This window comes from Mirounga leonina, unplaced genomic scaffold (assembly GCF_011800145.1).
Source record: "Mirounga leonina isolate KUSES-001 unplaced genomic scaffold, KU_Mleo_1.0 Mir_95, whole genome shotgun sequence".
Taxonomy (NCBI): domain Eukaryota; kingdom Metazoa; phylum Chordata; class Mammalia; order Carnivora; family Phocidae; genus Mirounga; species Mirounga leonina.
Window position 1 is genome coordinate 818,058 of NW_023270865.1, and position 61,899 is coordinate 879,956.

At 55.4% G+C, this 61,899-nt stretch overlaps 2 protein-coding genes across 2 annotated transcripts in view; both read right to left on the bottom strand.

Annotated features, from left to right (window-relative positions):
* SLC6A3 (solute carrier family 6 member 3) overlaps nt 1-4,642 on the bottom strand; it is a 37,278-nt gene extending 32,636 nt beyond the window's left edge. The window contains exons 1-2 of the mRNA XM_034998811.1: nt 4,319-4,642; nt 2,890-3,021 (exon numbers count right to left, since the gene is read on the bottom strand). Of these exons, the coding sequence (XP_034854702.1) occupies nt 2,890-3,021; nt 4,319-4,604 (418 nt within the window). The 5' untranslated portion in view covers nt 4,605-4,642. The remainder of the gene's footprint in view (nt 1-2,889; nt 3,022-4,318) is intronic.
* A 16,122-nt stretch (nt 4,643-20,764) lies between these two features.
* Nucleotides 20,765-50,260, bottom strand: LPCAT1 (lysophosphatidylcholine acyltransferase 1). The gene is made up of 14 exons (XM_034998746.1): nt 50,246-50,260; nt 47,926-48,068; nt 43,139-43,353; nt 38,229-38,341; nt 37,088-37,148; nt 36,761-36,819; nt 34,638-34,672; nt 33,364-33,418; nt 31,211-31,293; nt 28,002-28,127; nt 27,262-27,415; nt 26,125-26,223; nt 24,435-24,573; nt 20,765-22,823 (listed from the first exon to the last, which is right to left on the bottom strand). Exons 2-14 carry the CDS (start codon nt 48,057-48,059, stop codon nt 22,639-22,641), a joined length of 1,458 nt encoding a protein of 485 aa, XP_034854637.1. The 5' UTR covers nt 48,060-48,068; nt 50,246-50,260; the 3' UTR covers nt 20,765-22,638.
* Between the last annotated feature and the right edge of the window lie 11,639 nt (nt 50,261-61,899).

Here is a 61,899-nt window from a genome sequence, read left to right on the forward strand (position 1 = left end):
AGAGAGATAGGGAGAGACAGATAGGGAGAGACAGACAGGGAGAGAGATAGGGAGAGACAGAGAGAGATAGAGAGAGAGAGGGAGAGACAGACAGGGAGAGAGATAGGGAGAGACAGAGAGTGATAGAGAGAGATAGGGAGAGACAGATAGGGAGAGACAGACAGGGAGAGAGATAGGGAGAGACAGAGAGAGATAGAGAGAGATAGGGAGAGACAGACAGGGAGAGAGATAGGGAGAGACAGAGAGTGATAGAGAGAGATAGGGAGAGACAGATAGGGAGAGACAGACAGGGAGAGAGATAGGGAGAGACAGACAGAGAGAGATAGGGAGAGACAGAGAGTGATAGAGACAGAGATAGAGAGAGATAGGGAGAGACAGAGAGACAGAGGAAGAAAGACAGGGAGAGACAGAGAGATAGGGAGAGACAGAGAGAGAGACAGGGACAGACAGATGGACAGGGAGAGAGAGAGACAGGGAGACAGAGAGAGGCCACCCACAGGCGCCACGCAGCCCGGGACACGGCCCCTCAGGGTCACCCGAGGATGGCGCACTTCATCTCGATCCGGACGGTAATACCTCTGGGGGGAAGGCAGTGACCCCCACGGGCTCCGGGCAGGGGAGGGGCACACGCGAGGCCCGGGGGCCAGCAGGGCGCGCTCCACGCTGGGGCCTGCGCTGTCCCGGGCCCCGCCTCTGCCCTGCCCAAGCACCTTCTCTCAGGTGCCCGCGGCCTGCTATTCCCTGCCGCACCCCTCCATCAGGGGTTCACGGAGGAAGAGGTGAGCGTCAGGTACCTCATTTAACCTTCGACTTCTGCGAGTGACCCTGCAAAAGGGACGCCCAGCCCCTGGCACCCAGACACTCATCCAGCCTTGCTCTGAACCTCTCTATGGTTCCATTTTGGGGGGCCCATGAATCATTTACCAAGGGAAAAGCTGCTGACATCTTAGGATTCTGCAAGCAGGCCATTAAGAAGGAAAAGCACAGGGCGCCGGGAGGGGCCTCACGCCTGGCCAGTCTCAGCGTTTCCGCTGCTGGGGGGGCCGCCCCCCTGCGGAGCCCCGGCCGCAGCAGCTGTGAGCTGATCAGCTGCCATCTCTGACCACGAACCTCTGACCCATCCTCGCGTGTCCTTGGAGACTACAAGGGCTTCTGATCTCTTCCAAACACACCGACTTTTCAAGGACTTCTGAGGAAATCCCAGGGCTGATCTTGTAGGAACCATTTTCCTAGTGAAGCCAGGTGTGTGGACCAGGCCGCGCCCCTCGCCCCCCCATGAACCCTCCCTGAGCCATGGGCTCCTGAGACACGGCGTGGGCTGGTGGGCAGGTGCGCCCTGGAGGCCGAACGTGGGGCGTGAGATGGGTCTGGAGCCAGTGCCCCCTGCCCCTGACAAAGGGGCGCTAATTCTCGGTGCCCGGATCTCCAGAATGGGGACAAGGCGGTGTGTGTCCTTCCCGGGGCTCTCACGAGGGCGGAGGGAGGTGACCACGGAAGGGCTGGCCATGGGGCAGGCCTCTCGGCTCAACACGGGGTGTTGCCGTGGCAGCAGCAGATGGGAGGGCTCTGTGAGGAACTAGACAGCTGGCTAGCTGGTGGGTAGCCAGCGAGAGAACAGAGGAGTAGTCTGTATGAGGGACAGACGGCTGCGGGTAGACACAGACAGACAGGTGGTGGATGGATGGACGGACGACAGGCAGATGATAGACGGTTGATGCACGATACAGAGACGTGCTGTGACTGATGACAGGTGGTAACAGGCGGTAGATGACCGCTGGTTGACAGGTAGCCGGATGGATCCGGAGATGATAGACAGATGACAGAATGCATCATGGGCTGCTTTAGGTCCCTCCAAAACTCATTTGCTGAAGTCCTAAGCCCAGTACTTCTGAGTGCGACCTCATTTGGAGACAGGTCTTCACAGAGGTGGGCAGGTTAAGGTGTGGCTGTCAGGACGTGCCCTAGTCCAGGGTGACAGATGTCCTTAGAGGACAAGGACATCTGGTTACAGAGACATGCAGAGGAAAGTTCTGGAACAGCTCCTCCATCACAGCCCTCAGAGAGAATCAATTTTACCAACACACCTTGATTTTGCATCTCTAGGCTCTAGAAATGTAAGACAACAAATGTCCACGGATTAGACCACCCAGCTGTGGCAGGTCCTGCGGCAGCCATACAGACCGTGATAGACGCTCAGGGGGGAGCAGAGGACAGACCGACAGACAGACGGAGGCTTATCCGATCTACCGTTCTAACACCAACACCGCTCATGACTCGCAGGCCCGCCTCGCCTGTCAGCAAGGCCACACGCTTCTGAGTCCTCTGTCAGCTCGGCCTTTTACAGTTGGACCCACATTAAAGTGGGTCTATGCACGTGCGCTTGTATGGGAGGACAGGGACAGAGACGGGGAGACAGAGAGACTGGGAGAGACAGAGAGACAGGGGAAGAGACACAGAGACAGAGACAGACAGAGAGATAGGGAGAGACAGAGAGAGATGGAGAGAGAGACAGAGAGACAGAGACAGAGAGAGACAGAGACAGAGAGAGACAGAGAGACAGAGAGACAGAGAGAGAGACAGAGAGAGACAGAGAGAGATGGAGAGAGAGACAGAGACAGAGAGAGACAGAGAGACAGAGACAGAGAGAGACAGAGAGAGACAGAGACAGAGACAGAGAGAGACAGAGAGACAGAGAGAGAGACAGAGACAGACAGAGACAGACAGAGACAGACAGACAGAGAGACAGAGACAGGACATGGACATCGAGGGGCATAGAGACCCATCAGAGTGGGACTGAACGCACACAGCTTGGGTGGGCTTGCTCTGAAAGCCCCGAGCCACCACCATGGTCTGTGTCGCATGCGGCGTGAGGAGGGTCTGGGCCATTACCTTTCAGGATGGGGCAGATCTTCCAGACGCCGGCAGCCCCTTCCCTGTTGAACTGCCCCAGGGCCAGCTCCATGTAGAAAAGTGGCATTCCAGCAATGAGCATGAAGAGCAGGTAGGGGACCAGGAAGGCGCCTGTGGGGCAGGACAGCTGGCTCAGCCTGGCCACCTGCTGTCGCTGGAGCCGGCCATCCCACCACTATGTCTCGGGCGTGGCCACCAATGTCTCCTGAAGCTCCCTGCATGGCCGCCCTCCAAAGGGAAGTCCCAGGCTGGGCGGGGGAGCCTCTGACCTCCAGGCCTGGCCCCCTGTCATCAGCGCCCCAACACGTCCCTGCTGAACCCCAACCACCCCTTGTGCCAAGTCATGAAATCAGCCGCAGAGCACAGAGGGCAGGCCCCTGGCCGCACAGCAGCTTTGCTCCTGGAGTTGCCCTCCCCGCCTGCCCTCCCCGCCATGGCCTCTGCCCCTTCACTTGTCTGTGCAGCGTCTGCCCCTCTCGACCTGTAAATCCTCTGGGATCTGAGGTCCGTGTCTGACCCTACGGGGGTTCTGCCACCCATTCCCCACTCCCCGTCTCCAGAGCCCGCGTCGGTCAGGGGCTACGGTGGACAGGCACCAGCGTCCCTCCAGCGTCCTGCCCGGTCCTCCTGGGGCCGCACCTTGCCCCAGGCACCAAATGCAGGGCCCCATGGCTCTGCCTCCGAGGAGGGGGCCTTTGCCACGGCTCCTTTCCTGGGACGGGGAGGGGGAGGCAGGGAGACCCCGCAGTCCTGTCTTTGCACAACTCACTGCCCCTACTCAGGCCTCGCGTTCTCCCCTCAGAACGTGTGTGCTGGAAGGTCCTCCCCAAGAGGCTCTTCCAAACCCTTCACGTGTGCAGCCTTGAGGGACTAACGGGTCACGGAGGCCGCAGGGAGCGAGCATCAGGAGGACTCATGGAAGTGAGCACCAACTTAACTGGCTCCTCATCTTCAGTTTGTGGGTGACCCTGTCTCTTCTGTTTTCTGCCTCGAGTCCACAGCTGTGTGTGGTTCTAGGACCGGCCGCGTTCAGGGAGCAGGGCGAGCGCAAGGCCACACTACTCCAAATTCGAGGGCCTCCGTGCACTCTTGTAATACTGTCTGAAGTCCGCCCAAGATACCATTCTGTGTGCGTTTGAGGATTTGCTTTCCAAAGCGAAAGTCATCTTTGGAAACAGAAGGCAGAGCCCTGGTGCCTCCGACCGCCAGGGACCACCCAGCTGCAGAGGGCAGATTCACCAGGAGGCCGCCCGACCCTCTCCTTCTTTGGTCTGTGGACACCCCTGCCCCCCGGAATGCGCGCCCTGCTAAGGCGGAGTCAGGAGCTGCAGGGCCCGTGAGGAGCAGCAGCGGCCCCACCAGCCCCCCCACCCGCACAGGGGCATCGTGCAGGCCGGGCAGGACTCACCCCCGCCATTTTTGTAGCACAGGTAAGGAAATCGCCAGACATTGGCCAGGTCCACCGCAAAGCCGATCACGGACAGGAGGAAGTCGATTTTCTTGCCCCAGGTCTCTCGCTCTTGTGTCTCCACGGGGGTTTGCGTGGGGTTGATGAGGGTAGAGTTTGTGAGCTGCACCCCATTTTGCTCCTTGACCAGGACGAGTTCCACTGCCTTTGGGCCCATGGCATTGGGCTCCTTAGCTGGGGCCACCACTGAAGACATCAGTACCACTGGGCATTTGCTTTTACTCATGGGCAGACTGGAGCCTCGGAATCCTGTGCTTCTTTGCCCTGGGTCTTCAGCCAGCGTGAAAAATAAACACACACAGAATGCAACGATTTAGTAGCCCGAACCATGGAGGCAAGAACAGAGATCAGGGGCATCTACCATCCTGTCTTTGGGGCAGAATACATTCCAAGCCCCTAGGCTGACACAGCCAAGGTTGAGGACAGCAGGAGACAGGCTAGATCTTGTGGGGCTGGGGGTGGATGGGCCCTGAGAACCTCAGGATAAATACCTGCCTTGCTCCCTCTTTCCCTGGCACCCCTCTCCGTGCCAATCAAAGTGCAATGCTGTATAATCTCCAATTTTGCTTTGAATAATAATGCAAAATGTCACCTCCACCCTCACCACATTGCCAGGGACTAATTTCACAATCTTCAAATAGTATCCAAAGTAAGTCTTTTGGGGCGCCTGGGTGACTCAGTTGGCAAAGCGTCTGCCTTCCGCTCAGGTCATGATCTCAGGGTTGCGGGATCGAGTCCCAAGTTGAGTCTGAGTCTGGTTCCCTGCTCAGCAGGGAGTCTGCTTCTGCCTCTCCCTCTGCCCCTACCCCTCACCCACCCCCGCTGTGTTCTCTCCCTTTTTTTCTCTCCCTCAAACAAATAAATAAAATTTTAAAAATAAGTAAGTCTTTACAACAGTGCACATGTACTCTTTACACACAGCAGTAAAAGCAGAAAGCAAATTTTTATAACCCAAACCAGCCACAATAATGCAAGTTTAAAGATAAGGATTCCGACAGCTTCTTCCAGGGACCCCCATGCCCGCCTGAAAGAGTCGGGCAGACCAGAGCACCGGCAGGATTCACCTGGGAGCAGACGAGGTTCCGTACTTAGTAACTTTACCAAGGAATTGTTTCCAAGATACTTTCATAAAACCCCGTGTAACCCAACCAAGGAGAACAGAGTTACACATGGACATGGTCAAAAACAGCTTCCAATAGGACTTTTGATATTCAGATCCATCAGCATTGTTTCGACTGCACACACACACACCCCGGTTGAAGCAAAAGCATAACCGGATCATTTTCCTCTGTGTCCACATTTGAACAACTCACCATATAAGTGATGTTACCCACTGCTTCTCTGTGGCCCCTTCACCTCCAGTGACAAACCCAGCATTGCTGAGATGTAGGAGAAACGGCCGGCTTTGCAGGGCCTGCAGGTGCAAGGGTCCTGCAATGGGGTCCAGCAGAGAGGGCTGGAGCTGTACGGATGGTGAGCCTTTCGCTCTGACAAGGGCCCTTGCGGGTACATCCCGATGCCCTGACAGGGAAGCGCACACTCAGCATTGAGGCTGAGCCAACGCAAGTCCTGAAACCACAGCCTCAGAGCCCAGGTTTGAGGACAGAAAGCGAAACGTGGCCTCTCAGAAAGCTTCGCTCTCTGCCCAGAACGAGAAACAGAGGTGGCTGATAAGCTTGTTCGCCCTGGGCCTTCCCTGCAAACAGCCTGGGCACACAGACCCAGCATCTCCAGGACCCCACCCCATCTTCGCAATCAGACAAGCCCCTGAGACATGAAGCCTGGGCTGGGAAGATGCCCCCATGTCTCCACCTCACCCCTGCTACATCTGGCTCAGCAGGGAGGAATCAGCCACATAGGCCCGCTCCAACCGCGGAACCGGCACGGTGGGGACTCCAGCGACGACCGCGCCTTCCCGCGCAGCCCAGAGAGCGGGGCGGCCGGGGGACCAGGTGCTCCGCCCGCAGGGCCTGGCCAGGGGTCACTGGGGCGCGATCAGTCCCGCACCCCTTCCCGTGCACACACCTCTCGGCCACCGACCTCCTCGAGACCGTGAACGGCATTGTCGGGGCGCGCTGCCCCTGCCAGCGACTTTTGGAGACGCGGTGCCCCCGACGGTGCCCGCCCCAGCTCAGCGCCTCTGGGCCACAGACTTCGGGATCCCCGGAGGGAGTGACGCGCCCCGAGGATGCGCGGGAGAGGCCCACCGTGCTCTGGCTTACCTGCCCGCCCCGGCCTCGTCTCTGCGCTGGGGTCCCGCCGCCTGGTGCCGGCAAAATCTCAGGTTGCCTCCCTCCCCGCTGCGCTGGGCGGTCGCGGCCTCCGGGCTCTTATGGTGTTGCCGGCCCGCCCCGCCCCTCCCGCCGTCGGGGGCGCCCGCCCGCCCGGGCCCCGCCCCCGCACCGCCCCGGGTGGGCGGAGGACCAGCCCCGGCCGCGCCCGCGCCCCCGCCCGGGGACCCGACAGCCTGTCGGAGGCGCTGGCCAGCGGCCGGCGGCCGGCGCAACTCTTCATCCGCCTGGGGTCTCGAGCATCCCAGGGCCTCGCGCGCCAGGGAGCGGGGACATCTCCGGGCCCAGGAGTTGTTGCCGGCCCGAGACGGTGGTTTCCCAGCGGAACCAGCCTAGGCGGCCCTGCTATCTCCGCCCGCACCCCCAGGGCGGCCCGCTCCTCTGCGGCGTCTGCCTTGGGGCGCCCGGGAGCCCTGGGCGCTGGGCCACAGAGAAGCCCCGCAGGGGCAGCTGGCTGGGGAGGGAGCGGGGTGGCGGGCGCGCGGGGTACGGAGCTGGGGCGCGCGGGCTGAGCGGGGCCCGCCGATCCCCGCCCTCCCCAGTCCCACTGCTGTGCGGACCCCTCTCCGCAGCCGTCCAGCTGCACCGGCCCCTCCCCCTAGGGCCGCCCTTCCCTTGTCGGCCGCCCTGGGGTCTTCTCCCAGCCGAGTCTAACGCGGAGCAGGGGCGGCCGGTGACGAACCTCAACTCAAACCCGTCCCCGCTGGGGCGACCCTGTCCCTGCTCTACCTGGCGGGCTCCGGACCCTGTGCCGGGGCCCCTGGGCCCCCAGGCACCTGATGGTCGCCCAGGTCCTTCCGTGGCCCCGTGCGCCGCCCCCTCGCTGGGCGCGGTGTCCCGGCGGGATCGCCGGGCTTTGCCTGTAGCGCGGGAGCTATGATTGGAACCACAGAGCTGGAATGATGTGCAGAGGAAAAGGGCTTCTCAGGCCAGCCTGGAAAGCCACGGCGGTCGGTACCCACTCCGGGGCCGAACAGACTCAGAATCCTTGCCGAAATGCCGCCCACAAGATTTTACATTCCCGGAGTCCACAGGCCACCAACCAAGGCCCAGGATCCAGAGGTGTGCAGAATGGTGTCAAGGTGAGTGGCCGCGCACTGGCTTTGCCCTCCGGGTGCCCCAGTCTCCGGGTGCCCCAGTCTCTGGCTGTTAACCTTCCTCCTGTGTATGCTTTGATTTCCGCCCTGTGCATTTGCGGTGGTGGGGCGTGCACAGCAGGCCCCCGCTCTCCAGCCTGTCTGGACCACTCACTCTAGCTCCGCAGTATCCCCAAAGCTGTGTCCCTTTGTCAGGGGACCTCAGAGTGCCCTTGCTCCTCAGTGCCATTTCCCCACTCTCTCCAGCCTCACTACCTTTCACACAGCCTCCTGCCAACCAGGCTGTTGCCCAAGACAGGACCCCTGCCCAGGGAGAGCCCAGGAACTGCTCTTCCAGGCTGAATTAGAATCAGGCAGAAAGAACCCTTGATTCAGTGTCTCAGTCCGCTTTCACTGCAGTAATAAAAATAAGAAAGAATGGGAGGCTTATGAACAAAATAAATTTGTCACTGTTCTGGAGGCTGGAAATTCAGGATCAAGGTGCTCAGTGGATTGACAATCTGGTGAGGCCTCCTTCCAGGTTCACAGAGGTCTTGTCTGTGTCCTCACCTGGTGCAAGTGGGAGGGAGTTGTCTGGGGTCTCTAATCCCATTCCTGAGGGCTCCACCCTCATGACCTAACCACCTCCCAAAGGCCCCACCTCCAGTACCATTGCATTGAGGGGTAGGATTTCAACTTACGAATTTTAGGGGAGACACAACTCAGTCCCTAGAGCTCAGGGAAGTGACAGGGATTTCAGAAGATGGTGACATACACCTTGAATCTGCAACTCAGGGGCTGTGTCTCCCCACACTGGCTCCATAACTCAGGTTTTAAGAAAAAAGAGCAATCCAATGATAAAGCTTTAATCAACAAAGCCAAGGAAATAAATGGCCACCAAAGAAAGATTTTCTTTTAAATAAGGGAACCCCAGGTACAACTGATGAGTTCAGATCTATATATTAAACACACACACATTTATTTCTCTCAGTTCTGGAGGCTGGAAGTCTGAGATCTGGGTGCTGTCGTGGTTTGGGTCTGGTGAGCCTCTCCTGGCTTGTCTTTGCGTGGTGGGGGAGGGAGGCTGGGTGGAGGGGGGATAATTGGGGGTGGGGACGTAGAGAAAGCACGCTTGCTGGTCTCTGTTCTTAAGGGCACTAATCCTATCATGGGGGCCCCACCCACATGGGTGATTCTAAACCGAATCACCTTCCCAAACCTCACCTTCTAATACATGCCACTTCGGGTTAAGGCTTCCACCAGGAATTTTGGAGGAATGCATTCAATGTATGTAATAGCTCCAGACTGAAGTGTTTGTGTTATTCAAACTGAGCTGTACTGTTCTAGGATTTCATTTCCTTTCTTGGAATTTTTTTGTTGTTCCTTGAGTTAATTGTTGTCTCTTTTTTCATTGGTTAATTTTCCTTGTTCTTATCATTAATTCAACTCCAAACTGTCCAACAAATGTATAAATCTCCTTTAGATTTGTTAAAACATGGAGGCAGTGGTGATTTAGAGTCTCCTGCCTCTACTCCCATAAGGACAGCTGGCTCTCCAGTCTCGCTGCCCAGCCTTTGTGCTGGCATTTCCTATGACCATGACTCTGGAAACTCTTGCAGACGCTCTCCTGCACTGCACCCTGGTTTCTAGGATCCCATGTGTGCTGCAATATATTTTATCTTGGCCTCACCACCACCTGCTTCTCAGATCTCCTCTGCACCACAAAGGAGAAACTAGGAAGTCTATCTCCTAGAATCCCTGCCCCATACAGTACTAGGTTAGAATCTGCCAATAAGAGACAATCATACCTGATTAGGTAGTTGGGAGAGAAGAGGAAGCCATTATTTCACTATTCCCAGAGGCATGTTGTCAGCTCTGATGGGAGACGTGAAATTCTTTTTTTTTTTTTTTTAAGATTTTATTTATTTATTTGAGAGAGAGAGACTGAGAGAGAGAGCACGAGAGGGGGGAGGGTCAGAGGGAGAAGCAGACTCCCCGCTGAGCAGGGAGCCCGATGCGGGACTCGATCCAGGGACTCCAGGATCATGACCTGAGCCGAAGGCAGTCGCTTAACCAACTGAGCCACCCAGGCGCCCGGGAGACGTGAAATTCTTAGCAGCCTCCCAGAGAGCTTTTCAGAACTACCTGCTTTGCCTGAGGCAGTTGCTGGTCAAGGCTCAGCTCCAACTTCAGCTGCTGATCTCTTAACTGGAGTAACTCAACTCAAATCCTGGTCTATGCAGCTATTGGTGCAGTGAATGCCTCCCTACCCCAATGATTATTGGGAAGGACCATAAGACCAGTTTCCCTTCACATGGCAGGGACAGCAGCACCCCTCCCCCATCTTATCTCAGCGCTATGTCAACTCTCCAGCTCACTGTCATGTCTAGTCCAGAGACATTTATTGTCTGCCAGTCCACAGCATACGACATTGGTCTCCTACACCACTGATGTCATGCTGAATCAACCTGGTGAGCAAGAAATAAACAATACCAAGATGCCTTGGTAAGACACATGCTTGCTAGAGATTGGGAAAAATATAAATATACATATAAATGTAAGGGATATATATATATATATATTCCAAAGCTTGCCATCTTGGTGAAGTTTCTATGGGTCCATAGAGATTTGAGACTGGGTCAAGATACACATCCAAAGTGAAAGATAACTTGTGGCATCTGGCTATCCTACTCTTGAGGAAGAATCACCATACCTGGTGAGTGTCTTTGGGTTTTGGAGCTTCTAATTGGGAATGCTTCTAAGACCCATTTACTGAGTTATCCATAATGTGTTCAATTTTTGCCCAGAGCAAGACAGGTTCTGCAACAGTCTGGATTATTCTCAAACTTTAGCGTGCATCTAAATCACCTAAGTAAACTCTATTGTGCATTAAACACAGATCTCACAGATCTGAATCTCAGAGATTCAGATTCAGTAGGTCTAAGGTGGAACCTGAGAACTGTCATTTCTAAGGAGTTCCCAGGTGGTGCTAATGCTGCTGGTTCAGGGACCCCATCCTGAGAAATACGGATCTAGCAGAATCAGTGGGGTGTGAAAGATCTCTGGAAGATAGGGATGCCGTGTGTAGCCTCTGGCATGCCTCTGCAGGTGACCCATAGTGCAGAGACTTAGAGTTTTGGAGAATAGCAAAATATTCTTCTGAAAATACTTATTCTCCTTTTGAATAAGTATGCTCCTGAGCCATAGTAGAAACTCATGGAACTCCAAGTTAACCACATAACCTGAGCAGCCCATCATAAACTAACCCACAAACCCATAAAGTTTGGTATTGACAGCAACTTGCCATCATGAAATGGAAGCAGTCTATACAAAATCAGGTTCGAGCAGGTGCTGAAGACACACTAGGCTGCATGAACAAGTGTCCACTCTTGTTGCACAATTACCACCTCTTAACCCCTACCTCTAGCTTCATGGCTGCCCGAGGAAGCATATGGATCCCATATGTTGTGCACTATATACTGACCCCCCCCCCCCCAGGAGGTAGCAGGCTGCAGCATTACCGGGGCACTCAGAAGGCATGAGTAGGAGAAATGTTCTCAGTGGGTAGATAATCAAGCAGTGCCATCAGGCTGTTATTCTGCCAAGAGGGAGAGAGAGAGGTCTCAACTGACAGACATTGGCTAATGGTTTGGCTATATAGTAAGAGACTTCAAAGAAAATTAAGAAATTGGTGACAAAATCTTAATTGGCAGACTGCATAATTATGCAGAAAATCTTAAGGAATCCTCAAAACAACTACTAGAATTAATAAGTGACTTTAGCAAGGTCATAGGATATAACAAAGTCAATTATATTTCTGTATACCAGCAGCAGTCAATTGTAAAATACATTTAAAATAATTTCATTTACAGTACCACCTAAAACAAAATGCTTATGCATAAAATATGTGCAAGACAGTTGTGTTGAAAACTAGAATACATTGCTGAGAAACTACAAAGGCCTAAATTAGTGGAGAGGTATACCATGTTCATGGTTGAAAGGCTCACTATTAAGATGTTATTTCTTCTCAAATTGATAGCAGATTCAATCCTCACCAGAATTCTAACTTGCTTTTTTTAAATTTATTATTTATTTTTTGAGAGAGAGCATGCAGGAGCGTGCATGCACCAGTGGGAGGGGCAGAAGGAGAGGGAGAGAGAATCTTAAGCAGGCTCCATCTCCAGCATGGAGCCTGATGTGGGGCTCCATCTCACAACCTTGACCTGAGCTGAAATCAAGAGTTGGATGCTTAACTGATTGAGCCACCCAGGTGCCCCAATGTGTCCTCTTTTTAAAAACAAATTTGTTGAGCTATAAATGACATATAACAAACATATTTCAAGTGTAGAGTTTGATAAGTTATTTGTGTGGCTGTGGAAACATGAACACAATCAGGATGATGAATGTGTTCATCCTTCTCAAACTGCCCCCTGCCCCCACCCCATCCCCAGGCAACTACTGATGTGCTAGCTATAGATTAGTTTATTTTTCCTAGAATCTTATATACATGGAACTATATAGTAAGTACTATTTCTTTAATCTATTCTCTTCCACTCTGCATATTTGAGATGACTCTGTGTCACGGTGTGAATCAATAGTTAATTCCTTTTATGGATGAGCAGTATGCCACTGTATACTTAGAACATTGTCCATTTATCCTTCACCTGTTGATGGACATTTGGCTATTCCAAATACAACTACTATGAACACGTTTGTGCAAGTCTTTGTATTGACATATGCTTTCATTTCTCTTGGGTAAGTACTTAGTTGTGGAATGGCTGAGTCATCTGGTAGATTGTGTTTAACTGTTTTTAAAAACTGTCAGACTGTTTTGCAAAGTGGTTATACCATTTTACATTTCCGTGCGTAAGAATTTCAGTTGCTTCACATCCTTACAACACTTAGTATGGTCAGTCTTTTTCATTTTAGCCATTCTGACAGGTGTGTAATAGTATTTCATGCCGTTTCTCTAGTGACGGAGATGTTTCAGCAATCTCCCTGGGTGTGGTTGCCATCAAGGTTCTTGTCCGTGTCTGTTCAAATATTTTGCACATTAGATTGTTACATTATTCTTGAGTTTTGAGAGTTCTTGACATGCTTCAGATATGAATCCTTTATCAGATAGGTACTTTGCACATGCTTTCCCCATCTTGGATTGTGTTTTCATTCTCTTTGTAGTCTTCCAAAGAACAAGTCATTAGATTTGATGAACCCTAAGTCATCATTTTTTTCTTTTCAGATCTTGCTCTTTAGTGCTGTATTTGAGAAATCTTTACCTAACCCAAGATCACAGTTTTCTACCAAGTTTTCCTTTAAAATGTTTAAAATTTCAGATTGTACATTTATGTATATGACCCATTTTAAATTAACATGGTCTGAGATATGGACCAAAGGTCATCATTTTACAGGTGAACATCCAGCTGTAAGACATCTTTTCTCCATTAACTTGCTTTTGCACCTTTGTTGAAAAATCAGTTGGCCTGTGTATGTGTGGGTTTATTTCTGGGCTGTTTCTTTGATCTATTCCTCTATTTTGATAGAGGTTCCACTCTTGCTATGGATGAATTTTATCCCCCCACAAAATGCCCTAACCCTAGGGCATTGGAGATGGGGTCTTTAGGAGGCAAAGCTAAAAGAGGTCATCAGGGTGGGGCTCTAATCCAACGGGACTGTGGCCTCATAAGAAGGGAATGATCTCTCTCCCTGACTGCCATGTGAAGACATGGCCAGATAGCAGCCCTCTGCAAGCCAGGAGGAAAGCTCTCACCAGGGAATGAATTGCACAGCACCTTGGTCTTAGACGTTCCAGCCTCCAGAGCTGTGAGAAAATAAATTGCTGTGGTTTGACCCATGCAGTCTATGGTATTTTTGTTATGCTGGCTGTGCTGACTAGGACAGCACTATCTTGATTACTATTGTTTTGTAATGCATTTTTAAGTCAGGTAATGTAAGTCATATAACTTTGTTGTTTTTCCAAAGTTGTTTTGACTATTCTAGGTTCTTTGCATTTTTTATATGAATTTTAGAACCAACTTCCCAATTTCTATAAAAAGCCTGCTGGGATTGTTTTAGGTGGAGGCTGTCATTGATTTGTGACCTTTACTCTTTTCAAATTTAGGCATTCAGTGCTATAAATTCCCTTCTAAGTTCCACTTTAGTTGAATTTCCTGAAGTTTGATAAGTTTTTATTTACATTCAGTTCAAAGTATTTTCTAATTTCCCTTTTGATTTCCTTTTTGAACCATTATTTATATATAATATCAATTAGTTTCCAAATATTTGAGGATTTTCTGTATATATTTTATTCTTTTCTGGGTATATTTCTCGTATTGGTACCTAATTTACTTGCTTTCTTCATTGGAGAACACACTGGAATCCTTTTAAGTTTATTGGGGCTCATTTTATACTCCAGAATATGGTTGATCTTGGTGGGTGTTTCACATGCATTTGAAAAGAACGTGTATTTTGCTATCACTGGGTGATACGTCAACATCAAATAGGTCAAGTTAGTTGTACTGTTTTCAGGCCGTCTGTATCCTTACACACTTTGGTGCCCTTGTCCAATCATGATTGGGAGACAGGTGCTGAGCTCCCCAGGTGTGATTGTGTGGACCGGCCCATTTCTCCTGTGGCTCCATGTGTCTTTGCCACATTGATTGTGAAGCTCTGTGTTAGGTGCACTCACCCGTAGGACCATTCCATTCTCCCGGGGAACTGAATCCTAATAACCTCTGCTCTGAAATTGACTTTGGTGTTAGAACCACCACTCCACTTAACCTTTTGAGTAGAGTCGGCATCCGTCCTTTCCCCTTTAACCTATTATTTCAAGGATGTTTCTTGTAGGCATAATATGTTAGGTCTCACTTTTATACCCAGTCTGGCGGTTTCTGCTGTTACTGGGGTGGAGGGGGTGTTTAGATCATTTACATTTAATGTGAATGTTGATATGGTTGGGTTTAAATCTACCACTTGCTATTTGTTTTCTATTTTCCCAATGTGTTCTCTGTTCCCTATTTCCTCTTTTTCTGCCACCTTTTGGATTGAGTAGTTTTGTAAAATTCAATTTCCCCTCTTTGGTTGGATCATTAGCTGCATCTTTGCTGTGTTACTTTAGTGGTTGCTTTGGTGCTTGTCGTATGCATCTTGCGGCTGACCCCGTCTGCCCTCAAGTGACTTGATGCCACCGGCCACATCCTGTGAGGACTTCTGGTTACCCCTCCTCCCATTGCGATGTTGTCCATGTTTTGCCTCTGCATGCTGTGAACCCAAGAATATGGAATCAGTTTTGCTTTAGACAATCAATCATCTTTTAAAAAGATTTAAATAATAGAAACATAAGTGTAATTCCCATTTCTGGTCCTCATTCTCTGTGTAGATCAGGTTTCAAAATGGTACCATTTTCCTTCTGCTTTAAGTATTTAATATTTCTTGTAGTTAGGGTCTGCCAGTGATGAATTCTTTCAGCTTTTGCAAATCTAAAAACATCTTTATTTCTGTTTTGAAGGATATTTTTGTAGAGAATTCTGGGGTGGCAGTCTTCTGTTTCTTTCCTATTTTAAACATGTTGCTCCACTGTCTTTTAACAAAGTGTGTTGTTTCTAACGAGATATCTGCTCTTCTGCATGTCTTTGCTCCTTTGTATGAGATGTGTCTCTTTTTTTCCTTTGGCTGCTGACTTTCTCTTTTTTTTTTTTTTTTTTTAAAGATTTTATTTATTTATTTGAGAGAGAGAGAATGAGAGACAGAGAGCATGAGAGGGAGGAGGGTCAGAGGGAGAAGCAGACTCCTGCTGAGCAGGGAGCCCGATGCAGGACTCGATCCTGGGACTCCAGGATCATGACCTGAGCCGAAGGCAGTCGCTTAACCAACTGAGCCACCCAGGCACCCTGACTTTCTCTTTATCATTCATTTTTAGCATTTGATTATGATGTGTCTGGTATAGTTTCCATCATGGTTCCTGTGCTTAGAGCTCATTGAGCACATTGGATCTGTGGGTTTATGGCTTGTATCAAATTTAGGAAGTTATTTCTTTGAATATTTTTTCTTTGCCCTTTTCCTTTGGGGACCCCATCAGGCAATTTGAAGTCCCACTGCTAACTGATGCAAAGTTCATTTTTTTCTTTTTTCTCTATGTCATTTTGAATAGTTTGCACGGTTTTATCTTCAAGATCACTTGCCATGTCTTCTGCCATGTCAAATCCACCCTTAATCCCAACCCATGCATTTGCATCTCAAACACTACAGTTTTCATCTCTAGAAATCAGATTTGTGTCTTTAAAAGATATTTTTCATTTCTCTACTGAACACGTTGCACGTTGGCTCCACAGTTTCTAAGCAGATGATACAGTCGAGTCGTGAAACAAGCTGTCAACCCTGGTCTACGGATGACCTCACTCTAGTCACTGCCCAGGCTGGCTCTGCTGAACAGAGATCTTTCTGCTTTCTTGCATCTTGGTGATTTCTGATTGGATGCCAGGCATTGTGAATTTTACCCTGTTGAGTGCTGGATAATTTTGCATTCCTGAGAATATTCTGGAACTTTGTTTGGGGCTACAGGTAAGTAACTTGTAAACCATCTGGTCATTCTTCCAGGTCTTGCTTTTAAGCTTTGTTTGGTTGGGTCAGAGCAGTGTTTTGTCTAGGGCTAATATTCCTCATTGCTGAGGCAAAACCCATCAGTGTTTTCTACCTGATGGCTTGTTCCAGGAGGGAGGGTCAACCCAGTCTTGGTTTCTCCCTCCTGACTAGAAGCAAAATTGTGGACTCATTAACTTCCATTAAGTTTAAAAGAATTAATTTGAACCTAACCAGCTCTTGTTGTTAGGGAGGCCCTGCTTGTCAGGGAGGAGCTCCCGCTCTGCTCCTTGGTGGACGCTTGGTCCCTGGTGCAGTCCAGTGGGCTACAGAGCTCAGTTCTGCTCCTACAATGCGGGTAGAATTCATGCTGTGCAGCTTCATTTTGAGGAGGGCACATACTGCGTATGATTTAAATATTTTGAAGTTTATGGAGATGTACTCTCTAGCTGAGGGTGTAGTCTGTTTTGTCAACTGCTTTGTGGGCCCTTGAAAGAGCAATTAAGTCAATTTGGTAAATGGGGTTGTTCAAATTTTCTACATAATTATGTTTCCTCTCCTGCTGGTTCTATTGATTACTGAGAAAACTGTGTTAACATCTCCACCTATATTTGTTGATTTATTTCTCCTTTTACTTCTGTCAGTGCTTGCTAAATATATTTTAAGCAGTGTCGGTAGGTACATATACATACCCTTTTAGGACTCTCGTGTCTTCCCGCTGAACGGAGCCCTTGGTGGTCGTGCAGGGGAATCTCCTCATCTCCACATTCACTTGGTGGTTGATGGACATCAGTCTCACCACGTTGACCTCTTTATGGTTATTTATGCATGGTATGGATATATCCCATTTAAAAAATTTTTCAGTATGTCTTTAAATAGCATATAGTTTTCTGAAAAGAATTGGTCTACCAACTGATTTAGGCGTGTCTTAGTCTCTATTTGATGTAATTACTAGTATGGTTGGATTGAAATTTACCATGTGTTATTTGTTTTCTATCTGTATTGTCTGTCCTTTGTTCCTTTTTCTCAGTTTCCTGCCTAGTTTGGATAAATTATTATTTTATTTTATTTATTTTTTTTTAAAAATATTTTATTTATTTATTTGAGAGAGAGAATGAGAGAGAGAGCATGAGAGGGATGAGGGTCAGAGGGAGAAGCAGACTCCCTGCTGAGCAGGGAGCCTGATGCGGGACTCGATCCCGGGACTCCAGGATCATGACCTGAGCCGAAGGCAGTCGCTTTAACCAACTGAGCCACCCAGGCGCCCTAAATTATTATTTTAAAAATATCCTATTTCCTTTCTTCCATTGGCTTCTTAGTTGTATGTTTTTGTTTTCTTTGGGGGGCTTACAATATACACTTACCATCGTCTATTTTCACATGCTCATGACCCTCACGCACAGCCAATTTCCACGTGCGCGCCATTCTCGTCTTTGTTCTGGGATAATGTTTCCTTTTTCTCTGGCTGCTTGTAAGATTGTCTCTTTAGAAGTGGCTCTCAGAGTTTTGTTTTTTTTTTAATAATGTGCCTTGCTGTATTTTTCTTATCATTGTTTTTCTTGTGGCTTATTGAGTTTCTTGGATGTCTGGGTATAGATTTGGAAACATTCTGGCCATTATTTTGTCAAGTCATTTTTTTTTTGCCCTGACTTACGTTTTCTGGGACTCAGTCACATGTGATAGAACACTGAGTATCTCTTTCGGTCAGTTCTCCTGGCTTGTGCCCCGCTGGGAACACACACCCCTGTTTCTTCGTGCGTGTCTGGTCTCTGGACCCTGGTCCAGGGCATGACACATGGGCTGGATGTCAGCCGCCTCTTGTCCCAGCCAGCTCATTGGGGGCTTAACGTCACTGCACAGAGTGGGGCTGAAAGGGAGGTTGAGATGAAGCACGGGTCAACATCACAAGAGCACCGCAGGCTGAGGTGCTCACACTGGATTCCCCCTTGACAGAGCAGGTCCAGGATGTAGCCCCCGGGGTGGTGCCTTTCCCTGGGTGTCAGGATGGTGAGGCTGGATCCTCCCTCACTGAAAGGGGATGTGTCCTCGTTTTAATAAGCTTATTCCGGAAATGGGTTTGTCTTCTCTGCCCTCAGCAATTCTGCCAGCACCATCTGCAGACTTAATGAGGGGCTTCCTTCCCCACTGTCCATCGTGTATGGCACTGCGAAGGGATGTGCTTTACCAAGGACGCCTGCACTTGATTCTGCTGCTCTGACCAAGCTCCCCCGGCCCAGAAGCACCTGGCCTTGCTGGGCGGAGGAAGGACCCGGTGATGCTGCGGCCCGGGGACGGCACCTGTAACGTGGGGCATGTCCTAAGGGGTGGTGCCCAGGACGGGCAGGCTGTGCTTCGGGCTGTGGACCGATACGTGGGAGGTTTCATGCACAGCACACGTCTGTGACATGGGAAGGGATGGCTCTTCTGACACCCAGTAGTTACTGGGGGCGGCTGGTGCTTTGTCTTGAAAACGTTCCTCGGCTTTCTGTTCCTCCCTCCTCCGCAGGACAGATCTCTGTTGAGTTCAGCTGCCGGGTGGTTCAGTCTCCCAGTGAACCGGGAGGGAGCAGGGCTGATGGTTTTATTTCCGTGGAGATCCAGCACCTCGCACGCGGTGGTCACTGCCCCCTCCCTGTGCCGCTCGCCCGGCAGAGTCCCAGGAGAAGACTGTGCTCTCGGAGTGGCGAGCGGCCCACCCTCGAAGAGGCGAGGAGCAGGTCTGCCTGCTGCCCCCGCACCTGAGCAGCTCGCCCTCCTTACCAGAGCCGGTCTTGGCAGCTTGGGGCTCTTTTGCTTTAAGATCATGGTTCCTGTGTGGGGACGCGACTGACCCCTTGCTCCGAAGCTCAGATGGTCAGCAGCTACTGGGGGCCGCTCCTGCTGCTGACCCACGAGGACGTGGAGAGTGTTAGGAAGCTGACGAATGCAGGGAACGGTGCTGTTCTCTCTTTGGAGCCTGGTGGTCCTCTGGGCACTTTCACCACTAAGGTTGTGGCTAATAAAGGCTCCACATTTGTTGGAATGAGAATCCTCCACTAGGTACAGAACCCTCACTTTCCAAGGGACTGGCTGCAGCCAAGGACACATGCAGTGGGGGTGGGGAAGGAAGTTGTAAGTATGGGTCCCAACCCCATAAGCAGGTACAGGGCCAGGCTGGTGACAGCCACGGGGACGACTTCCTGGCCTGCCGTGTGAGTGAATGTGGTGCACACACGAGAGAGCACACACATCAGGTTGTCGACTGTTCACCCATCTTCCCCACCTCTTGCCTCCCCTGTATTTTGTGTAGGAATTTTAACGGTGTGAATGGTAAACCCTGTAACTCACTTCCCATGTTGGGAAACATTCGGAGGGGTGTGACTAGCAGCATTAACGCTGCCAGGGATGGACGTGAAGATCGCGGGGTGGTACATTTTTGGGGAGAAGCTAAAAGCACCTGGAGGAGGGGGCGTTCCATCGCGTTAGGAGGAAGCATCCGCTGGATGTGAGTCCCGCGTAGTCAGGGGGGCGGGAACCCCCAGAGAGGATGGCCGGTGCCAAGGGCTGGGGTCTGACTTGCTTCTACCGGTGGCTCCTGGGGCCCCGGTTGGACTAGCACAAGCGGGGAGGGCAGCAGGGCCCTGGTGGGGATGGCGGGGATGCCTGTTCTGCTTCAGTCTCTGATGGAATCTCCAGGAGCTTCCTCGTCCCGCGTGCACACGTCCCCTTCAAGCCTGTTCCCACCTGGGATGTGGGCGAGCCCAGCACGCACAGAAGTTGCCGGGGTCAGGCCACTTGCCCTCAGGACAGCCTGCTTCTCCACGTGCTACTGAGCAGAACCAGAAATAGTATTTGGTCCTTGGAGCGAGCGGCTACCTAACCGTTATTTCCTTTAGTTTTGGGGACTGTAATACTTTGACCCCATTTTTTCTAATTCTAGGCCTTTTACTGCCTTGATGAGAGAAATGGATGCAAGATCCTGTCTTGTTTTGGCTTCATGAAGTATGTTTAAGGTGTATGTGTTCGATAGAGAAATTCTAGAATCAACCCAGCATGCAGGCAAACAGCCATACAATCTGAGTGCCTTAAAATGTCGGCCACCGCCCCACGATGCCGAACTGCTCCAGACCTTCCCTCTGAGATCAAGAAAGGTTTTTCTACAGAATTTCAATTACTGTGTTTTCCAAACATGCTGGGCGAGTTGCTGAAAAACCCCATCTTGATTGGTTCTCTGTCACGGCCTAAGAGATGTCTGCTGTTGTCTTTCTTTCTTTTCTTTCTGATTTTATTTATTTATCTTTTTAAGCAGGCTCCACACCCAGCACGGAGCCCAGCGTGGGGCTTGAGCTCACGACCCTGAGATTGAGACCTGAGCTGAGATCAAGTCAAGGCGCTTACCGGACTGAGCCCCCCAGTGCCCCTGCTGTTCTCTTTCTAATAAAAAGCCACACATAACAAAATACATCTTCAGGTGAGTAAGAGTATGTTTTATTCATTCCACTGAAAATCCAAAGCTGTTTCACGGCGCCCACCCCGGACCCCAAGTCCTCGTGGGGCCCCTTCCGTCCCCACCTCACACAAAAGGGATTTCCCTCCCAAACTATATACATTCACAGTTGGGAACACCACCGACACTAGGTCGCTGTGCAGAAGAGGATCAGGAGGAGTAAACATCCATTCCAAGTCTGTTTATCAGGGGTTTTCCTGAAAATGCCCAGCGGCACTTCATTCAAAAAGCCCTTCATCCACAGACGCCGAGGCCGGGAGCCGCGAGCCGGACCCTCCCCGCAGAATATCTTAGTTTATTTACCTCCTTCATTGGTCACTTGTATGTTTTCTCTCCTAATGAATTTCTATGCATTCTGCAGCTACAAGTTGATCACCGGGCGCTCCCAAAGCCGCGGGCTGCGTGCCTGCGGGCCGTGCTCGCCGGGGGGGCGGACACAGCTGTAGGAACGGAGGCCGGGGCCTTCCCCTGGCTCCGGGAGGCTGCTGGAAGTGCACACCGGGCACGCCTCGGGAAGTCTGTAAACATTTTTTCTGGCGGCCCTGGCGGCCGCTTTCTCTGGAGATGCCCAAATACAAAATCCAATTCATTTAGAAATTCAGAAGAATTTTCTTCCCCAAGCAAACCAGAGGCTTTGCTTCAGACCCAACTAGAGGCTGTGGTCCTTGTGCTTGAAGAGCGGACCTCTAATTGTGTCGGAAGGATGCAGTGCCTCGGGCCGAGCTCCGGGCCCGGGGGGCGACACCAGGGCACCCCTCCTGTGTGTGGAGACTCTGCCCCTCACCTGACTCGGGCGGCAGCCCCAACGCCTTCCCTGAGGCCCGGCGGGTGCAGGCCTCGAGCTCGGTGGCGCGGGGAGGCGGCAGGCAGGCCCGGTGGGCAGCGGCAGAGCACGGGGCGCCAGCCTCCCGCCAGGACCTGCCCGTCGCCCGGACGCCGGTCTCCGGGAGGCTCAGCACACCAGCCAGGGCCACCCGCCGCGACCTCCTGCTAACTCACCCACCTCCCCGCCACACAACGCTTCGGCTGGATTTGCGTGGCTCTGAAGTACATTATCTTACGTTAAACAGAAATACCAAGCTGGTAACGTTTATAAAAAAGACGAGGATTTGAAAAGGATTAAAGAAGCAGAAAAGGCGTCTGGGCCGGGTGCGTGTGGCGGACCAGACGGAGGGATGTACCTGGTAGAGAGAGGCCAGAAAGAGATTGAAGTCAAAGCCCCACACAGCCTCGGATTCTATCAAAAAAGGGCCTATAAATAGATTTCCTCTGACCCTCAAAGGAAAAATGAAGTAGAAAACAATTTTTCTTTTTTTTAAAAAAATGTTGAATGCTTCCTGAAGTATCTAAATGAAGTTTATAAAATACTCATGAGTTCCCACAAATATAGAAATGTTTAAAAGACGGGGCTCTGCCACGCTGTGACCCCCACACAGGCTGGCAGAGAATTTGTGCTGGAATCGAAACGCACGTGACACGTCTTGGTCTCCCGCGTGTCGCGTGTGCATGTGGAGTCCCGTTCACGTGCGCAAGCCACCGAGTACGGACTCCCAATGGGGACGCGAATAAAGACTGCAGGAAGTGAGCCAGGACAGTCCCCCCGGGGGCCCACACAGCCCCGCGGCCGGCGAAGCCCCGCCCTCACGCGGGCTCTCCACAAAGGAACAGGGTCAGAAGGACCCGGGTGTCGCAGAACCCGGCCCGAGGCCGGTACATGCACAGAACACGCGGGAGAGCGAGGCCAAGCCGCGTCACCGCCAACAGGCTCACGGCCAGGTGGAGGCGGGTGGTGACAGGGCGCAGAGAGGCCTCATCTCTCCAGAACCTTCTGTCCTAGTCCAGTTTCTTACGGAAAGGTTTCCTTCCAATGTCCGAGTTTTCAGGGCTGAAGTCCGCACAGAAGCCGTTGGGGGTTGGGGCGAGGGGTGTCTGTGCACTGCTGTCCGAATGGGTCTCTTTGGGGTACAGGTACTCCTCTGCGAAGTTGGGGAACATTTCTGCGAACCTGCAGAAGTCAGCTGGAAAGACAGAGGCACCTGGGTTGGCAGGGGGCAGACATCTGGAATCCGGGGCTCCCGTCCCTGGGCCTGCAGGGGCCACTGTGACCTCATAGCCTTCAAGTAGGGCTGGAATCCATGCCCTCAGAGGAGAGGGGGAGCGGGAGGGCGGGGGGAGGGGAGTGGGGAGGGAGAGAGGGGAGGAGGGAGGGAGAGAGGGGAGGGGGGAGGAAGGGGCAGAGGGTTGGAGGAGAGGGGGAGGAGGGCGGGGGAAGGGGAGGCAGAAAGGAGGGTAATGGGGAGGAGGAAAGGAAGGAGGGCTGGGGGGGGCAGAGGGGAAGGGAAGAGGGGGCGGGGAAGGGGGAGGGGGACAGGAGGGACCCTCTCCTTTTCTCTGCTGCACATGACACAGCAGGCTGTTCTGTCCTTTCAGCTATTCCTGTTTGGGGGAAATCTACAGAAAACATGATTTTGAATTCAGCGGTGTATTCTGGGTACTCTGTGGGAGGGAGATGCTATTCATCAGAGGATCTGGTTTGGGGACAGGACAAAGCGTCCACGTGAGGACCTGATCTCTGCAAGGCAGGTGTTGGCGAGGGACACGGCCACGCTCTGGAGAGACCAGGCATGCGTACACGGGAGACCGGGCCACCGTCCGAGCTGGTCACGGGGCCCGAGCGGCTCTGAGCCTGTGCATCTCCTGACAGCCCTGGGGCCCAGTCCTGGGGTGCAGAGTGCCCTCCAGGAGCTTGGTGACACTCACAGGCCTGGGTGTGGGAGACGACAGACCTCAGGGAAACCGCCCGTGTTCCTCTGGGGGACACAGAACGACTCACTGGAGAATGTCTGCAGTTGGTCAGTGCTCACTGTGAGCGACCCCAGCACCACCACTACCTAAACGCACCAGGACGCACGGTCTTTGTGCAGGTGGACACACACACACACACACACACTAAATCAACACACACACTCGTGTCTGACATTTGGATGCAATTTTAAAAACACGTCCAAACAAGACATGAACAATGACCTTTTCTGAGCAAATGTCTACTCTTTTTTAGCGAGAATACATTCATTACCAAATGTGCACACTGGCGGGCCTGCCGAGGGGGGCTGCCTTCCAGGGATCCTACTGCCCCAGACCCCTCACCTCAGCCTGCAAGTGGGTTTTTCAGGTCTGAGTCCCTGAGGATCGTAGCTGTCCCAATTTGTGTGGCTAAAACTGATGAGCCACCCCCCCAGCCCATGAGGACATGCCCACCGCGGTCAGTCCCGATGGGGCAGGCTCCCTGCTTCCACAGGGGACCCGGATCATGGACCCCCGTGGGCTGCCTCAGCACACACAGTCTGCAGCCCCCGGGGACAGCGTGCATCTGGGGCCCCAAGCTTGGGCGTTGGATCTGGCTCTATTCGTCCCCTGCACAAATCAGACTCAAAATCCCCTAACCCGTTCCTGCCGGGCTTGGGGAAGAATCTTCCTTCTGGGAATTTTGTGTTGCACAAGACAATACGGTGCCCTGGTGAGCATGCGTGGGCTTCGCTTGCACTGTGTCCCCGAGCCCCGCCTCCTGGGCACACCCCCCCGTACAAAGTACAATGGGGCCCTCCTCCCCTTGCTCCCGGGCCACTCACCAAATGTGATCCGCCCTGTCCCCTCCTGGTCGATGGCCCGGAAAAGGTTGGTCACGCTGAGCTCTGCCACCCCTAAGGCAGTCTTGAGGATGCTGGACAGGGCGTCCTCATCGATGTCTCCATCCTGTGACCCATACATCTGCAGGCAGAGGCCGGCGTCACCCCATGACCCCCCAGCTGTGTAGGCCGTTTCTCCTGCTCACGGGGTTCCCAGCTCTCGAGCACGCCCTGACCCCACTGGTTCAGAACAGCCAGAACTCCGCTCACAAACGGACCCCCACGGGGTACTGAGCTCTGAGCGCACGGCCCGCCCTCCCACTAGAGGGGCCTCCAGGCAGCAGCGTGTGTCCCCCGGGTCAGGGATAGAGCCGGCACCCTGGTTTTGCTGGCACAGGAACGGGCCTTTGCTCAGTAACACAAATGAGCCACCACCGGGCCTGACCTTCAGGAGGTGGCTGACCCACGGACCCTCCTTCCAACAGCTTCTGCTCTGGTTCTGGCAAGTGACCCACAGAAAGGCACCGAAGGGCTGGGGCGTGCCGTGAGCCATGGTGTGTGTCCCCTGCAGGGCAAGGATGTCCGCCCCACCAGGCAGGCCCAGCAAGGTGGCCTTGGGGGGTGCGCCTGCCCCAGATCCACCTCCTTCCACAGCCGGCAAGCCTGCCCCGCAGGCAGGAGCCGCCTGGAAAACGGTCTGCTCTGTGTTCCGAGACACAAGCCAAGCACGGCCACTGTTCCCAGAGCAGACTACAAGCGGACAGCAGAGAAGGTGCCGGGTTGGGGTCCATCACAATGGGGTGTGCTGAAGGCAGGAATGCAGAGAGGCCACGAGCCAGGTGCAGGCCTAGGGCCCTCAGAGCTAGCCTGCTCAGGCTGGAGGAGGCAGGTCAGGCCTTCCTAGACAGGGCCCACCAAATATCAGTCAGCTGGTTAATTCTCATGGTGTGATCCACATAAGGCACCGTGCACCGAGGGGGTTTCCCAGTGATGCTATGGGCAGGGGCTGCTGGGGTCATAAACAAGGAAGGGGGCATTCTCTAAGCAGTGAGAGACAAGCATCCAGCTGGCTCATACCTCAGGTTCTCATGAATCTGGTTAACGTGAGTTGCACCTGTGAGAAGTACCCATTCTGAGACCCTGACAAAATGTGTTTCTAGGTGAGTAAAGCCAGCCCAGCTCTGTCCTAGCTGACGGTGTCCTGGTGAAGCCAGCCAGGTGAATCCGCAGGTGAGCGGGGACCCCATTATGGGTGTCTCCCAGAGTCTGAGAATCCCTGCAGCAGGGGTGAATGGCTCGGCTCTGGACAGGAAGCTCCTTCGCACCCTAAGTCAATGGGCTGATGAAGAGGTCGAGTTGGGAGAGCTGAGAGGTGGGGCTGCACAGGATGGCTGTGTGACACCACTTGGCGTGGGGCACTCACCAGCCCTGTCCAGGCACGCTGGAACTCACGAAGACCCTCCTCCATGCCCTTCACGTGAGTGTGGATTACGAACTGCAGGCGGAAATTGATTCAAGGAGGTTTGGGGGCATTTGTACAACAATGGCTGATAGAAGCTTCCGTGAAAATAGCAATCAGGCACAGAGTACGTCTGCCAGTGTGATAAGGCGCTGTGAAAATGTAGGCGAGGTCTGCCGTGACCCCGTGTCTCACTGTCCCTACAAATTAAATGCCCATAAACGCCACACTTGCCTTGAACGCGAGCTGGATGGTGTCCAGAGTCCGGGACGGCCGGCAGACGACAGACAGGGCGACCACGTACTCCCGAGGGTCCATCCTGCCCTCTCCGCTCTGGGAACGAGACACGCCCTCAGGGGACAGCTCAGCCCCTCCCGCGGGTGGGGGGAGCTGGGTTTGAACACTCATTCCTAGACCTTCTCTGCCTCTACCAAAGGAGTATTTTGGAAGAACATTCATAACCAACTGGCTTTGGCAACGTGGCCACACCACACACCCTTTTTAGGCCATTATGGTTGATTTTCAGAGTCCAGGAGACTGGCGCACGAAGCGTAAGGAAGTTCATGCCACCTGCTAAGGCTTTCCTTCGAGGAAAACCCCGGCACGTGGCAAGGGGCGTACTCGTGTTCTAAGAACCCAGTCGCATGTGGCAGAGAGGTGAGCGTGTAGAATGAAGGCGGGTCCCAGGCGACGATGTGGTCAATGCCCAGGCCTGGCCCGCTGGACACTCACTGAGCTCCACGCAGCAGGTCCTCAGTGACCCCGGGGGTCACCACGGGACAGGCGCTGCTTCCAACCAACGGGCCACCGCAGTGAGTGGGACAAGCCAAGGGGTGGACCCAGGGCAGAGGCGGCTCCCGGAGCGCTGTCTCCCACCCCCACGCCCGGTAGGGCCACCCATGTCCAGGGCTGCGCAGGCAAACGTGGACTCCTCGTCCAGACACGATGGGTTTCTTGATTACGGGCGTGGCTGGCTGACGTGCATGAGGCGCCGCACGGGACAGTCCTCACGCACTTGGCGGAAGGCCGATGGTGACCCCGTACACCCATCATCGGGAAAGAGGCCCACCACCTAGAAATTCTGGATTTCTGGAGGAGGGAACACTCTTTGATATTTTTAGGCTTTTTAGCAATTCCATTTAAAACCCTAAACTACAGGTCTATCAGCAAATGTCAACTTAAATGTCAAACTTCTACGTGCATTTAAAAGCATGGGAGAAAATACCCAAGGGACGGGGGGCTGGTCGGGGCAAGGGGGGGCCGTTTTCCCTCTCTACTTCCCAAATCCCCAAACAATGCTTATTAGGAAACAATACACATCTGAAAGCTGGAGGTTTGGCCACGAAACCCCTCCCAGGGTGACGGCCCCACCTCATCAAACAGGGAGAACATGTCCTCCAGCGTGTCTGAGACAGGGACGCCCAGGTACTCCGCAAACTCAGGGAGACCCAACTTCCCTCCCTTCTGCATCTTGGCGCTTTTGGAGTATTTATCCAGATCTTTCTCAAGTGTTTCTGGTTTTAACCTACACACAAAAAGAGAAAAAGATATTTTTCATTACAATTACAGAATGCCAAAACAGGAGATCTACTGTAACGAGACTCAACAAAATATTAAAATTGCTTCTACAGCGAGCAGCAAGTTCATTTTCAACAAAATGTGTCCCAACAACTTGAAGGCACACTGCGTATTCTGCCTCAGCGTCTACGCGGGGGCGACACCCTGTCCGCTCTGTGGACCCCCTCGGGCAGGTGGCTGTGACCGTCGGCTGGGACCGCTGCGCTGAGCACGCAGAGTTATGAGACTTCTACGCGGACTGACGTGGACACGTGGAAAGCCCCCACAAACCCTGAGCACAAGCACCTCTCTCGGCTTGAAGGCCCAGCTGGCCCTCAGCGTCCACCGCGATCTCCGGCTTGGTCACCAACAACGGCAAGGGTGGGGGCCCCTGGGAGGGCCTGACACAAGTTTCTGGAAGCTTCCCGTCTTAGAAAAAGCATCTCGGCAGTGCTGTTCAGCACTCTCCCATTCCTGAGCGAACCCCTCTAGCGTGGCCACTTAAGCCACGGCGCGTGAGGGAGGGGTTTGAAAAGAAAAAGCGCCACACTCACCCCAGGCCTCTCACCAGCCTGGCAAATTCTAGAAGGCAGGTGTCCGCGGGGAGACGGAGCTGTCCTTCCGCCAGGGCCAGCTGGCAGTCCTCAAACGTGTAGTCGGTTACGGAGATGCCCAGGGCCCTGCAAAGAGGAGGGCATCTTGGTCAAGCGCCCCCAGAGCAGCAGAGCGAGGAGGACGGCTCAAGGTGACCACGGGAGAGGGAGCTGCATCAAAGTAACGCAGGCCCCACTTCCCAGGCCCCTCCCCAGTGGCTCCTAACCCCGTCCACGCGGCAGTGGCACCCATCCCACGTCCCACCGAGACCCCGTGCGTCTGAGGCAGGCCGTGGCTTGTGCATGAGGACATGCACTTGGGGTCGGCGATCCCTCCCTCTGGGGCTCATGAAGCTTATCTGCAAGTCATGCTTTTGCAGGGGTATCCACGTGCTAATTTTGTGGCCCCCATAAACCTTGTTTTAGTTAAACAGGAAGAAATTGCTACGAATACAGGTAGTGTCCAGGGCGGCCGTGCAGGCCATGGAAAGAACAACTTCCCGAGAACGTGGGAGGCCCACGCAAAGCCGCAGCTGGAGGTCGGCGGCTTCGCTCTGGAAAGCCCCGGGGAGTCAGCGGCGCTGGGGTGAGGAAAGAACTCCAGGAAGCAGGAGGAAGTGTCCAGAATGAAGCCAACATTTAAGACTGGACTAAAGCACAGGAATCTGTGAAGATGCCTGCCAGGCCGGTGAACCGTTCTCGAGCCTGTAGGGGCTCGTCAGGCGGCCGTGAGTAGTGCTCTGTCCCTTCGGCTGCTGGGAGCCCAGCAAGGCCGTCTCCTGCCATTCCATCAGGGAAAGTCCCAGCAGATGGCAGAAGCCCTCGCCGCAGCCTGTGCTCCGTGAGATAAAGCCGGGAAGGCCTTGTGGGAGGGACACCCTGAAAACTTCCCCTGGGTCTGGACACGTGGAGGAGGACAGGCTTCGTCCCCCCAAGCTGTCCACAGACAGGAAAAACCCTCTCTCCCATCCGCTCCCACGTGTCCCTCCCCAAGAAGGGGCGCCTGGGCAGGCCCTGTGCAGGCCAGAACCTGGGGGAAAGAAGGGGGAGGCGATGGGGGTCCAAGCAGGGGCGCTATGGCCCCGGGCGCTCGCCCCAGGGCTCTGCGGGACCAGAGTTCTCACGCTCGCCCACGGAAGCACCCTGCCACACAGATGTCTGCACTGGGAGCCACTGGGTGGCGAGCACTCTGAACGCTGACATGCGCAGAAAGACAATGTTTCAAGTCCACATCTGGCACTAAACATGAATGCTTAGCAGTGGACCCCAAAGTCCAATCACATAAAACCTGGGGCTCCCCCAAGCTTTGCGGTTAGCTGAGTATTACTGTGGTTTCCACCCTGCTAGGAAGCAAGCGTGCAGCTGGTGTCGAGGATACCACCCCACCGGGTGTCTAACTTGGAAGCTCAACTCATCTTAGGGGTGACCGGGGGTCGCCTTCATTGGGGCTGGCGGTGCCCCGAAGACAGAGCTCAGCCATTCTAAAGAACTGCATCAGATCTCATGAAAAATGCCCTTCTTCTATTAAAGGAAATAGTGGTAGAAAATGTGCCAAGTATTTAAAACTAAGCCCCCTCCCCCAATAACCGAATGGGCTTTTAATCATCTCCACAGTAGTTCCTCCCTGCCATGACGGTACCGTGCAATTGTGGCTAGGACACAGGGGCTTCGAAGTCTTTCTTCCACAGCTAGTATGACCCTGCTCGGCAACCGGGGTACCGTCGTGTGGGGACAGAAGCTAGGAGCATCTCGGGTTATCCCACAAGGAGGCAGGAGGAGGCGCACTCGGGCTGCCCGCGATGCTCACGGGGCCTGGGCCGTTCTCGGTGGGTGAAAGGACCCACTTCCACGTTTCTGGGTTCTCCCATGGCTGCTGGGGCAGGGGGATGCCCAGTGGCTAATCTGCCCTTTTCCATTCGATGTTAAGATGCTTCTCTTCCGTTAACATAGAGAATTTATGATATATATATTTTTCTAATATAATTAGCTAATTTATTTGAATGTGATCTAAAAAAATTCACACCTAACCTGTCAAACCTTTGATTCCGTGGAGATTATTTCTTTATCAAGAGGTTGAACACCCTGACTTCCCCCAAACTGAGAGTCAAGTGCATCCTGACAGCCGACTGCTCTCCATGCGTCCTGGTGTGGGATTCCGAGAGTGAGCAGATGAATTCTGGTGAGTGGATGCCCGAGGAGGCTGGGGGCGCTCCACTGGACTCTGTCCCTAGCACCTACCTTCCTGAGGGGCGTGCGGACAATGTCTGAATACCCTGCAAAGTTTTACTTTACATATGTTGAGGTTATAATTTTGCTTAGTACAGTCTCACAGAATACATGAATGTGGGCGGTCTGATGGGCACACAGTGAGGGGATGGGGCTGACTTCACACATCGGTCACACCAGCTCTGCCACAGTGCAGGGAAAACCCCTCCAGAGCCACATGAACCTCCCACGAGGCAGGGGGGCACGCCTGTGGAGCCGCTGAGAACCTCCCCCCGCACCACGGTGGCCAAACGAGAGGCGGCCCCTGCTGCCCGGGAGCAGAAGAGAGGAGGAGAGAGAAGACGGGACAGGGCAGGTGAGGGTAGGAAGGTAGGAAGAAACGCAGGGCGCAGGCTGATGTCACCCCATCCAAGACAGCCGGGAACGGTGTGGAATCAGGAAGCAAGAAACTTCGAACGGCACGCTCACTTGTCGTGGAATTAGCGCACATTATCTTAGGAGATCAGCGTATAGTTCCCACACTGAATCTGGTAAGATGGAATAAGAGCACCAGCAAAGACCACACGAGCAGATGAAGAACGTGAAGAGGAAGACCGTCCTGCGGGCTGCCAGGCAGAGCTAGCATCCCCATCGCATGCACGGACCCGGCGCCCTGGTGACCGGTTCCTACCACATGGGTGAAATTTATGAGGTTAAGTGACGATGACGCAGATCCAGAAGCAGGAGCCGGCAGAGACCGGGGGTCGCCTGCCCACACGCACAGTCAGCACTTACTCATTCGCTTCTGCAAAGACCTGTTTTCCGAATGCCACTGTGGTCTGTGCCATGCTAAGGAGGAACCCCATGCATGGGCACCCTAATACTCCGAGGGTTCCCAGGGGACGGGGGTGTTCGGAGGACGCCGCGGACTCTGGCTCTGACACGGCACGACGCGGGGCACTCACTCGGCCATGACGCGCCGCACGTTGCTGGCGTACAATGCGGGGTCCTTCTTCTCTTCCTCCGAAGGGCTGTACACGGGGAGGAACTGAGCACAAAGAGAGCTGCGTTACTTCCATGCGCATCACAAGCCCACCACAGTGCAGTCATGAGTCTAACACAATGAAGATCTGTCAGAGCAGCTTCCATCAGAACCACCTTCAATGTGGCCACGGTGTGCACGCACACGCACACAAGCACACATGTACATGTGTGTGAACACAACCCACGATTCCTCAGGACCGCTCGCTCCCCAGAGGCAGAAGCTCATGCTTGCCAGGGCACTCCGTATTTCTAATTTCACACGGAAGCCTTCTCTCGGGGTGCACAAGAATTACATGTGTGCTCCTCTTTCTAAAAGTCTCCGCTTGTGTTGGGGAGAACACAACACATTGTTAAATAAGCCCCACACTCGGCTGCCAACTCCACTGTGCAGAAAGCCAAACATCACCGAGCTCTTTTTCTTTAATACAGACACACAACAATACGGGGACACCCCGAAGCCTTATCAGTTCCCACCACGTGGTTTCAGGCATTCCCCGCCACTGTCTACCACACACCACAGAAATCGTGGCAGGTGCTCCCGTCAGCACTGATACCTGTCAGCACAGAACAAGTGAAGACACTTAGAGGGGTTTCAGAAAGTCAGAGTTTCCTTTAAACTCTGAAAACTGTGGGGATGCCTGGTGGCTCAGTCGGTCAAGCATCTGCCTTCGGCTCAGGTCATGATCCCGGGGTCCTGGGATCCAGCCCCGCATCGGGCTCCCTGCTCGGCGGGAGGCCTGCTTCTCCCTCTGCCGCTCCCCCTGCTTGTGCTCGCTCGCTCTTTCTCTCTCTGACAAATAATTAAATCTTAAAAAATAAAAACCAACTCTGAAAACTGGAACTGAGGCCTGAAATAGAGAAGTGCACCCTGGAGGTGTCCTCCCCTGAGCCCCGCTGCACGGCTGCTTCCCAGCCAGCCGCAGACGAGCCACATATAACATTCTACGTGGATGGCTGCCACCCTTGGACTCGGGCCAGGGACCTTTCGGCTCAGTGTGTTGTAATTAAGTGGCTTATGTTGTACTGAAGTGAAAAATCTGGAACCTGGCTGAAATCCATGTAAATTCAGTGCAACTCTGCAACTTTTATCAGAAGGTAGCAAACTGCCTCATTAAACCCTTTCCGTTGTGTTCGGGCTCCCTTTTCAGGGGCAGAGTAGCCGACTGATTCCCTTTTAAGAAAAGAGACTCTATTCCTCATCCACTTGGATAAAACGTACACGCTACACAAACGTGGCTATTGAATTGAGCTGAGAGAATGGGTATCATGACTTTGGCACATACAACGGGCTGAAAGCTGGAGGCAGGTTATGTGATCTGTCCACGGACCAGACAGAGAATGACAGACGACAGATCTGCCATATGAATCCGGCAGCATCGGTATCATGTAAAAATGCCGAGACATAATTCACTGCACATGTGCCAATTTTAAATGCCTTTAAGCTACGCTCCCCATAATAAAAGAAGGGTTTAACTTCCTTGTTGATTTTTAAAGACCTATTTGATTCTTGCAAAATCATGCAAGAGACACAATGTGACTGATGAAAAACCACAAGGAAGTACCTCTGAGGAGCAGAGAGAAGTGGAAAGATTCCAAAGCAAGACAGATGACACACAATGTTGTATTTGTACGGACAGCAACGTGACATGTAGCACATCGTGTCTGTGTAGATACCAACACTATCTCTAGAGATGCCCACATCTCATTGTATCTGCAGACACCAGTAAAGCCTCACGGCCACACAGATAACATCACGTTGTCTTAGACACCGAGAGAACACCGCATCCACAACGTAACACTGTGTAACACTGTATGCACACAGATGCACGTGGCCAACGTAACGGGATCGCTCCGCATGGGGGCCGGCGCCGACATTCGTAACAGCGGATCTGCACGGACTCTGCCAAAGGTTGCCTAACACTGTACGTGCACAGGGAACAGCATGTTCGTTATAGCTGCGCAGACCCCGACGTAACATTGTATCACATTGTATCTGGACAGCTTACACAGCACTCTGGCTCTGCATCTTTACAGACCCGCGCGTAACGCCGTTTAACACTGCATCTGTACAAACCTCGATTTCCACTCGATTGTGGAACTGACACAGTGTGAGCCACAGGATTTTCAACCTTAAAAATGAACAGATTTACAGCATCGGTTAAAAGATTCTCAATGTCTTTTAATTAAATTACTTCCAATTCTGGAGCAAACTCCCCAGACGCCTGTCCCCTGCAGAGGGCACTATTGGGCAGTTAATTTGCTCAGGGGGTGCTGTGCCTCCCTCAGCCTAAAGCCGAGCCTTACAACACTGTGATGAGGATGGGGCTACTCTTACTAATCAGGGTTCCTCACCGTCCCAACAAATGCACCCACTCCTGCAGCTCTCCTTCGCCCTGCATGCCCCCATTTCCCAAGTGTGTTTTCTGGCTCAGGAAACCTCCTCTACGTGACACTGTCCCAGACCTGGCTGTCCCCAGGCAATGCAGACTCAACAGGCCCTGAGTCATGCCACCCCCAAGGCCGGCCCCAGAGCTCCTGACCTCAGAACCGGCATCACCACCCTTTATTTGCAGAAGCTGGAAATGGGGAGCCATCTGAAGTCTCTTGTCCTTGGGCCATTGCTCCTCTCCGCAGTGGGCAACTGTCCTCTTAACTCTCTCTTGTACATACCCGACTTCTGCCCTATCACTGCCAGGCCCAAGCCTGGCTACCAAGGCCCAAAGGAGCCCTTCCCACCTTTCTCCCAGCGTCCCCCTGGCTTCTCACCCTCTACCCTCCACACTCTGGCCTCAGCAGTGTTAGCACCAGCACCCACATATGCTGCCCCTCGGGGCACCTCCCCTCCCCAGCATCCGTTCCAAATGCCGTGCCCAGGGGAGGGCTCTGCCTGGCCCCAACACCCACCCTTCTGCTGCACCAGGTCAAAGGCTGGCACCACGGAGGCCTGCTGTCCTAGAACCCGAGCCTCCCCCGTGCAGCTGTTTAAGAGGAGGACCGTCCCTGCAGCTCCCCTTTCTTTTCCAGGAGCTGCGGGGTGCGGTGCGGATGGGATGGTGGCCACTGAGCCGACAGGCACACATGGGGACGGAAGAGCATTCACAGTCACCTTCCCTCTGGAGTTGAAGACCATTAACTTGGGTCCTGGAACACAGGAGTGTGCGAACAGGCCAGGCTTGCACACTTAGTTTTCACAGCGGGCAGACCCTGACTGCTGCCAGACAGCAGTGGGTTATGTGTTCTGAGGACCCACATTTGCAGAAGTGCCCAGAATGCAGGGCAGTCACTTGAGCGGCCCCTGTGCTTTCCCAGCAGGACAGGACACACAAGGCACTACAGGGTCTGACTTACGCTCCGGGGCCTTGCCAGGTCCACGTGATGGTGTCCTGGGGGCAAGAAAGGAGCAAAATGAATCACAGCTGGAAATCAGGCACCCGGAGTTCCCTCATGAGCCCTTCCTTCCACGGTGTGCCCACCCTCTGTCCTGGCCCTCAACCTGGCCCACCTCTGACCCCAGCGATGCTGGTACCCTTCTTCCTCCCAAGCCCACTCTGGGACAAGGGAGCAGATGGGTGCTCATCACCTCCAGGCCACCCAGACACACTCCTCTCCTCCCACAGCTCCAAGGTCCGCAATTCTGGCGTCCGCCTGAGATGCTGCCCCAGTTCCGTTTTCTGCCCTCCCCTGTGTTCAAGGCATCCCTGCTAGTATCAGCCCACAGCGCAGGCACCTGCTTTTTGCGAGCAGTCCCCGCGACACCTGCCCTGTCATCACCATCGCCTGCCACATGAGGCTCATTCCAACCCACACCCACCTGTACCCCCAAGGCCTGGCCTCCACTCTGGGCCAGAGACGCCTCGCAGATGAGCCGAGGCTCGGGAGGGAGCAGAAGAAACCACTGCAGAGCCCCGAGCGTGCCCAGGACCCCGAGTGTCGTGGGCGCCCCCCATCTGCAGCCTTGGCTGCTGCACCGGCCGCCTAGGTGGGGACGTGGGGGGACGCACACCCTGTTTCTACCCTGACACTGGGCTTCTTTCTTCCGAAATCCTGATACCCGCCTGCTGGCTTCCCATGGACTCCTGAAAAGCCACCCACCACAAGGGCTTCCCCGGCCCCCGACCTGCCCTCAGCCACTCGTCCTCCACGCGGGCCTGCGCGCAAAGCTGTTAGTGGTGGTTCTCCCTGAAGCTAGGCCGCTGAAGAACGTGACACAGACTGATGGGATGAGGGAGCAAAGCAGCTGTCCTGCTTCTCTGACAACTGAGAACCCAGTAGAGGCAATCTGCTTAAAGTAAGTTGACGAAACAAGCTTAAAGAAATACAAAATCTAGAATTCCACACACTGACCATTCTCTTAGTCTCACACGCTGGCTAAGGAATGCGCCTCTTCAGAGTTTCTGGAGTGCACGTCACAGTCATTTTATGTCAGTTTGTGCGGCTACGGGTTCTGACCGACATCTACCGACTGACCCCTTGGAGAACCTCTTTTGTGCCGTGTGCACCTGTAGGCACAGGGTCTGGTGTGCAAACCTGGGACCCTCCGGGTCTGGCCCAGAGGTGGAGGGCCGGCCCCTCATGCCCACAGATGTCACACGTAATTCTGCCTCCATCTAGGCTAGCAACTCCAGACCGCACCATGTTGTGACTGCCGAGTTTCTTTTTTGTCGTCATGAAGACGCACCATGACAGGGAGAAAGCTCAGTGCAGTGAACAAATCCAACTCACGTGTCCCCCATCAAGAAACAGTCCAGTGCACCTGCATCCACGCAGGGCCCGGGGACACGAGTCTCGGCGGTGAGAGCCCGATGCCGATGCAGGGGCAAGGACATCCACCAGGACGGGGTCACGGCAGAAGTGAGATGCAGCCGGCACCGAACAGCACCCACCGGAGGTCGGTGCCTGCCCTGGGGAGTGCGGCCCACTGAACCGGATGTGTGTGGCACGTCCACAGGGCCCCCGGGGGAAGGGACAGCTGCGGATGCTCAGACACGCGGTGGGGCTCTGACCACAACCCGCGGAGGCTTCTTCCGGCCTTCCTGCCTTCCTGCCTCCCCCGAGCTGGGGGTCCGTCAAGATCACCCAGGCACTCGGAGCCCCAAACACCCCCTCTTTTACTTTGCTCTGACATAACAAGTGAAGACCTCCGCACACAGAGGCATATTCAATACAGAGTCGCTTACGCCTTTCCCGCCCGCTGCCCCCAGCCTTTCAGAACTTAGATTCTCTCAATGCTCCTGTTTCCCAGGTGAACAGAGAGCTAAGGCTGCTGAGGACGAGGGCGGATGGCTCACATCAACTTGGCAGGACCGATCAGCGGGGAGGAAGGCCCACCGCTCCATAACCCGTGACAACAGCCCTTCCTGCACGAACACTGGAGTGGTCCTGGAATCACGGATTGGCTAGAAATGACCCGCTGAGGCGCCGGGAATTCGCATTCCCAGGCAGGTCACTGTAACCCCAGGAAATACACTGACCAGTTTATTCGGGTACCGTAGAGCCACAGGCTGCACAGGAACTCCAGGGATGAAGGCACCTGGGGGAAAAGGGGCATCATCTTACTTCGAGGGCAGAGCTCCTCCGCCGGGGGCCCCTCTCATGCTGGTCCCGGAGGAAAGCAGCGTTTCTGCCCCCCTTCCTGGTGAATGGTCACGGGGTGCCTGGAAGGCTCCCTCAACATGGGTGTTGGCCGTGTCATGTCAGGAAGACCGCAGCCTTGCAGCCCTGCCCTGCAGGGAACGGGCCCAGGAGTGTCTCCCCCACTTTGCTCAAGGAGGAAAACAGAATTTAAGAAAATTACATACCAGGCTTGAAGGTAATTAGGCAGGTCCTGTTGGTACATGTTCCTTCTGGAAAAATCATTATCTTGGAATGAAAAGAAAAAAAGGTCAGCCTTAAAGGAACAGAATCCAGAATACGGTCTATTTTCTCCACTGCTGAGATGCTTTAATCACACTCACTCAAAACGGCTTAGATGCATGATGGAAGCATGCGTGGATTTCCTAAGTGTAAGTTCTATTAAGATCTGGAAGCAATGCAAACATGCAGACAGCACACGCCTCCTCAGAGCATGCGTGGGGGTGATCACGGCCACTGTGAGGCCGAGCTACCGCTGCCTGGATGCCCTGGCAGCACGCAGCCTCCCTCCTGGGGCAACGAGGGACGAAGGCACACAGAGGAGGGCTCAGCGAAGGGCGCTCGGCTGACGGAATCGGGACCAGGGCTAGAACCGAGGCACAGCTGGGCCAGCAACCAGAAACACCGCAAAACCAGCGGTTAAACACCTCCCCCACTGGAACCCCAAATTACTCAGACTCGTACTGACCTCTAGCCACACGATATAAACTAAACTCTGCCCCCTGCACCGGAAACTACAGCCCACGTGGCTGCATCCGGAGGTGGGGCGCCAGGCACCCTGGACGTCGTGGCCCCGAGGGGCTGCCCGTGGGTGGGGGTGCCTGGCAGTCAGGCCTTCCGATGTTCTCTGAGCACCCAGAACCTGGACAGTCCCAGGGAGCTCAGCTTCTCAGGCTCGGCTCAAGGAAATACAGCTGACACTGGCTGAGGCCGCCGCCCCGCTGCCCGCGCGACAGGCCTTCCTGACGCCCCCTCGGGCGCCGGGCACATGTGGGCAAGCTCCGCCTCACGGACCGGCGCACTCGTCAGATGTGAGACCGTGCCAAGCGCGAGGGCAGGAGGTTACAAGCAGAGTCATTTCAGTAAAGATGCTTTGGGAACTTGGGATATGCATGAGAACTGTCTTCTCGTTTGTTTCAATTTTCAAATTTTAGGACCAAAAGTACCTGACACTTAGCACACACTTGAATTCACATGCTCATCAAACAAAATGAAAGAAAACGAACCTGGCCCCCAGGGAAGGCCCCCATCTCTAGGCTCACATCTTCCGGAATAAATCTGCTCAAAATGCAAGCAGGACTGCATTACCTGTGGCCACTTTCCATTCGACTGTGCCCGCCTCCTGATCTCCTCCACGGTCTTCCTTCGGGAATCCTGGTCCGACCGGGACACGAACACTGGCCGGATGTACTTTATCAGAGCTGGAAGGGGAGGAGGGGCCTTCGTTGGGAACCATGGCATCTGCCGCAGCAGGACTGGAGGGACAAGGGCTGCCCATGTCAGGGGGGCACACGCAAGCCCCCAGAGATGCCCCAAGGGCAGCACTGTCCCCGAGGGTGGGTGGGTTGTTGGGTCAATGTCTGATCATGAGGGGATCAGGAAAATCACAGAAGCTCCCTCCCACGATGGCACGAAACCCCACAACCTGCGAAGTCCAAAGTAACGACACCGGCGTCCACAGGCTGTAAAGCAGGAGAAGCAACGAGAAGAGGCTGGCAGAGGAGGGCGTTGGCGGGGCAAGGGCTCCAGAGTCAGAAGGGCCCGAGGCGCACGGCTTAAACCCCACCACCCTGTTACGTGTAGACCTGTCTCCCTCAAAGACACAGGCTGACGTGCTGACCCCAGGTACCTAGGCCTGTGACTGTATTTGGAAATCGGGTGCTTGCAGATGCAACTGAGCTAAGATAACGTAGTGCTGGAGTAGGGTGCACCCTGACCCACGCCCAGTGTCCTCTCAAGGAGGGAGAAACATGGGTGTGCACGCAGGGAAAAGGCCACGGGACAGCAGAGGCCAAGACCGGAGTGATGTGACCAGAGTCACTGGACGCCGGGGACGGTGGGGAACCGCCAGAGGCTGCGGAGGCCTGGCACGGCCTCTCCCCAGAAGCTGCCCTGCTCACACCTTGACTCTGGACTCTGGCCCCCAGGACAGTGTGAGAATCAACATCTGCTGTCTTCAACGGCCCAGAGCGGCCCTCTGTCGGGGGCGTCCCAGGACACTCACACAGCTGCGGTCCTAACTGGCTCGGCACAGGGGGCCCACGGCCCTGCTGGGGTGGCAGGTCAGTGCCCTCGTGACCAGAGCTGACAGCAGCAACCAGCACACGGTTCTCGCGCAAGAGGATCTGAAGGTGGGGAGATACTTCTTAGAAGAGAAACCCCAAACTGACAGGACAGTCATCCTGAGGGAGGGTGTCCTCTCCCAGGAAGGACGAGTGCGTGGCCGTGGCAGCCGGGCACCCCCATGGGTGAGACACGTCCCTGCTGGGCCCAACATCAGCTCGGACTTCCGAGTGTTCTAACTACTCGTAAGAATAACATGTGACTCTTCTTTCTGGGAGGTCTTCCAAAAGACAAAGAGAAAATTCATTTATATAAAAAAAAAAGAACAAAACTCTATCTCGTCAGGTCCACAGGACTCAAAATCTAAGCTGCATGTGGGTCTCAGTGATATTTTCGTCCGGCATCTGGAAACTTCTTTCCCAGATGCATCGTTCTTGCCAATTCCTTCTGACTCTGTAGTGACACGCGGGGAAAGGGCCGAGGAGATCCCCCGCGGGACAGGACAATGGGAAGGCGCCCAGCTTCCCATTGTCCACACCAGCTCCGCACAGTCTTCCCAGGGCGGGAGAGAAGGGCTGCAGGCTGGCTGGTCTCCCTGAACAGCGTTCCCCTTTCCTGGCGACACGGATGAGGACGGTTCTCCGCCACTCATGGGCGAGCCTGGAGCTCCAGGCAGAGGTGGGAGCGGCTTTCTGGGCTCCGAGGATGACGGGGCTTCATCCTGACTGAAATCTCAGACTGCACCTCTTTCTGGGAATCCCCAGGTGAATACCCACGCTGGAGACCTCACAACTGAAGAGCTTGCTTCTGAGGACAGAGAGGAAATGTGGCTGCCCGCCGGGTAAGCCCCAGCAGTGCTGTCAACGAGGGGCCGGGCAACAAGACCGTGAGCCGGCTCTGTCATCTCTGACACTGAGCACCAAACCTCCTCAGGTCTGTAAACGCCCCGGTGCCCATATCAAGGACACTGAAAGTAAACCAACAATGTAACAATGAGAAAGATCCCTGGGCTGCTTACTCTAACTGGTATTTACAAATCTGAAGGTGAAAATATTTTGAATATTTTTAACATTCATCTCTTCACCAAAGTCGTGAGCTGTCAAAGGGTCCAAAAGCTTCGTGCTTTAAACAACAAGGACAAGAGGAACCAGAGGAACGGCCAGCGAGACCCCCCCCGCGACGCAGGAATCCAGACTTGCGTCACAGGGTGTGTTCTGGTCACGCATGGTGGGAGAAGCCCTCAGCTGCATTCCTGGGGGAGAGTCCCTTTCAGGTGTATTTACCTTCAAAACCCAGAGAAAAGGAATACAATTTGGGATGTGCTATATATGAGTTCTAATTAAAATCTATAATAAATGGGTCCATCACCACTCCTTCACTCTTATTGCTATGCTATCCCTGAAATGAGTGGGAATGTAAGTCTACATGAAGGACCCCCGCACACAGAGGACATGTTGGTGGCCCTCCCTTCTGACACCTCAAGGTTAAGGTCAGTGATGTGGGGCATGGAGCTCAGCTCTGACCTTGCAGCCCCAGCACATTCAGCCAACGGAGTTGGCTTTCGAACCCTGACCTTGGGAAGTGGATGAGCAGGTCCAACTATGAGCCTCCATGATTCTAACTTGTGACTCGAGCCGTAATTGAAGGCAAGGTTTCGAGAAGGCTTTGCGTAATTTGTACACGAATGAGGGGGAGATGACATGCCCCCCCAAATCCCAGCACTTCCCCAGAATGCTGACATTCCACAGCCTGAAGCTTAAAACTTAAAATAAGAAATCGGAACAAAATTGCAAAATTGAAATAGCTTCCCGCGTCCTTTGCCAGGGACCACACTGCTTTATACTTAGGAGCCTGTGATGACCTTCTAGCATTATTAAAGTGAAACGCATATTTGCTAATTACCAGAGTCTCTGCCTGGCTTTCAGAAAATTCTCGGTTTAACCCGACTTTCCAGGCACATGACATATAAACCTTTATTTGGATAACCAGGCTCAAAATTACTGGCCCTATATGTCCATGGCCAGTGTCCCCATGTATCTGCACACCTTCCGCAGGAAGTTCCACAAGGGGAGGGCTAGCCTGCCGGCTCTGTAGGACAGCTCCTTCATTTCACTTTGGTTCTGTAACCGCCAGCACTGAAACCACCTTGGCTGAGACCGTTAGGTCTAAATGGAGGATCTGTGTCCCCGTTCCCAGGGACAAGACCACGGAGGGTCCTAACTGCTCACCCCTCCTCTCTGCTTTCCACCGTGTGAGCACACAGCGAGAAGGTGGCTGTCTGCAGCCCAGAAGAGGCTCTCGCCAGAACCCCACCCTGCTGGCCCCCCTGATCCCGGACTCCCAGCTTCCAGGAGCGTGGACGTGAACGGCTGCTGTTTAAAAGCCACCCAGCATGTGGTGCTTTGTGAGAGCTATCTGAGCAGACACCCTCTGATCCACAGTCAAGTAAATGCTGGTTAGCATCTCTTTGGCCAAAAGCACACAACGTATTGGGCCCCCTCAGAATGTCCCACTTACTAGAAAGACAACATAAAATGTACACAATGTTCTCTCTTAACTGTCACCTGAACAGTAACATGAGTTAGGGAACTCAGGAGAATTCAGAGATGGCGGACAGGGTGAGGACCTTCTGCCCCTGCAGCTCTGGCCCCAGGACCACGCACCTCCCGCCCGGACCAGCCCTGCTCCAGACTCCACTGCGGACATGCTCAGCATGACATGCCCACGGTCTAAACAGTGAGGGGTGGGCAGAGGAGAGTGACGGTGAGGTGGGGCCCCCCCAGGAGCAGCCTGGAGGAACCAGGGCTGGGTGGCAACCCCTGGCGCAGAAACCAGGGGGATGAGAACCAGGAACAGGTGGGCCGGCCCTGCAGGGCACCTGGACAGCTCCGGCGTGGGCCCGGCCGGGAGGAGGAAGGTGCTTTCATTTGTGGGCTGACTGCCCCGCATTCCCTGTAGTTCCCAAGGTAATGGTGCAGTACGCCCCCAAAGTGATGTGTTCACATCCTAACCCCTGAGACCTGTGACTGAAACCTTATTTGGGAAAGCAATCTTTGCAGATGCAATTAGTTATGCACCTGGAGATGAGATTACCCTAGACCATCCAAGGACAAGTGTCCTTGTAAGAGACACACAGGGAGACACACGTGGGGGAGGCCTGTGAGGAGGGAGGCTGAGGCGGTAAAGATGCGGCCACGAGCCCGGGACTACCCAGGGCGCCAGGAGCTGCACCAGGAGATGGAAGAGGCAGGAAGGACCTTCCCCGAAAGCCTCCAGAAGAAGCGAGGCTTTAGACACTTTGGCCTTAGATTTTTGGCTCCAGAATTGTGAGAGTGTAAGTTTCTGCTTTCTTAAGCCACCAGCTGGGTAATTTGTCACGTGGCCGAGGGACACCTGCACACCTGGGCTTTTGGTCCCATAACCAGGGCACTGGGACACAGACACTTCTAGGACCATGTGACACAGACCCTGCACGCCAGGGACAAAACGTGAGCAGGGAATTCGACACATGACGTTTGAGGGCACTTGTGTGTGAACCAAAAATAAAACCCACAACAACTAACGTTACAGAGGAAACCACAACAAAGGAAACAGAAGAGACTCAAGGACAAATGCCTATTTCATGTGGGTGTGACCTGCACGGACCAGCAGGATGGAGGGGGCTCGCCCACTCCAGGGGGGGACTTGCTTACTCCCAGTAGGATGGGGGGGGTCTCGCTCACTCCCAGCAGGATGGGGGGGTCTTGCTCACTCCCAGCAGGATGGGGGGGTCTCGCTCACTCCCAGCAGGATGGGGGGGGTCTCGCTCACTCCCAGCAGGATGGGGGGGCCTTGCTCACTCCCAGCAGGATGGGGGGGGTCTCGCTCACTCCCAGCAGGATGGGGAGGGTCTCCCTTCCTCCCATCGGGGGGGGCGGGTGGGGGAGCTCACTCACTTCCCCATATTGGGATGTCTCTGCTCTCTGCCTTCATCACGATGGAGGACATCGTCAGGGTGACAGCGATGGCATCGAAGTAGGAGGAGTGCGGAGCCAGGGTGAGGATGGTGGCCTCAGACGGAGAGGCCTGCTGCCCCTTCGTGACCACCCAGTGGAAGCCGCCGGAAAACCACATGGTGCGCATGATGGCCTTGAGCAGGAAGTCCACAACCCTGCAAAACAAGGTGCTGCGGTTACCCCAGGCCAGAGCAGGGGTGTCACGGGCGCCATGCTCAGCTCGCTAGCGCAAGGCTGACCCGTGGACACGGATGCTAGAAACTTGGCACTGACCTCGGGCGGGTCATCCAGGGCGCGCTCTAGACCCACCCAAACCCCACGACAGCGGTTACTGCATCGTCCGGATGCTGTGCTTCCCTCCCCTCTACTAAATGTGGGGTGGGATGCATTTTTATTAATTTAGCCAAGAAAACGGAAGTGCTGTCTCTGCCCCGAGACACAGCGTCACGAAGACCGACACCGACTCCTGAAGAGAGTAAGCAGAGCAAGGACACAGATGATGTTAAAGCCACTGGGACCTTAAGTGCTGGAAGGTGATTTATTAGCATAAATGAAAAAAAAAACCACTAAGATATCTAAAACGCCATTTAAAATCAGGAGTGACGTTGGGGCTGAGACCAGGGGCAGAGGTCTGTGGCGAGCCACTCCCGTCCCCTGCCCTCAGGCTTCTGAGGTCCCAGAATCAGATGCCATGTTACTAAAGCAAGACTCTTCTCGATGAAACTAGATGGATAAATGTGGAAAATAAAATAACAATCAGCCTGGATTAATTTGCTTCCTATTTGTTTTTTAAACATATGAGAACGTTATTTATTTATTTATTTATTTTTAAAAAGATTTTATGTATTTGACAGAGAGAGAGACAGCGAGAGAGGAAACACAAGCAGGAGGAGTGGGAGAGGGAGAAGCAGGCTTCCTGCTGATCAGAGAGCCTGATGCGGGGCTCGATCTCAGGACCCTGGGATCATGACCTGAGCTGAAGGCAGATGCCCAATGACTGAGCCACCCAGGCGCCCGAAACATACGAGAATTTCGGCATTTAAATCTGCACATCCCTCTCAGTGTCACCTGTGACCAGCTGCAACTAGATGAAGACCCACGTCACTGAAACTGCACGGAGGCAAAAGGCCCGGCACGTGAGTGACCACGGGCCCAGGAGAAGGGGTCACCTCTGTGAGGAGCCGCGTCACACTGGGCTGCTGGGTTACGCAGATGGTCAGACTGCACAACAGAAACCTAAGAGCCTGAAACCTCACTGGACTGGTCCCCAAGGGGCTTAAAAACCCTCTCAAGAGCATCCTGGAAGGTGAGGCCCCACAGCGCCGAGCAGTAGCCAATCCCCAGATGAGCACCAAGCCCCTGGTGGAGCCACGTCGAGAAGGCCCCCGTTGGGATGGGGAACGGTCAGCGTGTGGTTGTATGCCGAGATGCTGGGGCCCGGCTTTGATGCCCCATCTCCAGCACTGGGTGTGAACAAAGGTATGCACTTTTCACTATTTGTCCAACCGCATAGTTTTGAACACGCTTGTCTGCACGCACGCTACTTTTCATAAGAACACGTTCAGAAATAAAAGCCAAGAGATATCCACTGGTACACGAGGAAGAAATGAGGCTTTGTGCAGGGGGACCCAGAGCCAGGCCCAGGAAGTCGTACTCTGAGGAAGGCGGAGAGGGAGCTGCTCGGAAGTGGGGACCTCCGGATGTGTCTGTGAGAGACACACCCACCAGCCCTCAGGTCCGAAGGCCAAAGGACACTAAACAGAAATGCGGGGGGGAGGATGGATGCACCACACCTAATGATTCTCTCAAGATCTCAGAGGAATTCCAGCCCCAGTGAGACCGTGCACTGGGCAGAGCCAGCCTATGGGTGCAGATGCAGGCCCAGAGCAAGCCCCACACGACGCCCCCTGCCCACCGCAGAGGCAGCCAGCAACAAGCCCGAGGTGCCCACAGAGCGATTCCCGGGAGCAGTGAGTCGGGAGACAGAACTACAGGCACAAGGGCAGCGACCTCCAGCCTTTGCCGCATCCTCCGTTCATCGCCCCCGGGGGCGGGGGAGGGCGCCCTAGAATCTGAGACGCGAGCAGAACCAGCCACGGGGCAGAGAAGAGACTCTGACGCGAGGAGATGTGGTGGCTGGCGTCAGGAGAGAGGCTGGGAGTCCACACTCTCCTCAGGTCGTGATGGAATCCAGGACAGAGAACAAGAACGCACACTCGGAAATCCAGTATGTCACTGCTCAAAGAGCCAGTTCCCCGGGGAAGCTGGAGGATGAGAAGGAAGTCTCCGGAACATGCCGGAGAAAAGGGACAGCACCCCGGACAGGAAGGGAACAGTTTCTTAGGGCTGAAGACAGACACAGATCTTCAGCACCACGTCAAGGAGCAGAATGAATTTAAGACAAAACGACAATTTCCTTGAGAACTTCTCAAATTCCTGAGGACAGAGAGAAGAGTCCAAAACTCACAGAGAGGAATATGTAGGCTCCCCGAGCGTCACCGCCGAAGGGGCCGGCAGCTTCGCGGCTCTGGGGCCGTAAGATCTGGAACCCATAGTTCTCTGCCCGGACCAGCTACCCATCAACATTGAGGGGAGAATGAAGACACATTCAGACGCGAAACGCACCTGAGTTTCTCCTGTTTGTCCTCTTTCTGAGACAAAACCTACGCTCCAGGAAATCTTGAGAGGGAAAAATGAGAAAAAAGAAAGAAAAACCCCAAACCAGGCCCAGGAGATAGATCATGGCCAAAAGATTTGCAGGAAGGCATTGCATCCGGCAGAAGAGTGACTTTTGGGGGATCAGGGGCTCTGGGGCTCTGGGAAGAGAGCGTAATTCCAGCAAGGCGGCGAGACCATGAGGGGGCAGAACTGTAAGGCTACGCTCAGTGCTCATTATTCTGTAGCAACAGGCAAAACGTGAGTCTGACTGTAACGGGAGATAAGGTTAACTGCGGTTGTAAGGGTGGAGCTCTGATGCCTGGGGCTGGTATCCTGGTAGGAGGGATAGGGTAGGAGCTTTCCGCCAGGGGAGGACAGCGAGGGGGCACCGTCTGCGGGCCAGGAACCGGGTCTGCCAGCATGCGGGTTCCCGACTCCCAGCTTCTGGAACCTTCTGTCATTTAGGCCCCCGGCCCGTCGCACGTGGTTACAGTGGCTGGAGGTATGACATCCTCTAACCATGTGAGCTGGCCACAGGGCAGCAACCCAGAGGACCCTTGGTCTGCCCGTCAGGTTTTGCAAGAAGGTGCTCTGGTTTTCACACTACTTTGTGGTTTGAAAGTAACCTTGAGTAAATGTCTTTGGGAAATTGTGTCATTCCTCCTTTCATTGAAAACCCAAGGCTTTTATTTTAAGAAGTTTGAATGACACTAACACTAACTCATATTCAGCAAAAATCCTCCCTGATGGAACATCAATCTATTCAAACCCACACAACTCTGCACAGCCTGGAACGATGCGCCTCCCCCCTGACCCCATGAGGATTCTTCGGTACAAGCCTGCGGACTCTGAAACCTGTTGTTCGAAACCCACTTCTCCCTAACTCCCGAGTCCCCAGATGAGGCACTCTGTCACCATGTTCTCCTTTAAGGAGTTCAGTGTTGACCGTCCTGTTTCCCCTGGAGCGCCAGACCCAGAGCTGGGCTGTGCATGGAGTTCCTGAAATCCTGCTCCGTGGAGACCCCGAGGGCTGTGTGCACACACATTCATGCACACACCCCCACACGCATGCATCATATATATGTGCAGATGTAGACACACACACATGCCCCCCACGGGCACATGTATGCACATACGTGATTGTACACGCACAATGCCGTATGTATGCATGCACATGCTCATGCACACACACATGCACGTATGCACACATATGCATCCACTCACACATACCTCCACACGCACATACACACGTACGCACACACATGTTCACACTCACACGTGTACACACATGCGCACGCTTACACACACGGTCACACACGCAGATACACTTGCGTGCGCATATGCACATCCATACACACACAGTGCTTGGACACGCATATGCACACGTGAACACAGTGCTGAGCAGTCTCCACGCACGCAGACCCAGAGCTCTCATGAAACCTCACATGTCTGTATCTTGCCGCGAGGGCCACCACTCAGACACACGCTAGGGCACACGCTAGGGCACACGAGGCGCCCCGAAGTAGCGCTGTTGCTGCTCGTCAGCTGAGGCCCATATCACCCAACAAGCCCAGCGGGGCCGCGCGGAGCTGGTACGGGAAACGGACAGCCCAGAGTCCCGCACTCGGAAAAGAGAATCCGCAGGGGGGTGAGCGAGGGGGGGAGCCCAGCCCCTACACTCCCTCCCTCCCCCTCCCCCTTACACTCACCCCTCCATTCCTTCCCTCCCCCTCCCCTCCCCTCCCCCCTCCACTTCCTCCCCGCCCCCCGACTCGGGACCCACTTCCTAGCACCCCGGGGCCGGGCGCTGCACTGGGGCTGGAGTGGGAACGGATCCTGGCCTGCCTCTGGTCTTTCAGGGAGGAAGACCATGGTTCACTTGACTCTGACATGGTCTAAGAATGTGAACACCGTGAGGAGTGCACAGCCACGTGAGGAGTCCCCGGTCAGCTGGACCGTCCCCAAGCATGGCCAAGCCTGGCTGGCAGTGTCCTGGACAGGAGAAGCTGCGGAAAGGAGGAAGGGGCACTGGGACCCCACGTCAGAGCACCTGCATACAAGTGACTTACTTCCTCCACGTGGCCGGGGGCTGTTCGGGTTCCCTGTCTGAGGACCCCAGCGTAGCGAAGAACGTGAAGGGCCAGGCGAGCAGCATCATGGTAACGATGAGTAGCAGCCGGATGGGGAAGAGTGTCAGCGTCATGAAGATGATCTGGAAAGACAGAGGTGAGGTCATTCCAGAACCATTCGCCGGAGAACTGGTCCTCTGGACTCCGCATGTGAAGCTGGGCCCGGATCCGTATGGAAACGCGGTGCCTGCCCTGGGCCCAGGGCACTGCCCTCACATGATGGTGGGGCAGGTGGCCAGGATGTCCTGCCAAGCGTCTCTGACCATGCTGCTGCGCCCCATCCCACTCCAGCCTCGAGTCCCCTGTGTGGCAACGGCAAATGGACCGTAGAGCTCGCCCGGACCCTGGAGCCCTGCAGTCCCACACCCAAGCCCCTCTCTAGTGGGCTCAGCACACGCGCCCTGCTCTTCTTAGCCTCCCGAGTCCCAACCCAACACAGGATGCCTTTGCCATGCAGGGGGCCAGCAGGTACGGAGCTGGCCAGATGGACTGTGGCCACAAGGAAGACCAGGGACTCCACATGACTCTCCAGCCCCAGGAAGTCACGGGCAGGAGCCCAGCAGAGAACAGGGCGCAGCCAGCCCGCCTTCAAACAAGCAGCACTGGGGGGCTTCACACGCCCCCACGGGTCTGGTTGGGAAGACGCCATGGGAGGGGCTCTGTGGGGATGGGCAGGCCCTACAGTGAGGGGGACAGCTGCAAACACAGGGTGGGGGCAAGGACGGACACGTTCGCCAGAGGGGCCAAGTCAGGGAGAGTCACGGTGGACGGCTGGCTGGGTCTAAAAGCAAGCACTCCTAGGCACACAGCCACGTTCTGGCTCTCACCTGGGGTACACACTCAGGAATGGCGCGCTTTGGGACAAACTTAATCTCAGGAGGTCAATTAGAAAACAGGGCGGGGGGAGGGATGACAAAACTTAAAACTTGCAAGGGATTTATGATCAATAGATGCAATTTATAATTATTTGCAATAATACACACTTCAGAAATGCAGGGTTTTGGTGCAGAGAGGATAGAAAAGACAGGCCAAGAGAAGGTGCACAGTGATGTCTCCAGCCACTTGGCTGACCCAGGCCGAAGGGCCCCACAGCCGCTCACCTGGCTGGGTCCCTGTTACCTGCACCTGAGCCATGCGGACTTGCCCCACAGACCCTCCGTAGATTCTCCTGGGTCCTCTATCAAGACCGCACTGCCCAATAGGCATACAATGCAAGCCACGTATGTAATTTTAAACTGTCTAGGGACCACATATAGAACATAAAAGGGGATGAAATTAATGTAATAAAATCACATATCTGACATACTATCATTTCACCACGGATTCAATACAAAAATTATGAATGAGATATTTCACACTTTTCCATAACGTCTTGAAAATCCAGCGTTCATCTGATGCTCCAGCTCATCTTGAGTCCCAACTGTCCCACGTGGCCTGCACCTGCCCGCGGCACCGTGTGGTCCTGCATCACCACATGACCGGCAGGTGACGGCAAGCTGGAGTGGCCTGGGCCTGTGCGGACCTCCTCCCCGTCTGGGGCACCGCCTCCAGGCTGAGCAGGAGAGTCAGCAGATCTGCATCTTGTGGGTGACGTTGGTGACAATGTTTCCTTTCAAGTGGGTGCTTACTCTAAGTTGTAGCAAATGTTCTTCCCTGATGAGAACGTGCCTTCCCACCCCTGGTTTTTTGAAAGTTGCGTTTGCTTCAGGTCATGAATGTGCTGAATTTCACCCGTTGTCCTTCCTGCATCTAGTGGGGAGATTACAGTGCTCAAGCTCACTCAGCCCACGTACTCGACACGTCGCACCCACAGCGTTTCCAATGCGAAAACCTCGGTCACAGTGCTGGCTGGCTACCCGCTGGGGCTTCTTTCTTCTCCAGAGCTGCTGAGTTTGCTTGCTAGCATGCATCCGGGGGCAAGTCAGGGGCAAGCTGACACACAACTTCCCGCTGGGCGGGCCCTGCAGTCACGTCCACACACCAGTGAGCCAGCTCTTCAGGGGAATTTCTACCAAGTTATATATATCTCACTGCTGGGTTTTTCCCTTTTTTTTTTTTTTTTTTTCTGTTTATCTAGATTTTCTACTTTTGCTTGAATTTATTTTAGGGGTTTTGTCAGGTAAATCCTCTCTGAAAGTCCCCAGACTTTTTTTCTCCCCCGATCACTTCCCCATCGTGTGTTTTCAAGATAATCGAATGAAGCTGCCCACATTCTCCCGTGTGTTTACGACAACCCGGCCCCGACCCATTGTGTACTTACTGTTATTTGGGCCTCTAAAACTTCTCGGCCTACGTTGACAGATATTCTTCTAGTTTATTAATCTGTTTGTTGAGCCAGTTTTGGATGTATTTACTGTCTCTACTGTGACCAGTCGGTCATATTAATTTTAGCTCCTACAGGCTCTCTCTGACTCGACTCTAATGTCCCTTTTAATTTCTTGAGGCAAATGTCCCAGTGTTGTTTTCAGAAGTACCCTCTTTCTCAACAGTCACGCTGAGAACACACAGCGATGAGTGGGCAGATGAGTGGGCAGGTGGACACGTGATGTGGTCTGAGAGTCACAGACCCACAGTGAGTCGCTGAGGCTTGGCCTGAAAGACGGGGCAGAAAGCGGTTCTCCTAGCAGATTATGCAGTGCTGTGTGAACTGCCTGGGGAAGGCAGGCCCCCTCAGGAGCCCAGAGGGTGCAGGGGGGACTCGGCCTTCACCTGGCCCAACCAGAGGGCCTGCGTGTTTCCACTGGGCTCAGCCCTGCCCCGGAGGAGGGGAAACTGTCCCCAGGAGGGGCAGGACTTGGAGGGCGTCATGCAGCCCCTTCCAGAACCTTCTGTGGGCTCTGACCACTTGTCCTGAGCTCTAGGCTGCCCCCTGGTTGGACCCTCCTGTTCTCCTGCACCTCCTGGCCCACTTGTCTTCACAGGCTCTGTGGCCCGTGTCCACCCAGGCGTGGCCACTGGCCTCCCAGCATCCTCGCTGTCCACCACGCCCTGTGCAAACCGGCCCAGGGCCTCAGCCTGCCCGAGCACACTCAGTGTTTCCAGCCACAGCACGGCAGCCAGCACAGCCGCGTCAGCCACGTGGACGTTCTCAAGTGTGCTGGGGCTGCAGGAAGGCCACCATCACCGAAAAGACATTGGTAGAAAGTCCTGCTGGACCAGAAAACAAAGGGCACGGGGCAGATGAAAGGGAGCGGTCGTGCTGTCTCCAGACAGCTCGGCTGAGCACCCACAAGGCACTGTAATTAGCGGCAAGGCTGGACTCGGTGCTTCCCTCCCCAAGGCACCACGGGCACCTCTGTTCCTTGGCCGGCCTGGAGGGCAAGCCCGCGGAGTTACAGAGCCCTAGGATCACAGGCGCCGGGGGGAACGTGCAGGGAGGCAGGAGCTGCCCTGGGGAGAGGGCAGGGCTCCATTTCCCACAACCCAAATAAGAGCCAGTTCTGTGCCGGACACTGACTCAGACCCCCGGCCGGGGACAGTCCCCAGGATCCACTCCCACAGAAGCCCCTCTCAGAGCCGGGAGGTGGGTCAGCAGATGCTACCTATGCAGGCAGGGATGGACGGACAGCGGCGCGGGAGGGGGCAGGCGTGGGCGGGAGGGCAGGGGCCTCGGGGACAGAGTGCTGGCCTCGCTCCCGGGTGACGGCCCTGGGTGGGGGCAGAGGAGGACGAAGCAGCAGCATTGGGGGAGAATGCTGCAGACCGAGCAGGCAACGCGGGACCTGCGTCTGCGCCCCCTCCACGAAGCTCCCACTGCCCCTCAGCAGCCCAGTCAGAAGCATCAGGTCAAGTAAACCGTGTGCTCACCCCTCCTGCGAGCTGAGGGTTTGCAACCCAGTTCTAGGAGAACCTACATTCAGACTCCCCAGCTGAGCGAGGTTATGCGCCTTGGAGGCTGGCTACGATACACTGTCCATCGGGAAGTGGATTACCGTGAACAGACGCGGACACGCAAGCTCACGGTTCCTCTGTCATGGAGCAGCCATTCTAACCTGGCACGCTCCATCAGGAGTCCCCGGTGAGCAGACCCCAGTGGGGACCCACCGAGGTGCAGGGGGAACGTACGGCTGCCTGTGGGCTCTGAACGCCATTCCCTGCCTGAAGGAGCCAGGACTCCTGGGCAAAGCCAGTTCCAGGCCGGGGCAGAAAACGGGAAAGATGAACCGGAATAGTGGGGTACAGCTGAAATCAGGAAGGCGGCCAAAGCCCCTGGACTCTGGATAAGGGGCAGAATGATAAGATCAATGCACTGACAGGAACTTCACGTGTGCTTGCACCCTGCATCCATCACCCCGGGCACACACGCACGTCTGCACACACCCCACCTCGCTAGTCGCCTTTGGAGGGACGCAGGAGTGTGACGCTGGCCCACACGGTCTGTCCCATGAGATTGTCCCTCAGGGCAGCCACAGGGGGGATCTGGGAGTGTTCCCCACAGGCTCCCCAGGACCTCACAGCTCACGCACACTGGCTGAGGGACGGGCCTGCGCACACGGGGACGGGCACGCACACACGGGCCGTATGTGGAGGGCCCACAGCACAACCCAACAGAAATGGCATCTCTTCAGTTCTGGATCAAGGACCACTTTCCAGAAAACATGGAAGATGAGGGGAGGCAATCGGCAGACCAGGAAACTCTCCAGGGCAAATGCCCCAAACACACTGGAAGGGGCCATGCAGGTGAGCGCGTGTGTGAGGCCGTGGGGCTGGCGGGGCTGATGCCTGCGCTCGGCTCAGCGCCCGTGCGGGGACGCGGGCTGTGCTGCTCACCCTGGCTTGTGTGGGGTCGGCAGTCCTCCTCCTTGGGTGCAGATACAGCCCAGAGCATTCGCGGCTGAAATGGTGAAGTCTGGGCTTCGCTTCCCAATCACCGTGGGTGGGAGGAGAGTGGGTGTCCATGCGGCCAGAGCGGCCGTAAGCTGGAGACTGCCGAGGCGGGGACGGTGGGCACGGGGCTCATGACATCTTCTCTGCTTTGGTGTCAGGGGCTGAACTGTGTGCCCCCCTCCCCAGGACCTCAGAATGCGGCTGTATCTGAAGACAGGGCCTTTAACAGGTGATTAAGGTAAAAGTCACTAGAGTGGACCCTAATTCCATATGACAGGTGTCCTTCTAAGAAAAGATTAGGCTACAGGCACACGCAGAGGGAGGCCTGTGTGACGGCTCCTGGAGACACGGTGTCTACACGCCAAGGACGGAGGCCTGAGGGGGAACCTGGAGGCCAGACTTCCAGCCTCCAGGTCCGGGAGGCAGAAACGCCTGTTGCTAAAGCTGCCCGCCTCTGGTGTCATCGTGCCCGAGCGGATGCGTGTCTCCAATCTCCCGTGATAAGACGCAGGGAAGACCATTCCAGATCTAGGGTAAAACATTCTCCAATTCACAGTGAATTCACTTAACGTACCGTCTGGAACTCTCTACCGAGGGCACCTCTGGTCACAATGCCCAGTTCAGACGCACCTGGCGGTCACTCCCTCCTCTCTGCCAAGGCCACTGACGTCGTCTTCATGCGAGCTGTGCAAGTGCCTTGTGTTTCACAACCAACACGCAACCGCCGACCAGCTATTTAAAAGACAAAGACCCCGGGAGCACACACGGGCCCCCAGTGTCTCCACCCGCGCTGTCCCCGTGCCCGGTGGGTCACCACGGTGACACATGTCCTTGCCGGAAGTGGACGGGCCGGCCATGCACCAGATGCCGTGCATCCCGGAGCGCACACGGGCGTGGTGCCATCCGAGGGCCCCCAGCCAGCTGTGGGAGATGCTGACACAGCATCTACAGGCCGGAGATGCACAAGGGGAGCGCGACGGGGTCGGTGTGACCGCTCTGATGGGACAGGGGCTGAGTCACAGCACACGGCGAGCACCGGGCCGCGCGGCGGGAGCTGGCCTCACGGCACTCGGCTCGGTGGTGGGGGCGGTTCCGAAGCCGGTGTGCTTTCATCGTGGAAAAGAATAATTACTGCCGTTCCGAAGGAGAGGGAAACACTGACAACCACGCTGAAGAGAAATGCATTCCCCACGGGGTCAGAGAAAACGGGATCGCGGGCACAGAGGGGTGCCGGCTGGCCGTGGCCGGCTGGCCGGGCTGCGCAGCCCAAGCCCAGGCCAGCATCCAAAAACTCCGCTCACACGCGGGCAGCGCTCCGTCCGCCCTCAGTCCCCGCGAACCACTCCCGGGGACTGCTGGAGGACATGGAGGATCGGGAGCCGAGGTGGACCGCCGGAGGCCCGGCCCCTACGTGCTCCGCAGTCAGAGCTCTGCAGCGTCGCCATGGGGAGGCTGCGTACTGAGCGCCTGGTCCTGGCAGAGGCCGGGTGCTCCTGAGGTTCTGGGGGCCTCAGGGCCAGTCCTCCCCCACAAGGCCGTGTGTCAGTGGTGCTGGACCGTCTGCACTGCAGGGGACGCCTCGGGTGCGGCCCGTGTGTGTGGTTCTGGCCAGCCGGCAGACCCGGTCCAACTCCCCGTGGAGCGGCTGGCGTGGGTGCTGCTGGTAGCCGCAGGGCTGGGTGTCACCCAGGGGCGCCACCAGGGGACAGTGAGCCCAAGGTCGCCTGTGACAGATGTTAGCAGCCAGAGGGAGGAGCTTCAAGGTCCTTGGGGCACGAGGACAGATCCGGAGGTGACCACCACTCAGAGACGGGAGACACAAAACAGAACTCCTATCTTCACATCACGTCGATTACAGCATTTGAAAGGCAGCATTTTCCAGGCCGGCCGGTGGCCTGAGTGAGTGCCCGGAAGGTGGACAATCACTAGCGGGTGTGGGTCCTGGGGGGCGGGGGAATGGAGCGATCAGTGGGGCTGCTCCACACACTGTGAACATGGGGGCCCTGGCAGGACCACAGGCACCCTGAGCTGGCCCTGAGGGTGCTCAGACTCAAAGTGGGCAGGGCAAACGGTATCCCGACCTGTGGGTCCTCCCACACCCAGGAGGACGGGCTCCCAGGGCCGAGGAGGGGAAGCTGCAGACTCCTGGGCACCCAGCAGCGCTCCCAGCCCCGACGCCCACAGCAGGTGGAGTGGACCCACTGCGCACAGCTGAAGGAATGCCTGAGAACCAAAGCCCCCGCAGGGCTGTGGTTCCAGGGGTAATACGACAGAGAATCCATTACCCCCGATCAGTTAAGCCACCCAATGTGTGCGCCCCGTGGCAGAGCAAATTGCAGGTGGGCAGCCCAGCAGCTCAGCTGGGGTCCAGGTCTGTGGGGGCAGGACGGGCTCATCTTCTGAAACAAGCCGCACTGGGGCTCAAACGGACCCCAGGAAGGTCAGTCTGGGTCCCCCAGGCTCTCCCCGTGAGGAGATGTGGGACGAGCCTCATGGGTTCTGCGGAAAGACGGCCACATGAGATACACAGAGGGAAACCATACCTGCAGAATCCATCTTTCTCTCTGGCTGTTACATATTTAAAAAATCTAAAGCAAGTTGTTTTTCAAAATCCTGACTTAGAACAGACAGAATATTCTGAAACTGCGAAGCCACAGCCCGATGCCCCTCACTCGGCCTGGCTCGGGCGGGGAGCAGCTCCGCAGAGCCTCGGGGCGCGGGTTCCTGCCTCCTGGGGCCACGCTCTGAGGACATGATGACAGAACAGACACACGACTTGTCTTCTTTCTAAAGAGCCTGGAAACAGCTCGGCAGCGGTCAGAGTGCCACCAGTGGGCTGGCACAATCAGCACTTTCCCGCACAAACTCCCGGCCGTGGAGCCTGGGACGGAGCTCCAAGAGCATCAGCTCTGGACCCAACACTTGGCGGTGCAAACCCCGCAAGCCAGCCTTAGAAAACCTATCCCACGGCTCCCCCCACCCCAATCCGCAAAACACCTTTCCTAAACACAGGATATGCTGGGACGCGAACCGCACAGGTTTGTCTGGGACACGGAATAGCTTCCTATTTCGGAAGCAAAGAGGAAAGAGCCCCTTTCTCATCGGTGGCTACAGGCTCTGCCATCTCGTTCCACACGGCTGCCCACGAAGAGATGAAACGGAGCGAGGCTAGAAATCCGAGGTGTGGACAGCGCGGGCAGGTGGTGACGGCTGCCGGGAGCGAGGCCCCGTGTGCGGGTCAGGTCCGTCTTCACTGGGCATCCCGTTTCTGGAGCAGCCGCCCTTCTGCGTGATCGGTCATCCTATTTAATCCTGCGTCCACTTCACATCCGACTCCTCATCTTTTTCTCGCTAACGTGTGAACGTTGGTCTTCCTGCCCCTGGTCTTCAGCTGCCCCACACTCTGACGTCGTGTGTCCACCTGTATGACTGAGGACCCTCTCTTGCCAGGACCACAGTCACTGCTATGCACAAGCTATTTCTTCTAAGCTCTCCCACTCAAATCTAAAATTAAATAGAGCATTGCTAAAACAGCTATTTTTTCTTTGAACCTGCAAGCAGCCCTGACTTCCCCAGCACGCGGTCTCTGTGATCAGGAGCTTTCAAATCCCATCTGGGCACATGCGGCCAGCCTGGCGTCTGGTGCAGAAGGAGAGTGTCTCTCAGAAACTCACTCTGAACGTTCGGATTTGCCGCGCGGCCTGAGCACAGCCGTGTTCCTCAGCCAGCGCCCCTACCACCCTGTCCACAGCTGACGGCGTGGTCCACACAGGAAGCAACAGCTACGCAGCTCCTTATGGGATCAGAACTGCCCCGGAATCAGGAGACCCTACACACGCACCCTTATCACCAAGAGAGACGCACCAGGAACCCCACCGACACCACACAGTCCTTCCTCGCCTACCCCTTGGCCAGAGTCCGAGGGCCCAGGGGTGGAGGTCGGAGCCTTCCACGGGCTCGGGCCCAAGGCCAGCTCTGTCCCCCAGCACCAAGGGTTTCCTGGGGTCATGCCTGCAGGCCCCCAGCATAGGAGCACCAGGGCCCACAGTCACAGGGTCACAACCACACGGTCAGTGGTCAGCGCGGAGGGCAGCTCAGGGCCCCCAGGCAAAAGGAGCAGAGACCTCGGGGCGGGGGGCCGGAGGGGGCTGGGCAGGGCACTTGGTCCACGCTTAAGGGCATCAGCAGACAAGCTAAGGATCCTCTGCATGAGGGCCAGGGAGGTGCACCCTTGGGGACGTCAGGAGATACCTGCCACGTAGACAGCTTCAGGGTCTCCAGGGAGGACCACCAGCAAGACACTGACCGGCGAGGCTGGGCCCCAAGGCAGGGGAGGGACAGGGGTGCGAGGCAGCCGGTGGGTGCGGTGGGCCAGGTGCAGGACAGGTTCAGGAAAGCCCCCGGCCTGCTGAGCACTGCGTCCCTGCGGCACAGGCGAGTAGGTGAGGGGCGGACGGGCTTGGGGGCCGAGAGGAGAACTCCCAAGTCCCAGCTGCACCCATCACTGTCACCACGGCCTCTGCCGCGGCTGCCCTGGCCCCCCGGCAGAAGCTCAGCCCTCGGAGTCCCGGCTGGCGTGGGGGGAGCGCGATGAGCCCTCCGCTAAAGACCCTGCTCCACCAGAGCACCCAGAGCCCCGGTGCCCCTAATACTACAAACGCAGATTCCTGCTCCGCCCCCCGCCAGTCTGGGCGTCCCCAAGGCCCTGTCCCCTTGCCACACGAGGGTTCAGGCTACCTGCACTGTGGTCAGCAGCTCGGGGCTCACACCCAGGGCTGTGTGCAAGCGGCGGCAGCGAACAAGCTCACTAGGTCAGCGAGCACGTGCCAAGTGCTGACCACAGGCCAGAGCCAGCGCCGCTCCCAATGACCAACTGGGGCCTGCAGCCGGCCTGGCCCAGAGCCCCATGGGCAGGGCAACAGACGCAGCCGCCGGCCGGCCTGGGGGCAGAGCTGCGGGGGGGCGGGGGGAGCACCTTTCCTTCAGGGAATTGAGAAAGATCTCTAACAGCTGCTGGGATTGAAGCGAAGATGAGGAAGTGCCCGGAGCAGGGCCCTTCCCTGCCACCAGCCGGCCTCTGGGCTCCCCTCGTCCCCTCCTACCCACTCGCTCCCGATACAATCACATTTCCTCAGGGTTTTCAGGACCCTTCAGCTGGAGACCCTGTGGTCTCTGTGATTCCAAGCGGCCGCTCCTGCAAGCTCCAGATGTGAAATCCCACAATAAACCAAACTGCAGGCCAGAGGCCCTTCCCTGGCTGCCCACTCACCCCCGAGAGCTTAGCACCCAGCAGGGCCCCCTCTCTCGGCAGGTGCTGAGGAGAACGGATGGGACAGAAGCAGAAACGCGGCCAAGAGCAAGAGTTCTGGGCCGGCTGCCCCACCCCAGGGACGAGGCTCAGATCCAACGCAGGAACGGACTCCAAATCCCTACTTAGAGGCTGTAGGCACCTGACCCGTTCCCACAGGCGTCTCACCTGGGGGCCCTGGACACCCAGGAAGCACAGCTGCTCAGAAAGGGAGCTTTCCAGGCACAGACCTCCCACCCGCAGAGACCAGGAACCGCAGAGTCCCACAGATGGGCAGAGAGGCTCAGGCTCTGAGCAGGGCTGGACGGGCAGCTCTAGGGGGGCAGGCGCAGGGCCCACACCACAGGCAACCTGCAGAGAGGCTGGGACAGGAGGGCCATCCCAGGGGGCACTGGCTTTTTCTTGAGAACACCCCCACCCGAGGGGATGGGAAACATGGAGGGAGAGGGAGCGGGGAGGGAGAGGTGCACAGACCATGTACAGAGAAGGACCTGTCCTGGTCCACTGAGCAGATGATGCCCAGAAGCCACACACAGGCTCAGAACGGCCCCGGTGGAGACCACCCGAATTCCCGCGCTCAGGTGAGCTCCAGGGGGCTGTGAGCTCATCTGTTTACTAACAGTCAGTGCATCTCTGGGCTGCTAGGAGACCCTGGCTGTGGTCCAGGATAGAGCAGGTCCCTGCTCGGGCTCACGGTCTGAGAAAGTGAGGCGCTCCCTCCTCCTAACTGCACACTGTCCGTTTCAACCCTCTCAGTTTGGGGTGGTCCCCGCACACAGTAGGGTGCAGGGTTAGCGGGCAGCTGTTTACCCTCGCTGGTGCTTCAGTCAGCAGGGGCAGGGAATGTGGGGGGGGTGCAGAGGTGCCTGGTGGAGCCCCCGGGGTTGGCCCTTGGGGCAGGGATTGAGGAGACTGAGAGAACCCCACCAAGAACTGCCCCCCTCCCAGGACAGACCCCGCCCCCCAGAGACCCACTCACGCTGACAGACACACGGGCTGGGTGGCCCTAGGAAATCCCTTATCTCCAGGGCCTTTGGCATAGTCTGAATAAAAGAATCTTGAAATTCAAGCGCTGTGGCATTCCCAGCTGCTTCCATTTGTTCAGCAAATCCCGGCAGAGTGCCTGTGGGGCCCAGGATAACAGCATCTTGAGTCCCTCCCTAAGGGGGGCCCCTCCGGGAGCAGTCCTGCGGTGTCCTGACCAGCTGCAGGCGCTCCCACCTGGGCACCTCCTGCCCACTCTGCTCTCCAAAAGAGCACCCCCAGGACATCCTGGCTCAACCTCACCCCCAACTGCTGGCTTCACCCAAATGCTGGCTCCAGGCCCCCATCTGCAGGAAGCTCCTAGGGAACATCCAGGCCCTGCCCCCCAACAGTAGGGAGCCCCCTAACCACATCCTGTCTCTAGCCCCCAGCTGTAAGTATCCCTCCAGCGCGGGGAGCTCCCCAGGGCATCCTGGCTCTGACCCCCAGCTGCGGGGAGCTCCCCAGAGCATCCTGGCTCTGTCCTTCCAGCCATGGGGAGCTCCTCAGGGCATCCTGGTTCTGACCCCAGCCACGGGGAACTCCCCAGGGCATCCTGGCTCTGACCCCCAGCCGCGGGGAGCTCCCAGGGAATCCTGGCTCTTACCCCCAGCCGTGGGGAGCTCCCCAGGGCACCCTGGTTCTGACCCCAGCCGTGGGGAGCTCCCCAGGGCATCCTGGCTCTGACCCCACAGGGAAGCTCTTGGTCCACCAGTAACATCTGTGGGGTGAGAACGGGCCTGACACCAAGCCTGTGGTAGGAGCCTGAGTAGTCAGCCCCTGGCCAGGGTGGTCACTCCTCCAAGTATGCCAGGGATGTGCGGAGCAGACTGGTCCAAGTGCTCCCCAGCACAAAACAGGAGTGCAACTGGGGTGGAATGGGAGGGTGTGGGGTGGCGGCTGCTGCCCGGTGCACCTAGGTGGGGGCAGGAGACGAAAGTGGTTCAGAGTGCTCGGGGTGAGGGAGGAGGAGGGCTCCGGGCTTGGGTCGTCCTGAGCTGCAGTGGCCCGGGAGCCCCCTCTAGGATATGGAGCTAATGAGTCCCGTGGCACAGAAGTGACTGACGATTCCTTCCTACCAGTGAAAAGACCCATGGCTACAGGGAGGGGTTTCTGCTCAGCTGTTGGCCCTGCACGCAGGACCATTCAGGGCCTGGTCCAAACCAGCCCCTCGGCCTTGGACCCCTGGCCGCAGGGACCCCAGGCTCACTTCTGGGGGTGCCGGGCATGGAGCAGAGACCCCGCTGGGTGGGCACATGCTGGGCAAGCACACCGGTCCCCACCACCCAGACCTCAGGGACCCTGTGCAAGCCAGCTCTGTGTCCCCATCCTAGGGGCTTGGAATATCAAAATCGTGAAAGACATTTTAAGAAAAGATTTCACGTGGCAAGGAGCATTTTAGAGAAATCAGTCCTCTGGCCCTCAGATGGAAATGCGACTTCTGGGGGTAAAGAGGCCACAGTCTCCAGCATCTGCAGCAGGTCCCACACATGAGCGGGGACGGAGCCAGGGGCTCTGTGCAGGGCAGTCCGCGGCAGCTGCGTGGCACATCGGAGAGAGACGCTGGGAGCTGCGGCCGGGTGCGTTTAGGGACGGCATTTAACATGCTTGGCAACACCTCAGCTCGCGAGGCTGGAACGTGGAGCAAAACCGGGAATTTGCCGATTAGTTATGATACCGCAAGACGTGGCTCGCAGGGCTGCTTGGTGGCCGGGCTTGAGAAGGTCGACATGCGATCACATACAGACACACACTTTCCTCTGGGCTCATTTTCACAAGAACAGCCTCACTCAAGGCTTACAGAACACTAGAAATGTGAGAAACCCCAGCTCGGGAAAGGTTAAGGTCAGCGTGACACATCAGAGCAAACGCGTGAGGACTGGGCAAGGGGCGAGCTCAGCCCCGCCACTCCGGGGACTGCGGCACTGTGTCCTGGCTGTGCCGGCTGAAGGCCCCAGGGGCAGGAAGGGGCAGGAAGGGGCAGGAAGGGGCAGGAGCAAAGTGGTCGGCAGGCTCTGGTCTCTGTTCGGGCGGCGCAGGGGCGAGGCTTTGTGAAACATGATTCGTGGGAGCTGCGCTCAGATTCCCAGGAGCAGAAGGAGCCCGGGGCACCTCCTTGGACCTCCTCCAGCATCTGGGGCTCGGATGCCCGCGGGGACGGGAGCAGGGCAAGCTCCCTCCTCCTGCAGCCGGGCGCGTGAGTGGCCGCTTTCAGGGACAAATCCTGATTTTCTAAAATGCGAGATAAGACTGAGAGTGCTTTACTCAGTACTAATAAGTTAAAAAAATGTAAAACACAAATGTGTGTGTCTATACTTGTGTGTGTGCGTGCAAACACACACACAACACCTGTGTGTAGACAGTAAACACCTGTGTTCCAGGACGTGTGAGCATGCAGTAGGGAAAGTCAAGTCTTCCCAATCCTGAACCTCCACCCCCCCAGGCCCCCCCCCCCCCCCCGGTCCTCCACATTAGCCACAGTTAAGGTTTACATGCACACTCTTCGAGAACATTAGAACCAGATGACAGGAAGCTCTTGGTGTGTTAGAAGAAAAAGCCAGTCCCCTAAGAGCTCACCTGCCCTGAGCCTACCTGGGGGCTCTGGGCTCACCTGCCCTGAGCCTACCTGGGGCATCTGGGCTCACCTGCCCTGAGCCTACCTGGGGCATCTGGGCTCACCTGCCCTGAGCCTGCCTGGGGGCATCTGGGCTCACCTGCCCTGAGCCTGCCTGGGGGCATCTGGACTCACCTGCCCT

Bases quoted from the DNA above. Each gene is read 5' to 3' on its own strand.
- LPCAT1 (XM_034998746.1), bottom strand. From the start codon at position 48,059: ATGACGCTGACACTCTTCCCCATCCGGCTGCTACTCATCGTTACCATG. The intron at 36,820-37,087 runs GTATGTAATTTT...CTTTTCCCCCAG, and splicing joins CCTAATTACCTTCAAGCCTG to GTGCCTTCATCCCTGGAGTT. The intron at 22,824-24,434 runs GTGAGTGGCCCG...CTGTCTTTCCAG, and splicing joins GACAGGGCGGATCACATTTG to CTGACTTCTGCAGGTTCGCA.